Source organism: Marmota monax, unplaced genomic scaffold (genome assembly GCF_021218885.2).
Source record: "Marmota monax isolate L192 unplaced genomic scaffold, Marmota_monax_Labrador192_F-V1.1 WCK01_AAM20220418_F8-fsc00121, whole genome shotgun sequence".
Lineage (NCBI taxonomy): Eukaryota > Metazoa > Chordata > Mammalia > Rodentia > Sciuridae > Marmota > Marmota monax.
In genome coordinates, this window is record NW_026693351.1 from 3506485 (window position 1) to 3578573 (window position 72089).

Genomic DNA, 72089 nt, shown 5'->3' on the forward strand with positions numbered 1-72089 from the left:
CTTGCCAATGTGCTGGCTCAATCCACATTCTTAGAAGTGAATACAAGAGAGGGGAAAATGAAAGGAACTAATATTTAATTGCACAGGGCTTATAAGCTAAGCACTTAAAATTATGACATTTAATGTTAACTGCTCTCCAAAGGTGATGTTGCATCTCCATTTTATAGGTGAGAACCCTGAAGCTTCAAAAGCTTGAGGCACTTGTCCAGGGGCCCAGTCTGCAAGTAACTTACCCAGAATTCAAGTCTGGATTTGTCTGACTCCCAAGGCCAACCCCTCCCTGGGTCCCTCCATTATACCTCAGGACCACACCTTGATCATCCTCAAAACATTCTTTTTCAATAAAAATCTAATGCTGCTTAATAATGGGAGTGCCATGAACTGGGGTAGATGGAGGCAATCTCAACTTGCAGACCTCCTAAAAGAACCTCCAGGGGCAACTGAGAATCCTGCTGAACATAAGATGCCCTGCTGGTAGATTTCAGGAAAACCGTTCAACTGCCAAAGAGAAGCCAACCCTGTGATTTAAATTCTACCTCCCACCACTTCCTCTTTCTACAGACCTCACACAACCAGACCAAGCCTTCGCCTGTGTTTCCACGTGGCTTTCATGTCTATTCTATCTGCTATGGTTTGAGTATGATTTGTCTCCCAAACTCAAACAAGAGTTTAATCCCCAAAGCCCTATGCTAATGATGCTGAAGATGGAAACAATCTGACCATGGTGTGTGGAGGTCTTTGGAAAGTGATTACATTAGACTGCATCATTAAGATGGAGCCCCCATGATTGAACTCCGGTGACTTTGTAAGGAAAGGGGTGTCCTCACTAGAGCCTGTGCCATGTTGTTTGGACTTCCAGCCCCCAAAAGTGTGAGCCAAAGTAAACCCCCCTTTTTGGTAAAGTGGCCTGCCTCAGATATTTCCTTATGGTAATGAAAACCCAGTTGATGCACCACCCAATGAGAAATACCCTCACCTCCTTAAGCTGAGTTAGTGCCTTCAAATCTTGTTGGTACCTAAGTCCTCCCCTTTCAAAGGCCTTTTCTGATCACCACTTGCACACTGTTCTTCCTCTTACAGAATGTACCATCTGCACAACTCATCTGTATGGCTCTCATAAAGCTAATACTTTTGTTGTATGGTTCACATCAACACCATACCACCCAGGACAATAATTCACACAGGCTGAACCTTTCCAAAGATCAGAAGTCAATACTTGTTAAAATTCTCTCTTCTCCATTCTGACAGATTTCCGTATAAAACTGGTTCTGTGGAGGCTGCAGTGGAACCTCTGCTATGGAATAAGACTTGAGGTCCAAGGTCCAAGTCCAAGACATTCACAGAAGGGGAAACTTGTTAGGCTTTCTAGGAATGATTGTACTAACTCTCTAAAGAACCTGGATTATGTAGTGGATGAATGCATTTACCCAAGTATATCTACAAAGTCTATACTTTTCTACTAAAGCCCAAGGTTGCATTCATGTCAACAATGCCCACTGTGACAAGTCATTTGTTTATTCTGTGATGGTCATGGTAACAAGGAGACACCTTGGTCATCAGAGTGAAGTCAGGGTCTGAAACCCTCTTCTACCACTCAAAAATTATGGACCTGGCAGCCACAGAAGGTTGGTACTCCTATGGTATGTTGGGGATGCTCACATGTGGCATAAAGGAAACGTCTGATTCATTCTCTCCCCTCATGCTGCTTTAGATGATAGAAACGTAAAAGTGAACCCCTTCCTACTTTCTCACCAGTCCAGGACTTGAAATACAAAGTTTGTATTGTGCATTTCAAATACTATAATTTTCTTGTTTTAAATTTATACCACAAAAATATTTTCTTATAGTTGTATTCATGATGAATCATTAAGGGAGAATATTCTAGTGAGAAGAGAATGCTACTGCAGTGGTGGACATTATCAATGATCACCAATATTTGGCTATTCTCTCCCCCCAGGGGACTTACCCAGGAGGTAAGTCCTGTTCGATGAGCCCAGCAGAAGTACAGCACATTGCTTCTGAGTTCAAGGAGAGAAGAGTGGACACTAGGGCCCATGCCTCCACTTTCTCTGCCTTGGTGACAAATGAGGATACATACCATGGTGGAGCAAACCGAGCCTCCCACCATCCAAGCTGTTCATATAACATATGTGAGAAATAAACCTACTTATGTCACATGTGAGAAATAAACCTGAGATTTCAAGTGTTCATTTTTTACAGCGGACAGTGTCCTAATACACCAACCAAGATACACATAAATGAAAATGAGATGCCATTTCAAAGATAAAAATGTCAAACATTTATTTTTCACCAATTTATTTTTCTTTAGGAAAAAAAATCTCAACCTGATCAATTTTAAAATGAATTTTACATACATTCTGGAAAGATCTGAAACATGTACTGGCTTGTTTTCACTTGGACAGGCATGATCTTGACATGCACCAGGTCTAAGGCATTGAAAATTCCACAAAGATTTGTCTTTGTAAACAGTTTTAAGCTTCATCTTAAATTTGTCAGTCTGCAGATTTCCCAAGCCAAGTGCGCAGAGACTTTGCATACCAGGTGCATCCAACTGACCCTAAGGTGATGGGGTAGCACTTTGTCTTTCTGTAATGTCCTGCTGAAAATCTCCAGCTTTTGTACATGCAGAAAGATTGTTTCACAGCAGAACTGCCACTGTCATACTTTGGTTGAGCAGACATTCCCAGAAGATCTAGGAGTGACATGTGATGACTATAAAGGGAATAGAAATGAGTTTCATTCAGTGGCAGAAACTCCCAAGGAATGCATTTTAGAAATTTCTGTTCTAAAACAAACAGATTCAGCACTTGGGTTCTTTCTTTCCTTTGTCTGCTCAATTGCTCCTTACAATGAATTGGTCCATGATCACAGTCTGTACCAGTTTCCCCAGAAAGTGTTTCCCAAAGAGAGGCAAATCTTGCAAATGAAACAATCTCATGGAAGCACAGTGGTCCTGAGTTTACTGTTTTTAGAACAGTAATAAAATATATTTTTAAATGGCAGTATGTCTCCCAAGTGCTCATTACTTTTAAAGCCCAAGATGGACTTTGAAAACCATGCAAGGATAAGCAGTTACAAATCCTGCCATGAGAAAGCAGAATAGGACACAGCTACTAGAGCACGATTTTGATATGGAATCAAAACTGCCCCTTGCTCATGAAAATTCTTGTGGAAACTGAAACTAGGGAGACAGTGAAAAGGAAAAATCGTCCATATATGGCAGTCAGTTTTGACATGGGGCTCATCAATAGCCCAGTCTTTCCGAGGCACATCATTATCTATCTGATCTGCCAAATCCGATACTTAACAACATTGTCTTCAGGACAGTTGACATACCCTGGAAAAGTCTATCTTGTAAATCACAAAGAAAGATGACAGGTTCCACAGATCTCATCAGCGATGAAAAGAAGGGAGGCATACAGGAGCAGACATGAGGATACTTGCTGGCACCACGAACCAAGTGTGCTATGTGTATTTCAAGAGCAAAAACCTCTACAGCACACTTTTTCTTGAGACCCAGCAAGAAACCCCTGACTTAACCTGTTTATCTCATTACAGACTGACCTGTGTTTCTGAAATGTAAAGGCAAATGAGTAGGAAGATGGCATGATTTTGTTGTATAAAAGAAAGTGTTGACAGAGGTGGGGGGTATAGCTCAGCGGTAGATGTGCTAACAAGCGGAAGGCCCTAGCTTCCAGTCCCCAGCAGAGAAGGCAAACTATAACTGTTTCCTCCTACCACAAATCCATAGAAATAGCAATAACAAAAGACTTTACAAAGAAGTTGTAAAATAAGAAGTTGTCTTCCATGCACCAGAGCTACATGGAGTCCCAGAAAGAAAAAATAATTGAGAGCAGTTGGATGAAGGAAAACAACAGCTCAAAACACTGAAGGGGAGAATTGGCCAAAAATGAAAACTAGAGTCTAAGCTCAGAGGTAGCTGTTGGCTGGTGCTAGAAATGCCCAGGCAACTGACGTGATGGTCCTGTGGAAGGAGCCAGGCTGACTAACTCTTCCACAGTTCTCCTCTCCAACCTTGGCATAGGGCAGACAAGTCAGCATCACCTTCTGATATGAGTGTTAAGTGTGGGCACTCTGTCCTCAGAAACATGGCCATGAGCCCAAGGCATGCCAAGGGCTCACTACAGACTGGCTGGCAGAGTTTAAAACTTTAGGAGAAGAGTAATTAAACATCCTCAGAAGACACCATAGCAATACACCTCATTAAAAAAAAAAAAAAATGAAGATCTTGGAAATTAAAATAGTGATCACTGAAATTAAAAACTAAACTGATAGGCTGAGTGCTGAATGGATACAACTAAAGAGCAACTCAGTGAGCTGGAAGATCCAGTTAAATAATTCTTCTAGAATGTAGCATGGAAGAGAAAAGCTAAGAGATATACATAAAATAGAAACAATAGGTCAATGATGAATAGGACTTTTCAGATGAAAAGACTAGAAATGACACATAAGAGACAGATTTTCCTAGAATAAAAATATGTCTCTGAACAGGATTAAAATGATTTGTATATTATGAAATTCCCAAATCCCTAGTATGATGATAAATACCTAAAATATACATATGCACGTGTGTATATGAACACACATATCTTAAAGAGGGGATCCCATTTAATTTATAATTCCAATACAAAGAAGGCACCCAGATAATTATTCCACTGGATGGCAGAGTACAGATAACTCCCTTCCTTTCCACCTGCCCTCTGAGATCATTCCAGGTAACATCCCCATCAGTATTGACATCTGATCACCCAGGCCAGGCACCTCTACTCTACTGCTGTTCATCTTTACCCATTCCACTGAATGGGGTTAAATACAGTTGTTAAGCCTGTGCCTGATCAAGTTCTGGAAGTGTTCCTCTATGTTCCTCTCAACCTACAAACCCCAAACCTACCTCCACCGACTTATTAAACAGGGTTTCTCATCTCCTTCAGATTTGCAGTCCTTTGACTTGATCCTATGCCCTTGTATGGACAGATCAGCATGCTGACTCAGCTTCCTTCCCAATTAGTCTGGATCCTATGATTTATCCTTGATCTTTCATTAGGAGCCATTAATTTTTCACTCACATTTGTGCCAAGCTGACCAGTCAATCCCCAACTGGAATCAACCTAATCCATCATGGTTGGTTTAAACTAACAGGTTGCTGAATCCACTCAGACATGGAATAATCATGGACCCTAACCTGGGTCCATGGTAGCCTCAAAACTGGATGGCAATTCTTTCCCTATCTCTCCTTAGCTCCTGTGTCCATTCTTGAAAGATGCTGTCCCAAAACATCATTCCCTCAAAGTCTTCTAGCTTCCCCCAGCTCCCTACCAGTGATCAGGTTTTTCTTAAAATACGTTATGATAAAGAAATGTGAGATGTATACATAAACATACACACGTATATAATGTGTACACATATATAATGTGAATATATGTGTGTGTATGCATAAACACAAAAATCAAAATTTTATTCAACCATAAAGAAGAATGATATTATGTTATTTATAGGAAAATGAATGTAACTGGAGAATATCATGTTAAGCAAAATTAGCCAGACTCAGAAAGACAAGTATTATATGTCTTCTCTCATATGTAGAAGCTAGTGGGGGAGGGGCACATCATGAAAGTAGAGGGAAGACAACAGAGTAAATAAAGGGGAAGCTAGAAGTGGGGAGCAAGGGAGAGGGAGGATGGGAAGGTAAGGTGTGCTCTTGGGGAAGTGAAATTGATCAAATAATGTTACGTGCGTGTACCAATATGCCATAATGAAACTCAGCATTTTATATAGTTACTACACACCAATAAAATAGATATTAAAAAACATTTTGTGAGCTATCCTATTAGTATACAATTAATTATTCTAAAATTTAAGATTTAACATGTTGGAAAAAGCATTTTCAATATAAAATGACTAAATATTATCTCCTTTATCTCTAGAATAATTCACCCATCCAACTATACTTTGTAATACCAGTTGCCCTCTGCCTAGAACTTTCTCCGACCTTGGTTGACCCACAGCACTCTTTTCTGGTTTTCTTCCCACTCCTGGACAATTGACCTTTATCTCCTTCAAACTTCTCTGGCAACTTACTGGTATACCTCAGACTTCTTTTCATCATAACATGCTCCCTAGGTGAGCTCATCGGCTCCCACAGCTTCATTAATTACAACTATATGCTGATGACTCTCTCATTTACATACAATCACTTAGACTCAAATATCCAAATGATTCTAGCATCTTTTCTAGAAGTCCCCTACATAACTCAACCTGAAAATGTCAAACCAACTCATTAACTTTACCTATTCACATACTGCTCTCCATTCCTCTTTTGGTTTATAGAAATATCATCTACTTATTTTCCTAAGATAGAAAATTAAAGTCAACTTTGACTCTTCCTTTTCCTTAACCTTCACACCCAATACACTAAGTTGCAATGATTTTACTCTGAAGTGTATCTCAAAGCATCCCTTGTTCTGTATTTCCAGTGTCACTACACATCTCATCTCTTTCACCTGGGCCCTTCCTCTTAATCTTACATAAAACTGTACCAGTGGGTGGCAACCTAGGCTGTACCTGGGGAACTTTTAAAACTCCTAATGCTCAGAGCCCATCCCAGACCAAAGATACCAGTTTCTTCGGGGACAGGACCCAAGCATCAGCATTGTTTTATAGGTCTACATGTGATCCAATGTGGAGCTACATTTAAGAAATTTCCAGAAATACTGGGGAATGATAGTGACTAAATTATATCATTATATTGTATACATGCATGAATATGTAACAATTAATCCCACCACGATGTATAACTATGATGCACCAATAAAAAATATGGGAAAAATATGTGTGCTAAAATTATAAAAAGAAAAAAAGGAAGAATTTTCAAGAAATAAAGCCAGGAGCTCACGACTGAAAGTGTAAAAACAAATCTACAACTCAACAAATTAGAGAGAAACTGAAGAATCTTGAGGAAAAAGAGAAAATAGTGAAAAATATTTGGAGTAAAAGACAGATTGCCTACAAAGGAAGGAAAAATCACACAAACAGCAGAGATGTGATAAGAGAGAAGACATGAAGTTAAAAATCTTCAAAATGTTACAGGAGGAAAAAGAAAATGGTGAACCTAGAATTCTCTAGCCTGCTAAACTGTTCTTCAAGAATAAAACAGATTTTCTCAGACACACAGAGCTCAGACTCTACTATTCCAATCATCACTGAAGCATTGCCTTATACAGAAAATAAGTGAGACAAAGGAGGATTTGGTAATACTGACCAAACCTGGAAGTAGAAGATACGTGAAATATGTGCACCATTGAGAGGTCCCATGGCCTTAATAAAGGTAAACTGGTTCAGTGCAAATAAACAAATTTTACAACGAAGTATTAGTAGAGCTCTGACTTGTTAATTTTAATTGTTTTCTTGTGTTTTTGTAGAACTTACTCCAGTTTTCATCTGTCTAAATTCCTATAACTCTAAAGTTAAAGAAACAATATATCAATATTAAAAATGTTTACCACTTTCATTACAAAAAAACAGGTGTTATATATTTGCATATTTATCAAAATATTGAAACCTTTTTATTTTTTGCCATAATCATCTTTCTTTGGGTCTAGATGATCTGAAAATAATTCAAGCACTCTACTGACAATCTCCCCAGTACTGTTTCCTTTCATCATTTTTCATTACATTCAATCACGTTAATTTTATAAGATTAATCCATAACACTATGTTCTAAACACTTACTGCAAGGAGAAAAAAAATGACTCTTAGCCAAGATTATAATTACATATTTAATACATCTTGCTTTTAACAGCAATTTTCAAAGTAAACACATCATAGACCTTATAACTTACTAAAGATTTTATAATGCTTACAAAGTTGATTCTAAAAATATACTTTATTTGTTCTAAATGAATAACATTATCTGGAAGATAGAATAATAAATTATAGTAGTATGTTTACCACCACTCTACTTAAGCTTGTGTACACATACTCAACATGAAATCCTCCTAGGATTTTCAAACTTTCAGCCTGAAAACATAAAAGCAGAATAAAGTTTGGCACACAAGATTGCAGTCTGATAGCAATTGTTTTAAAACCAAAAATTTTAAAATATTCACTTGACATTCTAGGAAAGCAAGAGCACATGCACATATATATTTACACTGACACTCTCACTCATTCACACACTCACCAGAATACTCAGAAGATTTTGCCCTTGTGTATCAGACAATTGTCAACAATTTCAAAAAGAAAAATTAGGGGGAAAACGTTAAATAAGAATATGTTTAAGCCATACTTAAATGGCTCTAGATTTTAAAAATATATGTCAAAAACTGTTACCAAGATCTTTAATATGTACAGAATGTCAACTGAATACATTCTTCAGCAAATTTGAACTATTCGCTCACTAGCAGACATGAATACATAAGAAAGCATATACCCATTTATTTCCCAGATTGCATAAAAGATTGCAAATCCAGGCATTCCTCTGACAGTCTGACTAAGCCTAACTAAAGAGGTTTGCTTTACAGAACCCAATATGTTGCAGAACCCAATAGAATGAGAAACCTCATTTTGATCTGTTTGGAGTTTCTTATATGTTGCTTCATTATAGAAGCAGCGAGCTTCTGTAATGAAAATGACAGATAATATCACTCTACACTTCGTGGCACTGCAGAAAGGTGACTTTGAAGTCCCTAAACATTTACTTATTCTATTTAAACTTTCTACCTTTTAATTACATACATTCATTCAAATTTAGACTCACATTGAGCTGATAACCTCACCTGCTCATTACATATACCTCCAGCAAAATCTGTCAAAACAGAAAATTACTCTTTGGGTTCTCTCCAGTGATGCAGGTTTGAAATCATTCTATGGAAGTTCTTTGCCATCAGATATTAAAATACTCAAAATTCTCTGAAACAACATTAAAATAGAAACTAACACACATCAGGGCATGCATAACTCATACTGCTGTGATTAGAAAAATAAAAAGACACAACAGTAGGTGAAAGAGAAAACACCAGCTTCCCATTTGCTTTTTGTTTGTTTGTTTTTTGGCTTTTCTCTTATGTTTTATTTCAGTAAATTTATAAATTGTTCAAAGCATTCTTATACTCTTTGTGACAATAAGAGAGTGTTTTGGCACATCTACATTGTGATACAATGTATGGTATGTTTAAAAATGAATTTAAAAATTCCATCTACTAATCAACATATTTTTAAATGTAGTGCACATATATCTTACAGTTATTTAGGTCAAATACATAAAGGTTTGCAACTGATTTACAGACGAAGCAATCACAGATTGCAGCAGTAGCATGTGTGTGCATTATCTATACACACTGATCAAGGGAAAAAATTGCATCCTGGCAATTTTACAGTCCTCAGTTTTGTTGATATATCTATCATTTACATGCCCTTTTCTTCTTGTTTTTCTGTACAAAAGATATATTTTTGCCATCTTCATTCTTGATGAGACTTTTCTGCAATAACTTTACATTCATACTGCAAAAATTAAAAGGTTAACAGATTAAAATCTCTTTTGAATTGCAACTTCCAAATAAAACAAACTGCTCCAAAAATGAATACTTTTAACATATGCCCACTTTATTCCTCAAAGAATCTGAGGAATAAAAGATTAAATGATAAATGGATAGGGTAAAAGCAAATTCAAATTCTACAAGAGAAATTGCCACTGCCAAAAGCAGGAGAAAGATGAGGTCTCTGCATTATGAACAAGAGTCTATAATTCAGATCAATCCTATCAGATGAGAGGAGAGGAAACAAAGTAGGTTTCTTTGCTCAGTAAAGCAAGTCTGCAGTGAAGCAAGTCGTGAACTAAGGACAAGACTGATGAAGTGAATTTGGATGATTGTTTTTTTCAAATCAGTTTATGGCTCAAAGGAAAAAATTTATCACATTACAAAAGCTTCCCATCAAAACAGTATTTTTAATATACAAGTATAAAAACATAACCACAATTCAAATAAAGAAAACCAATGAAATTAAAATAATTGGGTGGCCAGATTATCAAAAAGATAGCAAAGTAAATTACTCCATTGTCTAAGCTGGATGAAATGGTAAAAGTGACAGCACTTATTCATGAACTGCCATGGCCTCTGAATGTTATTCCCTAACTGGTGCCACCATGACTGGCATTACCAGCAATGTCCTTTTCCTTCATAACTAAAATAACCAAATACCTTGATTCACTGGAGACATTCTTAATTTACAAATACTCTAGCAATGTGATTATTAGTAGCTCTTTACTTTTAAAACTGTCCATTTTTGATGAAGTGGAAATTAAAAAGGGGGGAAAAGAAAGATTTGAAAATCCCTAATGGTCTATATAAATTATATTACCCTATTCATGACACATTTTGGCTTTTCTCTCTAATAAGTCCTCAACTTTTTTTTTTTTTGGTGTTTTGGGGTTTTTTGTACAAGGATTGTACCTATGGATGCTCTTCCACTGAGCTACACCCCCAGTCCTTTTTATTTTTTGAGACAGGGTCTTGCTAAGTTGCTGAGGCTAGCTTTGAACTTGCGATCCTCCTTTTAATGTGATTAAATTCTTCCAAATGATTTATTTCAACGAAAGTACATTTGTTGTCTTCAAAAATTGCTCTCCCTTAAAGGACTTCCATTTAAAGAAAACTCATGCATCACATACAGAAAAGGGAATAATAAGCATCAGCTTACCATTGCAAGTTGTCGACCAATATTTCCCATTGTTATGCCTCCAGCAAAAAAAATACAAGGTAACCAAGAACGAACATACAGAAAGTCTGGAGATGTATATCTAGGATAACAGAAACATTTTAACAACCCACAGAGGAAGTACAAGTACATCTAAAATATTACAATGAAAATAAGTTATTCTGTAGATCATGCTAGATAATGCAATTTCAAAGATCTCAATCTAAATACAGTTATAATTTATTTACCTAGCAATAAAGAACTAAAATGAATACTTACTGATAAACACCATTATAGACTAGCAGTTGAGTGACCACAGTTGCCAAGAAAGCGATTCCTACTCCAAGGCCAAAACCACTTCTAGATCTATCAAAAGTCCACCACAGTCCAATGGATAGTGCAGCCAGTGTGAGAGACAATTGTATGTTGTTATCAAAATCCACTTTCTGAGATCAGTGTTAAAGAATCATCTTAAAACTTGTAAAACAGAATTACCTATTCATTTTTCTAAAATAAGAGATACCACTGTTAAAGAATTGTTCATTCTTGAGTATATTCATTCTTTTAATATCATACATGGGGCTTGGTGGGATTAAAGCTGCCTCTGGAATTTTCCAAATACCAGATATAGAGAAGGCATCCTACTGACCTGTAACCTCACCAAAAAATAATAGCCTATAGACATTCCCAATTATAAGATCAGACCCATTATTTAAGAAATCCTGTCTTCGCTGAACATGTAACTGCAAGCTTCAGAACAGTAGTGTTGCTAAAGGGACACACTTGTGAAAAAGGAAACCAATATTACTTTTCAAACAGGTTTAGAATTACTTGAAAATCATACAGGACTTGAAAGTAGAAGAGTTGACAGCTATTTAACAGGGTACTACATTTTCTACATGATTTACTGACAGACACATTTTATAATAATGCAGTTCAGAAACAAGAGTACCAAGGACACAGTATCCCTTTCTATTATGTCAACTGTTCTAGTTTTAATTTGTTGAGGATAAAGCCTTGAAGTGAACATTATCTTGCAACCTGCCAAGCTATTTTGGTGCCTGAGACTTTCTAGTATAGGACAGTTTGCGCAAATATTTTATTTCCGTCACCTACTTAAGCATCTATTCACAAATGTACAGCCCTTTTCTATTCCAAAATCTCTGGGCAAAACGATGCTTTACAAATTCAATTTTCTCATTTCTTTGCTAGAGGATTATACTAAAGGAATTAATTTCAAGTGTCATTAAAAGGGCATTATCTATGTCCCAAAGGCCATATCTTGGCTCTATAACCAGCTCCTTGGGCAGAGGGATGGGGGGCTACATATCTCACCAAACTTAACTGTCCATGCTACAATTAAAGTGAAATTCCCCCCAAATGCACATAAAGTCATTTCCTGCTTCTTTCAACACCCACTGTTTATCATCATCCTGCACCCCTGCCAGACCAACATCCTGAACACCCAGCTTGCTGACTTCTCAGCATCTCAGGGCTGTTGAGTGTCACTTCCTTAAGGTCATTCCTTGCTTAAGTTTGATTTATCAAGAAACCTATAGCTCAAATGGGTATTCTCCCTGGAAAAGCATTTTCTTATTCTTTAGCTGTCATTATACTTACACTCTAAAGAAAATATTTTGAGTGCTGATCCCTTTGAACAATAAATAAATGTTCACATAAAGAGAGGAATTTGCTATTAATGAGGTTCATCTTTGCTAAATAAATTAACTTCAATAAGAAGTAAGCAAAATAATGGGGATTCCAGAGTAAGCAATTCAAGTACATCAATCTTAAAAGTAGTACCATGTGATTTTCTAAAGTCTAGGGAACCTAATATGAGGAGTTTGTGCTCTAGATTTTGTAAGTATTTTGAGTTTTGCTTAAAGAACAGATAGGTCAGTTAAGATGGTTATATTTAAGGATTTCATTGAGAAAGAAAAAAGTGAAAAAAAGCAAAGAATGTTATATGGAAAGTTTATAAAATGCTAGAAAATGCTATGTAATTTTCTCTACTTAAAAACAGAGATTGCAGCCAAAATGTGTGGGACAGGAAGGTCTATCTAACCCAGCAGAAAGAGAGGGATGTGAACACCTACAAAGCTCCTAGAGAGGAAAATGAGAGGTCCCCAGACCTGAGTTAGGAGCTCCGGGGTCTGCTCTCAGTTCTGTCACAGTCTGGCAATGTCTTAGCAAATGACCCAGGCTTTCTGGTATCCATGTGTCTTTTATCTTCACAAAGAAAACATGAAGCTAGGTAACTTCTCAGTTCCTTTCTAGATATTATGGTCCATGGTTTTATCTCTTTAAGCACTCCTAACCACTACATTTGTTTTTTTATAAAATCCTAAATGTCAAAAAGTTCACCAAAATAAACATGTTGAAAACTATTTACTACAAAAAGAAACAGAAAACCAAAATAATGACTGCCCCTGAGAGACTTTCAGATTCACAGACGTGCAAGACCAGTGAAACTGGGCACTGTAATTGTTTTTAGAATCCAGGTCCCTGCCTACTTCTGTGGTTTTTGTTCCCAAGTTTATAAAAAACATCTCAATCTTTTGGTGAAAAAGGCCCAGGAATTAACTTGCCTCATGACCCACCCTCTCTCAGGTTACCTGCCTGCCCTGAGCACAGTACAGTGACAAAGGCGCTCTTGGTAGCCTGAGTCTCACTTCTTCCTCTTTCTGGTTCCCAAGGTTCCTGCCACTTCTACTGCCTAAACCATATCTTCTAGAAGAAAGAAGACAGAACTAGCATTTCTAAAATTTTCTTCTACAAAGAAAAGGCAGAGGGTGGGGAGGAGGTAGAGGAAAGAAAGTAGGGAAAATGACAGAATGAAATCCTTGAGGGCAAAACCATGTGTCCTAGAGGAGAACATTTTTTTCTGTGATACAGAAGGAAGCAAGGTAAATGGTGGCTACCTCATTTCTCACTAGAACTATAAAAATATTCATTAATTACTGTGTAAAAATGTCAGAATCTTCAAATGATAAAACTTTAAATGTATGTATATTGGGGGAAAAAGTTATTTTTGGCCAAGGTCTGAGGTAGATATTTCTACAATGCCACCTTTAAGAATATTTATATGTTTTTTTTTTTTTTTTTGGCATTGGTTAAGACCAGTAAATGATAATCTGCCTTTTAAAAAATTAAAACATCTTTAAATTAAGAAAAACAAAAAAACAAAGAAACAACAACAACAACAAAAATAATAATATCCAAAGCCACTGCATGTCCTTACTGACAAATCTTAAATTAAGAAAGAAAAGGGAAGAAAGCCTTTTAAAATGTACCTGCCCCAGTCTTGGAATTACCAAAACTTTATGGAAGTAATTAAATAATCCAGTTTAGGACAAACATGTAAGTTTTTTAAATGTGTTAAGTTTCTAAGTAGTATTTAATATCAGGGATTTAAATAAAGAATTACTCCCACACCATAACTGCACAGCTGCTACCTTGATATTTCAACAATACGGTTCACCTTCTTTTTATGACTAAATGGGCATAATCACACTCTGATGATGGTGAAGCTACAAGGGACGGTTTAACCTTTGGTTTGTTGGAAGCTGCTTTATTATTGCGCATTTCATTACAGCATAAAGGATATAGCACTGGCATGATTTATACCAACAAAGACAGCTACACACCGCATTACACTGGACCACTCTCTTTTAAATTTATGTGGTTCTCCTAGATGCCTGTCAATGCAGGGGTATAATAACCCAATCACAGCTGTAGGAAAAAAAGAAAAAAAATTAAGTCATCTCCAACGTTATCCTGGTAACAATTAAGCTACCAAGAACCACTATAACCTCTAAAAGCATTAAAAATTTTTTGTTTATAAGAAAAAAAAAGAACTCAAGTATTTAACATCAATCACTGATATTTTTAAACTTACCTTCCCAAAGAAAAGAATGAAGATAACACTACTGAAGAAAGCATTGTAAATGATTGTGATACTATTCTAAATTCTAATAACACTCTTTTAAGTGTATGACTCACAATTTAGCAGATTAATCTAGATGATCTATGTTTCTTTTATGCTACAATTATCTATGAGACTTAAGAAGAATCAAACCAGTTAAGCAATATTCTCTCAAATCTCCATAACCCTGAAATAATCTATTAAAATGACATAAACCTAAAGGGAAGCCAGAAACATAAACCCAAGTCATCAATACACACAATATTCTGATGGTCCTGGCTGTCCTGTTCCATGAATTAGTCTTGCCCCCACCAGCTTCTCATCCCAGTTTTCTATACCTAGCACCTTTTCCTGACACTCCTGTCTAAGCTGGTCCTCTAATAAGAATGTAGGCCATACTGTAAAAGCAAGGAAAACTCCCAATAGAAATTTATACAGAAGATTGATTCTACAAGTAGAAAAGAATGGAAGACACAGGACCTGTAGGAATTACAAATTTTCACTTAAAATTTAAGTTCACTGTTAAAAGATAAGGAGAAATAATCTTAGTACCTGGCTTAGTTTTAAAAGAATATCTCGACTGTTACCTAAAGGCAATTACTGTATACAAAATGTCTATGATTGAGACTCAAAATATTCTCAGCCAATTCTTAAATACTGTTAAACCTCAACATTTTATTCATTCATAGAAGAAAACGTACATGCTGTTAATAAAAAAAAAGACTATTTAACAAACCAAAACATTGTTCAACAAATCATAAAGAAAATGCATTTCCACAGATTAAATTTAACAGGAAATAGCAAAGCAGCTTTGATTTGCTTTCCTCAAAAGAGACTGATTATGCTGCCATTCTGGAAACAAAGACACAACTGTCCCATCAGTGGGAAAGCATATCTAAAATGTCCAATACCACCTATGACGTATGATAAAACTGTTATACCAAAATCTAAGTGCCCAAGGATGAGGATCTCATGCCCCCACCTCGCACCCACCCCACCCAACTTCCCACCGCCTGGCAAGCCTCACAAGCTCTGCATTCAACCTTCAAAGAAAAATGGAAGCCAATTAATATAAAAAAAATCACAGGCTCACAGACCAATGGAGCAACATTTGAAAGAGGCTGCCTGACCACCCTTTCCATTTGGAGATAAGATGCTATGATTATGTATTCATTGTCTAGTCCACAACTCTTCTGACTTAAAGAATTGCTGAGTATAGATGGCTCACAGACCATCAAGAGATTAACAACAAATCTCAGCGGTGCAGAGCTCCAACAACTACTAGAAATTTTTAGTTTCGTATTACTTTCCTACTTTAGCTCACTGCATTGCTAAATTTGTACACATTTTAAATGGCAACTAGTCAGATATGGTGGTGCACACCTGTAATCCCAGCTACTCAGAAAGCTGAGGTAGAAGGATCGCCAATTCAAGGCCAGTCTTAGCAACTTAATGAAATCCTTTCAAAAAGATTTTTAAATATTTTTTTTTAAAAAGGGGCTGGGGATGTAGAGTTCTCTACTCCTGGGCTGAAATCCCAGTATTAAAAAAAAAAAAAAAAAAAGCAACTAAAATGCCTAATAGTTGAATTATCTAAATGAATGTTATTTTTTTTTTCCTACAGGGTCATAAAACTAACATCTCATCTATCATTCCTCGTTTCTATTCCCCTCCCTCTTTTTATACAACATATAGATAGCTATGGAGATAGGTCAATATATCTGTATCTATCTCTATAGATACATAGATAAATATAGATCCAGTTTGCCTGTTGCTGAGTAAAATCATATAAGAGCAGGCATTCCAAGTCAATTTTCCTCAGCAGTTGATGCCATAGGTAAAGAATTATCACATAGAGAATACTGACATGTGTATGTGAAGATATAAATAAGTAAAATTGACTATATTTTTATGCATGTGATGTCAGACTTGCAAGTGAGAGACAACTGAGGAGAAAAAGCAAAAACACAAAAAGGAATTTAAACTGCCATGCTGCCAACCTTGGGATTTGCCAATAAAAATCAAATCCATTGAGTATGCATGGTTCTCGGTTGCTCACTGAGAGGGAGAATTCGAGGAAGCTTGTCACTTCCCATTAAATGTCTTCTTTCTTTCTTTTAAATAAAGGCATAGCAGAGTCTGATAGCAATATATACAGCACTGTGAGGCTCCACCGTCTGAGATCTCAGCACAATATGTCTGGGATTCTTTTCCTCTTTCTGCACTTTTATTTTTTTAACACAAGAGACTGATAAAATCATGTCTGTGTAAAATCATATGCAAACATGGTCCTGATTAATCAGACAGTGCTCTGATGCAAAAGTGCATTTCTTGTTAGATCTTTAAGTGATTTCCCAGGACTAGTTATACTCTGCCAAGACTAAAGACAAAAGTTTGTAAAACACCAGTATAAGTCATGACTTTTCACAGTAATGTGCTTAATGCAGTGAGTGTCACCAAAAGGAACACAGATAAATTAGACATTTTTCAAGGAAAGGGATTGAAAACACAAAGCCACTCAATGAGCTATATACTTCCCTGGAAAACTATGACAGAAGAAGGTAATAGTTTCATTCAATAAATATTTAAGTCTCACAGTACATCTGATTCTTGGTATTTGCTGGGGATTTTAAAAGAAAAAAAGAATTGACATGATTCCAGTTGCAAAGTGAGCACAGACATTATAAAATAAAATGCTGTGTTAGGAGAAGCATTGACAGAGCACAGAGGGGTCCTGCCCTTGCATGTATTAAGGGGATGTGGAGTACTGGATTGTCAGGAAAGTTTCACAGAACAGGTGATCCTAGATTAGGAGAACTCAGCAGGTAACCAGCATGGAAAAGGTTTTCTCATCAACGGTAGGCATCAAGGAAAAGCAGATACCTTTGAAAACAGCCAGTATTACCAGAAAACCGTACACAAGGCATGAAGGGACGGACCTTCAGGGTCCAGAATGGCTCTGAGAAAGATCAAAGCAGACAAGGGAAATATCATAAAGAGACCAATCTGGGATGAGGAAAATGATGCCAACACTTTTGTTGTAGAGAAAGGCAATCATTCTTACAGTAATGAGTATACAACACAAGTCGGGGTGAGCAGGGAGTACAAAATTAGAGGCAGAAAGAGAAAGACTGATAAATGCAAGCAAGGACCAAGAAAGAGACTGAAGAAAGATGCAAAACTTGGAAGCTGAATATGGAAGGTGAAAGAGAGAAATCTTATATGACTCTCCAGGTATGGGGTGATAGACTGCATGACTAAATAGAATTTTTTTTTCTTTTTAAATGCTTAATGCATTTAAAAAAATGCTTAATGCATTAGGTTTGGGCTCAACTTGGATGCTTGTGATTCTTTGAGGCAACTTCCCTATTTAGTTTACCCACTCCAGGACTGTTGTATTTTCTTCTCCTATTCAAATCTTAACAAAGATGCCTTTGTGGTCCTCAATAATGTTCAAGAGGTTTTTCATTCCAGTTCTAGTGTACTGCACACATAAGAAAGGTAATCAACTTATAATATCAGCATTGTTAAATGAAAAATAGAGAACTGAGAAAAGGAAAATGAGATCAGAAGTTTACCCGACTTCTCTTGAGGTTCCTCAAGAAGCACCACTTTTACCCAACCTGCACTATAGGGAATGAGAGCAAATGATAATCAGAGGCCCTTCTGTTTATAGATAGAAAGCAGTGATTCTGGTGACCCTCCAAAAGGTAACTGCTCAGTCTAAGAATGTTAGTTGGAAAGGAAAATCAAATGATGACTATGAGTTTTTCTGACTTAATGATGCTAAGAATCTTAAAAGTTTGAAAAATGCATACCAACACACACACAAAAAAATATATACACATCACATACACACCAAAATTCACCCACACTATTTTCTTATATAATTTACTTCTTTTTTCCCCTGATATTTTCCCTAAAATGACAATGGGAGGTTGAGAGATTATACAGCAATCCATTTTCCATCTTTGGCAGCTTCCACAAACCTGATCACTCTCATCCACTAAACACCATGAGCTACCCAACAAAACTGGTAGCAAGAGTTGACAAGCATCTAGATTTCCCAGTGCCTTTTGTGAAAAAAAAGGTCCCTCATTACAGGTACAGAAGGACCAGACAATAGATGTGGCTGGATTCTCTCCATAATGGAGGTATAATGTAACCTCAGCCACGTTCCCCTGCCCTGACCCTGAGTATTCAACCCATGCCTGTATATTCTATCCAAACCTAGTGCCTCATCTTGAAAGCTGAGCCTTGAAAAGAGGCATCCCAACCAGGGGCAAGTATGAATTGCTTTCGCACTTGAGCCCAGCCCCACCATTCACTGGCTTAGAACCCTGGGCTCATTGATTTCCTCTTTTCATCTCTTCATCCCCTAACAGGCACAATGCCACCATCTCTATCTGAGATTGTCTTACAGAGCCCTGAGGTTAGAGGAAACACTTGTTAAATTAGGAAACATGCAATAAGGAAACTTTCCTGCCTCTAGCCTTCCTTGTCTCTATCCTGAAAACACATGTTCTTCCAAGTCTTGTAAGACAGCAAGACAGAATTATACATTAGGAGAAAATAAACAAAAAAACTAGAAAAAGGTATTGGGAAAATTTTATTTTTCTCTTCTGAATATAAGTGAAATAAAACAAAAATACATGAGGAACAACAGATAGAACAGACAGTGATAAAATATAACTCGTAGTTTCTTCTCTTTGAACAATTTTTCAATTCTCTTAGAGAATGGTAATCCTCAAGAAACCAAAAAGCATCAACTTTACAAACTACTCTTTCAGTGTGAATCCTGCAACACTCAGACATCAATGTATAAGCCACGTGAAAACCTTACCACACAGTGTCCTTCTATCCATGCATTTGGATTACATAATTGTCCTGTAGGTATTATGAGGTCATTTTAAATGTCTTACAATTTGACCCCATCTTTTGAATTCACCCTTCTACCTCCAGTTCTACTATGTATACCCAGAAAGACCTATATAATGGTCATGTATATTCAGCAGGGACATGCAAAAAAGCAATTTTCTGTCTCAATGAGAATGTTCTTTTACCATAACTATGCCTCCCTGCTATCAGTTACATAAAATAGTATTAATCTATTGGTCCTAGTCATTAGAAAAAGCTAATCCATTATGGAAGCTCAGTATTAATAAGACATTCTGAAATGCTCTACTTTATTACATGCCATCCAGACTTTATCTGTTATGCCATCCAGCACCAAAAAACAAACCAAAAGCAACTAATAGAATAATAATGATTTTAAGCAAAGAGAGTCTACTTTATTGGTCTCCAAATATTTATTACTCTTAAGGTATATTTAATAAAAAGATACAAAGGAAAAAACGTATACCAAAATCTAAAAAACAATACAAAGACTTAAACTTGAATTAAATTATTCCATTTTTTGAGTTTTTGTCAACTTCAAAACAAGACCACATTATATACATCAAACCCTTAGAATCAAAGAGCAATAACCATCATCAAAATAACTTAAAATAAGACTTACACAAGATGAGCTGAGCTGAAGGAAGACCAGATTAAGAGGTTAAATGCCTCATCCTAAAGGGAATCAGGATAGTTTTTAGGATTAAATTTTAAAAGTTCAAAGGACACAAAGAAACAAGACATAGAAGAGTACCTACTCCATGGTTCCACTGATATCACACCCTATAATAGGCAGAAATAAAACTTTGGTGACAGAAAGGAGATCAGAGGGAGCCTAAGGCTATAGGGGGGAATGGATTCGAAGAGAATATAAAAGAATTTTAGGGGTGACAGACTCATTCTATAGCTGGATCATGCTCATGGTTACATGACTACAAGTATTCAGTTGGTGCATCAAATTATTCATTAAGACAGATTCACTGTATTATATTAAAAAATTATACTTCATAAAACTGATCTGGTGTTTTTTTTAAAAGAAAAGTTTATTGCTCAGAAATTTTCTATATTTATTTATCCTATTTCCTTTCTAAGCATTGCAGAAATATCCTACACATACCTGAAGCTGTGCCACAGCATGGTGGTACCCACCATGCAGAAGAAAAGATGCTTGCAATCACATCGGGTGGAAATAGAGTCACATTTCTCTGAATCTGAAGCAAATTTAACACTAACGCAAGAAATACTCCAATAAAAAAAAGGACTACTCCTCGAATCATCAAGTTCACACTCTGGCTAGTGACAGATGAGATATATGGGCCACACTTTCTGGACCCAGGTAACTCCGTCTCTCCTTCCGCCATGGTTTCATAAGTTCAATAAGCTGTAGGGGTGGGAGAGTCCCAGTTGAAAAGCTCCACTGTTTGTGAATCAAAGCAGATGATGCTTCAACAGTACATCTTGTCCTAAAGCATGACCTACCAGAAATCCTGCAAAAGATAAGAAAGAAAGAAATCAGTGTGTCTGATACATAATTGTATAATTTTTCTTATTTCAATACTTGTTCATTTAAAAAGATAAATAATGAAACGACAAGTTTGCAAACTCATTTACTTAAATTAGTTATTTACTAAATAAGAAAAGGTTTTAAAGTATTTTATATGCATGATATAATAAAAAATAAAGTGCCACACTAGTATTTTACTAGAAAAGAATAAGTGGCCCAAGAGACCTAAAGATTAGAATAATTGTAAAAACAGCTTGCCCCACTCAGAGAAAAGTAGAACAGATAATCAGAGTCACTTCCAAGAGAATCAAAACACAACTTTCTGCATCTTCTACCTAAATCTCCAAGTCCATCAATTACAATAGGGTGTTTTATACTTTACAGAAAGTCAACATATTCTGATAAAAGATTTAATTTTCCACAATAAAATGTGGCTTGTTCATGAAGACAACCTCCATGAAAGAACAAAATGATTTATTTTAATGTTTAATTTGATACATTTAAATTTTTACACAAAAGTACAAAAACTGGACCACCATGTACTCTTGACACACATACCAGTCACTGAAGCCAAAGGGGACCATTCTCCCCGAGGCCACATCTGTCTCTCACCCTTGCTTCAACCCAGTCTGCCTTAGTTGCAATCATCAGAGTGACTGTGAGAAAGTTGGAAGAGGAAGCAGAATAGAGGAAGCTAAGACAATGAAGAACAATCTCATGACTAGATTTGGAGGAGTTTTATCCACCAGGCTTCTAACTCCGAAAATCTCAACACTTTGCTATTACAATCAGTCTAGGTTTTTGTTCATTCCCCTAACCAAAGTGACCGTTATGGTTTGGATGTCATTTCCCATCTAAATATTCATGTGTTGGGAGCTTGGTCCTCAGTGTAGAAATGTGGGGAAGTGGAACCTTTAAGAGGTGGAGCCTAGTGGGAATGCTGCTTTCAGAAGGGGATATAGGACCTCAGTCTCTCAGGCTTCCTGTTTGGTGACATGATCTAGGTCTCACACCAGTCATCTGCCTCAAGGTCTTCAACCAGACCATTGTCGATGCTGACATCATGCCCTTCAGTTGCAACAACTGTAAGCTAAAACAAAACAACAACAACAACAACAACAACAACAAAACTATTTTCTAGCCAGTGGGGTGGCCCAAGCCTGTAATCCCAGTATCCTAGCATCTCTGAGAAGGAGGCAGGAGGATCTTGAGTTCAAAGCCAGTCTCAGCAAAAGCCGGGCGCTAAGCAACTCTGTGAGGCCCTGTCTCTAAATAAAATACAAAATAGGGTTGGGGATGTGGTTTAGTGGTTGAGTGCCCTGGAGTTCAATCCCAGGTAGAAAAGGAAGGAAGGAAGGAAGGAAGGAAGGGAGGGAGGGAGGGAGGGAGGGAGGAAGGAAAAAGAAAAAACAACTATTTTCTTTATAAAGTCTGCCTAACTCAGGTATTTCATCCGAGTAACACAAAATGGACTAATGCAGTTGTCTTTCCTTTGTGTGTATTTAAGACAAATAACATGTGAGGCTTTTATGTACCTTTCTAAGCACCTGACGTGATAATTCTTGAACTCCAACAATAACCTTGAGAGGTAAATTCAATTCTTGTGTACACTTCACAGGCCCCACAAGGAAGTTTAAGCCACTTGACCAAGTTTACATATGTAGGAGGAGGCAGAACTGGGATTCAAATCCATGTAGTCTAAGCCCAAAGCCCTTGCTCTTACCATGATGTGCAGCCTCCCAAACTGTCACATATGCTTTTGTTTTTTATGAATACTAACAATTTTTAAATAGGAAAATACTACACAGGCTGTTTTTATAATTTACTTTCATCCTTCCCAACTACAATATATCTTGGGCATCTTTATAAGTCAGTACTTAAGTGATATTTCCTTTGGATCCCAAAGCAGTTTAAAACTTTAGATAGCACTTATAATAGCTACCTTATAATTATATGTATAGTTGCTTTATGGGTTATAAACTTTACATGTAGGTCTTATTCACCCAGCAAGGTTCCTGCTTAGACCACAGTGGGAGCTCCACATAGTCCTGCTTGTGTGGTTAAATTGGGCTTACTCTTCTTAAATCAAACCATATTGGGTTAAGCAGGCCTTCTGGAAGGCCTTTAATCATCATTTAAAATTCATTGCCTTTGAGTTTCCAATTTTCAAACTATCTTATAAATGAATTTTGGAACAAAACTCAACTGTAAACTGCAGGAGATGGGGCTGACATGAGAAATAACCATTATGAAAATGAGAATATTTGTAAGTACTAGTAACTTTCACCGATTATCAGCTCCATGTGATAAACAAACAACAGGCTTTGATTTATGCCCAACACTCAAGGGGGAATACTGTCCCTAAGCTGATCCTTACAATCTTAGGTAGTTTATAGTATAACTGAGCTCTACAGTTTTTTGGACTGCAGAAAATAGTACATATTACAGCTGATTTATAGGAAAACAAACTCTATATACCAATTGAAAATGCCCAGAAATCCTTCTGAATAGGTATTGTAGGACTATTCCTGCCATGGTATGGTAAACAGGTATATTAGCACACTATATGTTCTAGACATATATAGCAAGGATCAGTAACCACAGAATTCATCATGATCATCATCACATCATCATCTTTTTCTTTATCACTATTAATAGGCATTTAGTAATTCAGAAACCATTCATTCTCTGTGCCATAAATAGAGTAATTCTGATCTTTAAAATAATCCTAAAGGTAGGAATTATCCTCATTTTACTCATGAGGATCCTAAGTCAAAGAGATTTTGCATTTATTTATTGGTCATAGGACATACAGAGTTAGAACTGGAATTTTACCTCAGGTCTTATTCCCAAATTTATTCTCTTTCCTCCATACACTGAATCCCACTCCACCTACTTAGACCTGGTTTTTGGCACATGGGTCTATACAAAATTACTTGATTACTGAAAGAGATGTGTAAACACTGGGAAACCATATCAACTGCAACATAGTCTCCAGGTACAAATGCCAATATGAGTAGGAGACAACATAATAGCACGGAGATGATGAGAATAAATGTAAACACCTTGAAATTTTTTAAAGTACTAGATCAAGATGAAAATTACAGTACATATTACAGCTGATTTATGGAAAAACAAACTCTACATGCCAATTGAAAATGCCCAAAAATTTCCCTGAACAGGTATTGCAGACTATTCCTACCATGGAGATATTTTAAAGTAAAAAAAAGAAGCATCTCAATGGTTAAGTAAACACTTTTTGGCTAAGTACACACTTTATGAGATCAACATTTGACTTTGCTTCCCAAACTTCAGCCGCAAGGAAACTCCACTGACTCTGCTGAAGGGACAGAGATAAGAGGATGAATTTATGTTCCAAGTAGCCCAAATCTAGTGCAGCACTTGTCTCTGTGAATTTTTCCAAACAATAGTTAATAACAAAAAAATTATTCTTAATAATATTTTAAAAAAACAAAATAACTTCTGCTTTAAAAGCCATTTTAGTTGTGCTAGCTCCTATCTCACAATCATTTGCCAGAATTTGTCAGAGTACAGCATTGAGGACAGTTATGTCCCAACAAGTCCTTGTTATGTGAAACTGCTCTAAGCCTTGCATATTATTTAGCATCCCTGTCTCCTGCCCACTAAATGCCAGCCTCCCCCATCTGAGATAACCAAAATTGTCCCCACATTTCCAAATGCCCCAAGGGAGGCACTGCCTTCCAACTGAGAGCCACTGATTACTAGATACTTGTTTCCTCATTCTATTTCAAGGCTGCTAAATACTTTCTAAACTGTCCATCTATGTTTTCTACCACAGCTGTTTATCCACCTTTTCCTGGCAGTGCCTCTTCATAATTTCCTACTTCACCCCACAAGTTTTCTTTAAAAATAACAACATTTGTTTGATGTATGTTTGAATGTGATCCAAAAAGCTAACTTAAGTGTCTGCATCATAATACAATGGCATATAATTACTGAGGACAAAAATAAAAGCTACAACGCTTTACAATCATTGTATTCTAAAATTTAAGAACCGGAAAGGAACTCAGAGATCATCTACTCCATAGATGAGGGTGTTTGACCCTCAGACTAATCAAAAACAAAAAACTTGTACATGTGTGCATTTTTCTAAAAGTTCTACAATTTATATCAAGTACTCAAAAACTCCATTAACTAAACAAAGCTAGATTTAAAAGTTCTCTCACTCTCCTAGCAAGGCAAATGGGACACAAAGGGGTCAAGTGAATTGACAAGATCAAAACTGTACTACTGGATCTTTTTACTATAAATATATACAGTGAACACCTGGAAATGACCACACTCATCAAAGTGTGGTCAAAGGGATAGGAAATTCCTTAAGTCTATTCACCTCCCCCCCCTACATTGCAACAACAAAATTCCTTTAAGTGGTACAGGGCTTGCCTAACACGTGTAAGAGCCTGGGTTGGATTCTCTGCACCACATAAAAAATAAATAAATAAAATAAAGGTATTGTGTCCAACTACAACTAAAAAAGTAAATAAATATTTTTTTTAAAAAGTATGTTTATATCAGTCATGCACTTAGGAGGGGTAGTTATTTTAAAGGAAAGCTCAAGGGAATTAGCATTGCTTAATTTAAACATTACTCTTAACATCGAAAAGAAATCTGATTCTCCAAATTTTTAAAAAATATATCTTTAAAAAATTTAGATTATTTAAAAAATAATTTTCTGATCAAAGAAGAAGTCTCTGGTATAGATACTGTTTAAAGGGCAGTATCTCAATGAATCCTCAATGATAATTTTGTTAATAAACAGTCAAGTGATTTTAACTCTATTTTACAAAATCAAATAGGCTAGTTGAATTTCTAAAATCACAAACTATTACCAGGTAGTAAAAGGTCGAGGCCCAAACACAGACTCCACGGCTTCCACTTTACAACATTGTCTCTGTCTATGAACACCATATAAATACAACTTAAGGACCACACAGGAAACAGTTTTTAAAGTTATTTTGATAAATTACTATTAATTCCAAATTAATGTTTTCAATCATTTAAAAAGACATACTTTCCAAGGGACATTAAAAAATTCTACCTTGAGTCCTGAGCTCCAATTTCTATAAAGTATGTGAGTGATCAAAAAGAAAAATAGTTCACATAGTTTTTGGCTAATCAATGACAAATCATCAATACTGGAAAAACATCATTCCAGGTGTCTACCTGTTAATATTATTGCTTCAGACAAATAAAAGAGAGTTCTAAGCAATTCTGGGCTCTTTGAATGAAAATCAAAGTTTATACTGACCAGTGAAACAACGCACAGGCAATGGACATTTGAAAACAAACACACACAAATTCTCCTAGTAACCTTAAAAAAACTGGTTGTGTTTCAACAATTGCAACACTTCCTAGAACCAAACAATAAGATCATTCATCTTCCGATGATGATTAGAAGCCACAAAAGCACATTTGTTTCCCTCAGATTACCCTGTCTCTTCAGGTGCTTGCTCAGATAGACTACTAAATAATAAAGTTAAATCATGTCTTTTTCATCATATACTCTCATTCAGAATGGTATTCCCAATATAGAATACTCATTAACATTAGAAAAACACACAAATCACTGAAATAGTTTAGCTCCCATAAAGAATATAATGTAACTCTTTCCTCTTAACATTAAAAAATCAAACATATAAAACATTAAGCAAGCAGCATTTACAACTCCTTGCTGGTTTTAAATTATCAATTTCCCTCCCTTTAAAAAGTTACTCTATTATTAGGGGTAATGTTCTGATAACAGTAAAAACAAACTGTCTTTAAATGACTGAATTCCATTTTACCCTTTCATTTTCAATGCAACCATCTGTAAAAGCAACAGTTGTCAGTTTTAGAAGAATCTGTTTCCCAAGTGTACATGATTTGCAGCTTGGTCAATTTCCACCAGATATGAACTGACTACTAGGAAAAAAAACACGCCATGATAAATCACGGTACTGAACACAAAATCCAGAGATAGAATAAAGGGCAAAAATAGAGGAGTACAATGGCTACTTAGTTTTCTGTGGGTCACTGATTAGTGGAGGTATTCTTTCATTCAGTTGTTCAGTATCAATGGCAAACCCAAAAGTCGAAAAACACAATCTAGCTTATTTGGCTGCCTTCGTTTTTTCTGCAGCCAGGACTGCAGCATGTCTTCCCCAGCACTCCTGGGCTCTACTGCAATACTGACACTTGCCAATTTCAGCCGCCCAGCTGTCAAACCTATCGTTTCTTTTAACTCACCGATCTTACAAAACAGCAAGCTTTTCGTGGTGTATTTTCTAAGACAGTCTAGCTGATACCATTCTTTAACAACGTTTTCCAACATTAACTGGACATCAGTTATTATCATTACTAGTTTTAGCACCTTCTCTGCCCCCATCCCCATCATCCGCATTGCTTTCCTCTTCCAGGATGCCAGACTCTACTGAGTGATCCTAAAATCCCAATAACTATTATCAACTGATCTTTAGACCCAGCCAAAAGTTCTCTTTGGTTGTACCCACACACCTACTCCAAAGATATTCAATTCCAACCCAAAATGCCAAAGTCCTACTCCTCAAACCAATGTCGTATCATTTGGGTGGGTTCTAAATTTACCAGGATACCTGCCTAAATTGAATCCATCCCCCAATCCCCAATCTGTGTCTCTCTCCCCAGCTACCAGCCACCCAAGGTCCTGACAGCTCTACGCTTGACAGCTGGCCGACCTCCACCTCCATCAGATCTCCAGGGTCGTCCTTCCCGCAGTCCTCCCACTCCGACACTCTTCCATTGTCCCTGAGCCTCGGCTCCCCCTAAGACCTCTCTCAAGCCCGCTGTCCTCTCCTGGACTTCTCCGACCTCTCTCCAGGTAAGCGGAGCCCCTCGCCCTGCAGGCCCCATCTGCGGTCCGGGATCCCCACACCTGCCACCAGGATTCCCGGCTGCAAAAAAACACAAGTGGTTCCTCTTCTTGAGAGCTACGCCTTTCCTCAGGCTGCTTCCCTCAGCAACACGTCACCTGCGCTCTTGTGGGAGACCCCAACTCACCCCCGCCTCCGCCATCTTCTGGGACCTGCCCCCGTCGCCCCTCCGCCTCTTCCTCCTCCCCTCCCACAACTCCGCCGGGGCTCCACTGCGCCTGTGCAGCCGCCGCGCCGCGCGCTGGCGATCGGGGCAGAAGAGCTTCCGGTTTCCTCTGGAGCTGGCGGAGGGGCTAGAAAGTCGGGGCAGCAGGGCTTCCGGGCTGCAGGAAATTGGTTGCTGGTGGGAGGCGTGAACCGTGTAAGTGGTGGGAGACTGCGGGATCGGCTGTTTGCTAAGAAGACGGTGTGGGTTGTGACGGGTGCCCCGATCCTGTGGGCGGAGTAAAAGAATCGTGCAGTGACACACGCACACAGACAAGTAAGACGCAGTTCTCTGCATGTTCCTCGTCTTAGAGCCGGGAGAGTTGCGGGCTGTAGAGGATCGGCGGCCAAGTTCTTCAGGATAAGGCGCCAGCTCTCACTCTATAGTGCTGTTGCCAAACTTCACTCCTTGCTCTTTCTTCCCTGTCAAGCCATAATTTACCTTGAAAGAAAATACTTGATATTTCTCTCTCATCTCCATCCTGTAGCACTTTTCATTCCTAATGGTTCCTCAAGGACGACCAAGTAATGTGGTTTAAGAGCAGTCGTTTTCATAGGAAGGGCTTTAGAAATTTACACCAAAGTAGAGAGACCACACACCTTAAAACCCCTCATTGTCATTAGTATTATACCCAGTGAATCTAAAACCTTACTTTTAGAACATTAACCAGCCCAAACAGAACTTTGGAGATTGTGAACGTGAACTTTTGTTTTGAATGCCAGTGGTGCCATCAGTATATAAGCAAACCATATATAAATGCCAGAAAGCCTTAATAATTTTTAAAAGGAAAAATCAAAATCTCTCTTGACTGTATTACATTACTAAGCTAATCTGTATAACACTTTTTTGGGGTGTCTTAACACAAACTACAATATGGATATGATCATATAACAGTGATCTTAAGGAAAGTTTCAGATGAAATGTGGGCCTAGAATAATTGCATAACAGTTTGACAAAGGATGTCAGTTGGTTAAACTCCTTCGTTTTCTTTTACTTTGAACTGGTAAAGGATAAGGTATTTGTTGATGTACTGGTAAAGAATAAGATGTTTGTCGTTGTTTTGTTTTGCTTTGCATTTCTCAGTGCTAGGGATCAAATGCTCTGCCTTGCTCATGCTTGGTAAGTGCTCTACCACTGGCTTATATTCCCAGCCCAGTAAGATGGCTTTTTAATGTTCCTAATCCTTTTATAATATAACACATCTATTTCTGAAAAGTTAAAGAGAAACTAAATTTGTAACAGAAGTATCTGAGTATTTATATAACACTACTTGTTTTCTGTTTTCCCTAACTCTTAAATATAGTTCCTGTGGGTTTTTACGTTACCAATAAAAGAAATATACTAAATGGAAGAGGAATTTTAAAAGGAAAAAAGCATCCAGAAAAGAGACAATAAGTTCAAATTGTCCTGCCTCATCATGGTTCTCATTAAAGCACCATGAATCCTATATGTACAATTCATTCCTACCCCAACCCAGCTCTTTTAAATACTTAGAAACTGCCTTCAAGAAAATTCTAATGGAAAATTTTAGCCTAGTAAGGCATTTATTTTAGTTTAAATATTTATAAATTGCAAGGAGGGACAGGATCTAAAACTCAAGAAACTGGTGTGGCACCAATTTTTATGAGTCTGACATCCATTCCAGTAATTTCTTTGCAGTACAAGGCTGAATTTAAAAAACCCTTAAGAGGAATACAAAGGGCTGTTTTTGTCATTTATTAGATTTGAGCATGGTTTTCATGAAAGATGTGGTCTTTAAGGGGACACTGAAGATAAATATGCAGATATGTAAAGCTGTGGGAGCTCAGAGTTGGAAAAACATAAAGTGGATTAGAGAGCCAAGCACATGGAAGAATGTGTGCTGAAACATGAGATCTTGATGTAAAACTCATGAAATTGGGTTAAATTTTTGTTATCATGGATATTTTAAAATCCTAAATTAGTTGATGTCAGAATATTAATTAAGAACCTTGGATTACTTTGAAATTGATGTAATGTCAGTGGAATGCAGGTGAGGGATTCTTGAAACCCAGATTGTGTTGGTGTTATAAAAACGTGTGTAGTCATGTCTGGTAAATCTCATTTTTCGAGGCTTTCATGGTCTTAACTGTAAAATGAAGGATTGGTTTAGATGATTTCTAAGGTCCTTTTTACTGATAGAATTATCAATGATTTGAAAATACTGCAGCTTCAGAGAAAAGTTTTTTTCCACTAGCCTTACATGTTGTTTGATCTCCTAACCAAAAGATCGAAAGATAAGTTAGGAAAAAAAAACAAAAAACTCTTTCGTTAGCTAAAACAAACACCCATAAAATTTATTTGCCTTATTGGAATGAGATATTGTTAGACTAACATTAATTATTGCCTAAGGGTTTATGACTGACTATGCTTTACAGTAAGCTTCTCAGAACTTTGGACTTGGAAACCTTATCCAAATTAAAAACATTCAAAAATTCAGGAAAAAAAAATGTAGGCAGTTTTCCTGCTCAATAGCTGAAATTCAAAATACTAGAGACCACTCTGGTTTTTTGTTGTTGTTGTTTGGTTGGTTGATTTTTTATTTCTTTCTAGTGTTTTGATAAGGAATATTGCTGAGGCTTAAATGTGGTTTGTCCCACAAAGGTTCATGTTCTGGAAGGGTGGCCTCAGTATGGTGATGTTGAGGTGGTAGAAACTTATACAAGATGAGGCCTATTGGAAAATAATTAGGTCATGGGAGCTTTCTCCTCATGAAGGGATGCTGCTGATGATCAGAGCGGTTGAGATCTAGTAGAAAGGGATTAATTTTCCAGAAATCAGATTGTTATAAAAAGAGTGACCCTGGCCTCTCCCTGGTCTCTAAGTCCTTGTCTTGTCATGTGATCTTTCCTTCTTGCAATGCCTCCACCATGATGCTCCTACCATGTTCACATGTAAGCAGAAGGCCCCCACTAGAGGCTGAACCAATAAGTCTCCTTGATACTGAACTTTCAGCCCCCAAACTGTAAGCTAAGTAAACCTCTTTTCTGTAAAAAGTATTCAGCCTCAAATAGTTCATTATAACACACAAAACAGACTAATACAGATACATTTTTCTGAGGGACACACACACAAAAAGGAATTTTGCCTCTTTGAGATTATAAAATGGGTCATTTATTAATCCACTCATCCTGTCAACACATGTGACCTGAGCACCTCACAGTTACCAGGCACTGGACCATAGGAGGAAAGCAAAACAGGTCAGGCATCTTGCTTATAGTCTAGTAAGTCAATGTTAAATTAACATGTACTTACAAATGAGACAAGTGCTATGAAGATGAACCATCTCCATATTGCAGTGGTGCATTAAGGAAATGCCTGGAATGTGACTTGAAGATTAAGAGGGATATGCCAAGAGCAGGATGAAGAGCAAGTGTGAAGGCACAAATGTGGAAACTGCGTATACTCCAGGAATCGAAAGGAAAGCAGAGTCACTGGAGGGGAAGAGTAGCTATTGAGAAGGAAGAAGATTAAAAACTTGATTGTGTATTAACATCATGATTGACCACTTATCGTGTGCCAGGCACTGTGCTAATTCACCTCATATGCTCAAAACTCTTTTGAAATAGATACCAAATAGTAGATGAGAAATTAAGGCTAAGAGTTGTTATTCACAATCTTGGCTGTATATTAGGATCATCTGTAGATCTATTAAAAATTTTAGTGTCTGAACACCACCCTCTTATATTCTGATTAAATTGGGCTAGAGATGGGGGTCTTTTTAGACTCATTGTGCAATCCTAATGTAATCTGAAAGTAATCATAATGCAGTGAAAGTTGAGAATCGCTGGATTAACTTTACTTTGTCCACAGTCACTTAGCAACTAAGGGTAGAGGAAGAGAAACTTAACCTAGATCTGTTTGATCCTGAAGCCTGTGTTCTTAGCCACTCACTAGTTCCCTGTCCACATTCAGTAGTATATAGAAAGCAATTTCATGCTAAAAGCTGTTCATCACTGAGACTGAAAGATGAACAAGATTGAGCTCTTACCTTCAGTATTCACAGTCATAAACTGATAAGGCAGAAGTCTCAGTAAACCAAGCCAGCCCATGTAAATACACAAGTTCACTGAAAACTTTTCATGAAATCATATATGTTCCACTGTTTTAAGCTAGATTTGTCTGGAAGGTACCTAATGGGAGGGAATCTAGGTAGGCAGATATCGCAGTTGTCAGCTACGAGATGTTGCAAGCCTGAACTGAGGCAGTGGCAGAGGTCACAAAGAGAATTGGCAGGACTTGCTGACCACTGATGTGAGGGTGATAAAAAGATAGAAATGGAGATGACTTCAATGTTTTGAGTTTGAGAAATAGAGTTCATGTGGCACCATTGGTCTAGAATAAGAATGCAATAATTGAATTTGGGGTTGAATGAGTTTGAAATATTTTGAAATTCAGGTAGAAATATCTAGTAGGCAATGACAGTGTGCAACTCGAGGTCGAGTGAGCAAATGGACCTAGAAATGAACAACTGAAATTACAATGTTTTAGGAGGTAGTTGAATATGCCATGTCTGACATTTTTTAGAAAAGACAATAGAGATTGGGGAAGGAAAAAATTCTGACATTGCCGTACTTGAATATGTCAGTAAAGCTATTATTTACCTGCAGTGATATTGAACACAGTCCACTTATGATTCATATCCATGATGAATTTTTAATACTTTCCAGACTTTGCCTGGCCTCATAGCAAATGTAACAGATGATACATAGCCATGGAATGCAAACCAATTTTAAATATTGGCTTAATATTTAAGAAGAATGCTATATGATGCATTCAGAAATGTAAAAGAAATATCTTAGAACTGTGTTTCCACACAAGTAATTTTTATGTACCTCTAGTTTTGACTTAAATTATTTTGATAGCAATATTACCTACAATGGTTACAATGTCCTAAACTTAAAACCATATAGAAAATTTTTAGGCTTAAACTCCTATGCATCTAAAAAACCAATGCATTTGCAAAAGCATAAAAATAGTTTATCTTAAAATTATGGTAATGTAAAAGACATCTTCTTGAAATTGATGCACGACATAAATATTGAAACAATTGCTACAGAACAGAATTATTTTAAGATAAAACATGATTTTAATACTCTATGCAATGTAATGGCTGGATTTTCTTTCCACATTTCTCTGTTAAACCTTTCTCTGTTAAACCCTTGGCCTTCATCTTGAGCACATCATTTTAGTTCACTTCTGTTTTGTTTTTAAAAAAAGAAAGAAAGAAAACAACCTAAGACAATTGCAGGTCAATCTTAAGAGAAATCATGTGGCAATATCCTGTTAGAATGTATTCAACATGGTTCAAAATGTGCTTCTATTAATGTCTTAAGGTTATATAATTTGAAACACATCACTTCAAAATTCTCTAAAGAAATGTGGACTACTGAGAATATATTCATGCTGCCTAACAATCTACAAATGCCTCTTTGGGGAACAGTATTCTAGATAATCCAGTGTCTTTGGATTTCTTCGCCTACTAAAATTCCTTAGGATAAATCTCTAATTTCCAAAACATGTTCCATAGAATTAATGTCAATAGATATTTTGTGTGGAATAAAAAATAGAATTTGGGGCTCATTTTTGGAGAGCATGGGTTAGAAAACGTTAAATAGATGTTTTCCGTATGGGAATTCTGAGATTCTTTAAGATGCCAGTACACCATTTCACCCATGGAACATTTGTCTTTTTCTCAACTTCAAAACATTCCACAAGACTAATAGTTGATTATATATTATATATTGTCAAGTAAATATATCTAGAAGAACTTGAACTAATGAATTTGCATTTTATAGTGAAAGCCATTCATGGAATCATCTGTCATCCACCAATCATCATCTGCATAGAGAGTAAAAGAATCATCAGGATTTTGAGACTATTTTCAGAGTCTTGTATAGTGCCCAGTTCAGAATATGGCCTCAATAAATATTTGTTGAATTAATATTTTGTTGTATTTATTTATCTGTTTTAAGCTAATAGTAGTTTCTCCTGTTTTGGTTTCATGATCTATGTACAGATTCTGTAGAAAATATTGTAGTCACAAAACTATTTTTATGTAGTTTGTTCATTCGTTCGTTCTTTCTTTCTTTCTTTTCTTTTTTGTTTTTTTTTGTGTGTGTGTGCATGTGTGTGCCAGGGATTGAACCCCAGGGATGCTTAGTCACTGAGCCACATTTACTGCCCTTTTTATTTTGAGACAGGATCTCGCTAAGTTGATCGTGGCCTCACTAAGTTGCTGAGTATATAGTCTTTTTTTACAACCCAACAACTGCATTGTTGTAACTATTGGTTATATAAGAAATATAGGTTCTTATGTAGTGAATAGTTATCCTGAAGTATGATAAAGCAACTTAATCTGAGAATGTGCATCATCTGACTAGCCACTATTAAATGATTTATCATAAAGTAAGTTAAAAATTCAATTTCTAAGTTACACTAGCCATATACTAGGAGTGCAGTAGTCACGTATGGGCAGTTTATAGAACATTTTTGTCCTCACAGAAAGTTCCACTGGATTAGACGATTTACATAAATTTAGCCCTCTCAAAATACTGACAAGGTAGAAAACAATAAAAAAGTAGAGTCAATATAAAATCATCACCTATCAGCTACTTGTCAACCTAAAATGTAAAAGCTTTTTTTTAGCCTGATGAAGATGGAATTATGCAGTCAAAGGGCCCAATGGATTTAGATTTAGAAAAAAGTGAGTTATGCCATCTCAAGCTTTCAGACTGGTACTAGCCGCTTCAAGAGGGACACACCAATTTCAAAAGGCAATTTGGTTTCTCAACAAGAATCATGAGCAGGTGGCCTCCAGAAAAGCTATAGCATATAATATTGGTTGGGCTGTGGAGCAAACTCTCCCGCTGAAAACAAAAGTGTTTGTTGAAATGTATTTTAAGTATTGTCTTAACAGCATCAAAGAGCTGAAAAGATAAAGAGGCCCAATCTACAGGAAAGTGGTACCCCAGAGAAGTCAGCACAGCAAGGAAGCTACTATTGAACTCAAAGTATGTGCTGATTTGGGAAAATGGAAATTCTGTTTCTACAGACTTTTCAGATGAGAAAAAATGTGAAACCTCAGAGCCTGCTTAATTTGGAAGTCAGATGCCTCAAACTTGAAAGGTAGGACCCCAAAGGACAGCACCTTCAGCATAAGGGTTATCTCAGAAGTACAGCTTTGCCCTATCCACCCAGGAAGTTTAAAAATAGAAAATAAGTACCTGGAAAAATATAGATACAAGCTGGCCTACAGGCAAATTTGCATCCCAAATTGACTTCACCTCAGTACATCCCAAAAAAAAAACTTCATGTCTTTAGTTTTGTTTCAAGTGATGTTAGACTGATGGGGTCCAAAATGCTGGCAAACTGGACCTTTCTAAATGTTTGTTTCAAGTCCTTTACCAATATCTAAACCCATATCTAATATATCTGAAAATAACACCTTCATCATATTCCTACAGTGTTTAATTCACTTGTCATAGGAACAAAAGACTATTCGTATTTTTATTTCATCAATTTATAAATTTTGTAATTACAGTGACATACATGGCAACATTCACGACAGACTTGATGAACACACTACTTAACTGCAGGAGGTGGAAGTGGGGGGAGTAACTAGTCACAGGTATTGTATGTGCTTCATGCTGTAAGGAAATGAATGGTGAAGGCTTTGTGTGTGTGTGTGTGTGTGTGTGTTTGTGATGCCAGGGATTGGACCCTGCAAGGCAAGCACTGTACCAACTAAGCTATATTCCCAACCCCTAGGCTTTTTACTTTAAGTAGACAAGCTTATTACATCCTCTAACAGTGCTGTGAGGTAGACAGGGGAAGGCTCAGAGAGAGAAAGGACTTACTTAAGGTTTATCGCTACCTGGGTTGAAATAGATATCAGATATCCTGATTCCTAATTCAGAACTTTAAAAAAATAGACTTCATCTTGATCTAAAGATCATGCTTTAAATATTTTCTTATGTTTTTTGTAGCGGTGGGAATTGAACCTAAGACCTCACACATGCTAGGCAAGTACTCTACTACTAAGCTATACTACCAACCCACAATCTTTTAAATTATATAAAAGAAAATTTTTCTACTTCATTATTTTAACCTATTCTGAGAAGCTAATAAATAGTTCTTTGTGAATTTGTATATAAAGCATCTATGTATTTTCTCATCTATGTATTTTCTTATATTCAATGTAAGTGAAATTTATTCATTTCATAACTATAGTAAAAATACACAGAGGTCATCTGTTATTCTGTAGGAGTTATAGATGTGAGGTGGTTTCATCATAGGGATGCCTATCTTCTTGGATAAGCCTATAAACACATTAGATGTTTTCTGCAATTACTGACCTTAGCCTTATTTTAATTGGTGGCAAACTGTATATCACATTCAAATAAACCAGCGTTGGAAGGGCCCCTGTCCCCCACTACAGAACAGAGTTGCTTATAAATTGATCTGTTCACAATTAGGCAAACGCACCTAAATTCTCATGGTTGTGTTGCCTCAGACTGGCATTAAGATGAATTCTGGTTACAGGAAAAAAAAAATATCATGTAGCCAAGCACAAGAGTTCGGGGGTGAGAGGTTTTGAACTTCCAAAGCTCAGAAAGAAAAGGGCAATGAGAAATACATTTCGTCTTTAGTGATGTAGCCCTTTGGGGTATTTTTGGACAGTTCTGTTAGGAAGAAATGACAACTGAAGTCAATAAATAAAGTCAAATGGTCCCTGTAAGGCTTGTATGTATTATCTGGCAACAAATAAACTAAACAAAGCCCAAACGAGGTCACCGTGGATGAGCAAGCAAATGCAAAACACAACTCTCACATAGTCACCGGGGTATAAAGCATCCGAGTGAGAAGGCAACAGGGAAGATTATAGACTATAAAGTATTTGTCAGAGAGGCAATGGTAGAGACCTAGAAAAGAGAAGCAACACAAGCTATTAATTATCACAAGGGTCCATATAACTAGAGGTCAAAAGGATAGCAAGGTGTTCTCTGAGCGATTCCTCTCCTGCTCTTTCACCAGGCTGTTGTTGGGCTCTGGGACACTCCTTCATTCCAAATGAATTCACACACATGATGTTTATATAGCTTTCAGTCTCCAAAAGACAGAGTGTGTGTTCTCACCTGTAAATGAACAGAAGCCAAATGCATAGTTGTCTAAAAGTATACTTTGTTTTAATAAGAGACTGATGGAAATAACAGAGAATTTCCTGCCAATTTTATAAGAATTTGTATATCTATTGATTGACAAACGCAGAGGATTTTGTTTAATAACAGACAGCACAAATGATCCAATTGTTAAACTTCCCCAAAATATGTATAAAGCCAGGTAATGTAATAGACATAAAATACATCCTAGAAACTCAATGACTTGAATTTAGATATATTCTTGGATTCAAAGTTATCCAAACCAGAAACTACCAAAAGAATTGACCAGAGAAGTTATATGAAATTATTTTAAATTTAATTCTCTTGGGATTTGAAGAGCATTGCTTTGTGAAATTTTATTAGTGCATTATAGTCACACAAATTGTTTTGACATAATCATACACGTGTGGAATATAATTTACTCCATTTCAGTCCCCAGTGCCCCCTTTTCCTTCTGTTTTCCTCCCCCCTATTCTCCTTCCTTTATGGATATTCCTTCCACTCATTTATTTATTTATTTATTTATTATTTTTAACTGGTACTTTATTGGTACACATGAAGGTGGAATTCACTGTGGTGTATTTATATATGCACATAGCATAATTTTGTCAAATTCATCCTGCATTTTCTTCCCTCTCCTGTCTCTTCTCCCTGCCCCTCAATCTCTTTCTTCTGTTCTACTAATTTTCTATTTTTAAGATATCTACTCACCCCTCACTTTTTTCTCTTTCTTTTGTTCTAACTTTCACATATGAGAGAAGTATTCAACTCTTGATTTTCTGAGCCTGGCTTATTTTTTTTAGAATGGTGTTCTCCAGTTCCATCCATTTACCAGCAAATGACATAATTTCATTCTTTTTTATGTCTGAATAGAACTACATTGTGCATATCTACCACATTTTCTTAGTGCACTCATCTGTTGACGGGCACCTGGGCTGGTTCTGTATCTATTGTGATCTGTACTGCTGTAAATACTGATGTGGCTGCAGCCTTATAGTAAAGCATTGCCTTTTTAAAGTCTAGGAACTGATGCTTTAGCATCATTAAAGATGAAAAGTATTTCAACTTTCCAGAAGCATGTCCTAGATTTCTAAAATTAGTTTTAGTATTGAACTATGATAAAGCCATCATTAGAAAAAGCATTCCAGACTGAGAAATGGTACCAGTGGTTCACCAAGGGCCTAGAGATTAATGGTGATGCTTGATATCAGATGATTTATCAGACACTCTAGGTATAACATATCCCTTTGCTCCTCCCTCTATTACTTTAAAGAAGGATACAGTGTCCTTTCCTGGAAATAAGAGCCCAGTTTTATCTGAAGAAGGCTGGGATCATGGAAGAGCATGTGCATAATTTAGAACCAGGCAGGTCCAGGTTCAGGTCTCTGCTCTGTACTATCATCTGGGTGATCTTGGGAAAGTTACTGGACATCTCTGATCTTCCATTTCCTCATCATTGAAGTGCTTCCTATTTTAAGCCATAAATATGATAAAAGGTTATAGTTTTCTGGGTATTATTTTTAATCCCTCTGATATTACCCTTGACAAACGGCCTTCCTATTTTGTTGAATGCTCTCAGGAATGGATACTCCTCACCTCTTGAGAAACATGTTTTCATCTTTGCACAGTTCCAGATATAAGAGGTTTTCCTTAGTTTCTTCGTGGCTTCTACTCGTCCCCACTCCATTCCATCCAACAACTTAAATCATTAAGTATTCCTCCTGCTCCACTCTCCCCATGGATTCTTGTACCAGTTAAATATACCAAATTTTCTTTTTTTAAATCATTTTCCATATGATGATTTCTCTATCCCCTTACCATGCTTTGGTCTGTCAATGTCCCCCCAAAAGGATCACTTCCAGAGCAAATGCCAGCGCTTCCTCATCACACCCTCTCCTGGACACCTCTTTTCACCCAATGCCCCATTGCAGTAACCTTTTGGGCAGCCATATCCCACTGTTCAGTTGTATTGAGCTGTTAAATTTAGACAGCCCTTAAATCCTTTCCATGTGCAGAAACCACATTTTTCACCTGTTTATTTTATTGGTGGGATAAAATTTTTGAGTGTTTGGAATTTTTCTCCATTGGGGATGGAGGGTGGGTGTCAAACAAGAGTGGGTTGATAGTTTCCCTGGTGAATTTCTTCTTGTTGAAACAAGTGCACAGTTACTACCTCTCAAGATCTTTGTGGTATGAATTCCACCATTCAGCATGCTGGTGAACCCTCTCAGTTTTGTGAATCCTGCAGTCTGCATCCACATGCCCATGTGCTTATTCCAAATCCCTAATAGACTTTTCAGATACTGCAGGGCCAGTCTCAGAGGACTGTGGTGGACTCTGGGCGGCCTATCTTTCAGATGACAAAAAAGCCATTCACCAGAAGGAGCTTTTCACTGACAGCTATTCTATGTGTCCAGTTCCCATTCAGAGTGATGTCATTAGAGATTGAAAAGTTCATATAGAAATTCAGTCTCACCACTTCATCTTCATCTGCTTCTTTTCCAAAGTCTTGCAAATCATCTCTTTAGTGTTTTGTTCTAGAAGACACCCCAAATAGAAAGCCTGCCTACCTAGAGCTCATAGAATTTACCTCTGTTTTGAGAATGAGATATTTGCCCATTTTTTTGGCCTTCGCAAATTCCCAGGATTCTGTAAAAAAATTTTGACAGGAGTTCTTATATCTTATCTCGAAGTTAAGACACATGCCTCATCTAGGTTATAACATGTATTCCATTGTGAACAGCAGTGCTTTTTTATAGCTTCTTTATCAATCTTATTTTTACTTATTTTTTTAAAGGAGGAAAAGTTTATTTGGGGATCATGGATTCAGAGGTTCAGTCTATAGTTAGCTGACTGCATTGCTCTGTGCCTGAGATGAGGTGAAGCATCATGGCAAAAGGACAGAGGAAAGCTTCTCCCTTCCTGATAACCAGGAAGCAGGGCGCCTACATTATTTTTAAAAATCAGTGTTGGCAGTGCCTTTCTCAACCTGACCATCTTTATCTGGAGAGAACATAGGAATCTAAATGGTTAAGTAGTTCTACTTACCTCCTCTTATCTTTCAACATTATAAGTGCCTGGGACTGTCAGGCCCCGTGACCTTCAGAACATTTCTGCACCACACACAAAGAAAATGTGTCTTGTGTGACTCACCACATCAGTCCTGAGTCACTTGAATTTGCAATTCAAAGAGTGGCTGTGAATGCTGATACTGTACAGGCTGACCTGTTTCCAGTCAGAATTTGTGACTGACTTGCATCCACCACTCTTCTTTCATCCCTTAGGCCTCATCCTTCTTACACTGTAAGAGTGTAAGAGTAACTGCCCCACTCAGCAAATAGGCTCTTAACTTTGGGTACGTATTCTTCAGTCTGATATTCTCACCAGGTATTCCAGTTATCCAATGCATGTATCAAACCAGATAGCCACTGAATCACCTCATAAGTCACACAGCATCCCTGGCCCTACTACATTGGCCCCGCTTCAGACAGGGGATATTGATGCCACCCCTCAATGAAAGGAGAGTCAGAGATTTTGCAGACAGGTTTTTTAAAACACCATGCTAGGATTAGCAGAGCCCAGGCACCATACAGTAAAGGTGTCAGTTACTTGTTCTTCATGCTCTATAGCAGTGTAGACTGCCTTTAGCTGACTCTGCATTTTTCATATAGTTCACTTTATTCTGAACATTGGTATCTAATATTCAAACAGGCCTGGTTTCTCTTTTATCTTTAAACATAACTGCTTGTCTATTTTCTGTTGGAGTTCATCAAGTAACATCCTTTGAACCCATTTTGGTTTATTGGGGGTCCTCCATTGCTTCTATCCTGCTGTTTGCCAAAAAATTAACTTTGAAAATAGTTAATTCCTTGTCTTAATATCCCTCTAAGTGGAATGCTACCAATCCTTTTCTTATTCTGCCTGCATAACACACACACACACACACACACACACGATATTTACATCTTAATGCATGTCACTTTTTTTCTTTTTCTTTCTTTCATTCGTGTGTGTGTGTGTGTGTGTGTGTGTGTGTCTGTCTGTCTGCTGGGAATTGAACCAAGGCCTTGCTCATGCTAGGCAAGTGCTCTGCCACTGAGCAACACCCTCAGCCCTACTTGTCACTTTTCTTGAGGAAGGTATAGTGGCGTGCTTAAAGGTCAGATCAACCAGAGTTTTAGTTCCTACTCTCTATCTGTGTAATCTTGAGAACATTATATTATCTCTTTGAACATCCGTGAATTTTATGTGATAAATGGGGATGACAGCAGAATTAAGTGAAGAATATATGTAAAGAATTTAGTACACAGTAAATGGTAGCCCCCAAAATTATTCACCTCTTATCCTTTTAACTGGAAACTGCAACAGCCTCCTCGTTCTGTACTTCAGTTCTGCATAAAACATAACCAACAGCCTGACAAGTAGATTTTATAATACCATGTGTTCCTTGGGAGTTGTTGCATATGCTTTTCCCCGGTTTTATCAACAATTTTAGTAAGATCTACTACTAGAGTCATCATAGACATTCATTCATTCATTCTCTTCTTTTGTAAACTTTCTTTCCCTAGCCAGATAAGAAAGCCCAGAGATGCATCCTAGGTAATATACAGTGTACTTACATTAAACAATTGAATGTCAGAGCCAAGAATGTTGCCCAGATTTCTCTTTGCAAACAACTCTAAGACACCTTCCTGTAAAGAAGCTAATGTAGAGGAATGTTGCTTGTCCAGAATGATTGCAGTGCTTGCAGGTGTATAATTAGTTGCTAGTCAGTGTGTAAATACTCTGTCAATTGCTTTATTTGTTAATGTGAAAACCTCTGCAGAAATACAAGGTATTATAGGAACCAGGGCTGAACATGGGAGATAAGGTATCGTGAAAAAAGGAGTGAGTGAGGCATCAGCGTGTGTCATGTATCCCTCTGCTGGGACGAAGCTTACAGGTTCTCCCTCCTCGTTTTCTAAGAACATCGACTCCCCTGGGTGAATAATTTAAAGGACAAATTACCACTCTTCTGGGTACCAAAGCCAGCCATAAGCTGAAATTAAATTAAATCATAGAGCCCTACAAGAAACGGAGGGAAGAGTCAGAAATATAAAACCAAGGGAATCCAGAGCTAAGCATGAAATATTAGTCCGTGCGATGTCCTTGCCTTCCTGTGCTGATGAAGTGAAAAACTGAAAACCACCCTGGTACAGACTTAAAGGACCACTATCAAATATCCATCGTTAAGTACTTGGCAGTGGCTATTGCGATGATTTCAATTCCAATGGGGTGTGGGAGGGAGGTGGGAGAGAGAACACTAGATCAACTTCAAGGGCTTGCACTTGAGCTAACCAGCCAGGTGACCTTGAGCCAGTCACTACCCAGTCTGTGCCTTCGTTTCCTTAATCTTGGGATTGAAAAAGATGAAATCAGAGTTTGTGATTCAAAAATATTTTTCCCTGTCAACTCAAAGATGGTCATGCACAAACGTAAACAAAATTTGCCAGTTAAAATATAGAAAGTTCATAATCTATTTGCACAGGACCACTGGTCAAATTTTCCTTACACTTATTCGTAAAGAGCCAGGAGTTACAAGAGTGAGTTTGGAAAAAGAAAGCTATGAAGTTTTATGCTAAAACACTGTGTCCCCACACTGTTTTCTCCTGAGGGAGGTAAAGGTTTACATCGTGGCTCAGAGTATTGGTACCACACCTGGTCCAGGAGTCAAGCAGAACATTACAGACCCAAGACTGGCTTCTGAGAAAAGAACTCAACATACCTGTACCAAAGTAAAAATCTGAAGTTCCTTTATTTAATCAATACAAAGCAAGGGCATTGGTAAACAGCTGTTCTGCTGTCAACGTGGCATGCAGTTCAAAGTAAAAGTCTACAAAGTTAAAGTGTACAAAACTGATGTTGTTTTTCTAGGACACTGAGACCTGGATTGCTGAAATCTGGGGCATGTTCCTCATTCAGCATATTAAGCTTACCTCTGTCAATATGAGCTAAGCCTTATCATCATTTATGACCATGACAATATCACTAGAACAGGAAAATAAAGTCCTAAAACCACTTGACCTACTTGGCCTACATGGGCAAGGGCCACAGTAGAGGCCCCATATCAGAATGTGCACTTAATGGGTGGTACCCAGATCTTTGCATTTTATTGGCCAGAAAATGTCAAAGGACTGGTGGTGGAGGTAGAGAAAGAATCATGGAAGGCTAGTTTGATGTCATTATTTCACAAAATAAAGAATATTATCACTACCACTCACCATCAATTTATAATAGGATATTTTAATTAAAAAAATAACAAGGAAGGATACTATCTCACAAGATAAGACAGCCCTTACGTTGGTTTAACTTGATCCTTGAATATATATATACATTACTTGCTCTTTATTTTTCTTGGTACTCAGAAATCAGTGAAAATGTCATCCTGAGCTAGAAGAGTCTTTTGACCTGCATTTGAAGTTCTGCTCTAAGATATCCTAAGAACTAGAAAGGCTCTTTCTCCAATCTTAAAGTTTGGTGAGGCCCAACTTAAAGCCCCATTTCTATTTTGAAGATTTTCCTGATTACCTATGACCATGACAGTCTTTCTCTTCTTTGATTTCCTAAGCACATGTTATTTTCATAAATAATCTAGCACGTTTATTTTGCAGAAAATAGTTTTGAAATTTAGAATGTTTCAGAGATAAAGGTTACATTTTTAAGTGAAAACCTAAGTTTCATTACAGAAAGAGTCACAATGTTAGATAATGTCTGAAGAAAATCCTGGTGTAGGAAAGAAAATAAACAGCATAGAAATCTAGAACAGAGATTAATTATTCAATATTCAAAATGTGTCTGAGGTTGGCTGAAGTCTTTTAAGGTTGACAGTGTAGAATCCAATCTATTCTGATGAGTGAACTAATGTGTTGAAAATGTTCTAGAATTATATCAACAGAGGTCATCAGACTTTGAACTTCAATGTTGTCTCTTCTCTTCCCCAAGCTAAGCTAACGTCAGAATAGATACCGGTATTGTAACCGGTCCCATGTTCTAATTTAGATAAAACAACAGAATCCTGTATGATAGAAATTTGTCTTGGAGATCATCCAACCTATCCCCTCCTTTAGCCAATGGAATTCTATGGGCCCCGTAAGTAAGGCAAATCCCATGCAGATGAGAATTAGAGTTGGGGATTCTACCATGGTATATGAGTTTGTAGATATTTTGAACATAATAGTTTTCTAATCCATTATTTTCATATATGCAGTTCCCTACATATCAGTACAGACCCCAAGGGAGATTAAAAGACATGTTTTCCCCATTCATCTGGGCTCTTCTTTCTGCTTCCCTTTCACTCCTTTCACTTTCTTTTGCACCCACAACCCCTACTCTCCTCTTCCCACCACACCCTACCCCACTCCCAAACTCAGTAAAATTCAGGAAAGGCTATGATAGACTCACCTACACAATGTAGATTCCTCGACATTCTTCAAGGAGGGATTATTGTGTGCCAGACACTGAGTGTGCTGGGCTTTGCTTAGTGTGTGATTTCTCCCAGAAGCCTTTGCAATTTTACCAAATAAAGAAAGAAGACAACAAATTGAATCTCTATTTAAGGGAGGCTTTTTGTTTCCCTGAAATCACCACATATAAGCAGTAGTTTTCTTATAAAGTCAGCCAAACTTTTCCTTTCTTTTGTTCCTCTGCCATAATTAACAGAGTTCTAGATATTTAGTAATATTTACAAATCTATCCTGATAATGTAATGGATCCTTCTTTATTTTCCTTTTTTGAGGACTGGTCTTTTCTTCCTTAACAAAAACCAAAGTCTTAACCTTAACACTTAAATACATGTTTGAAATATTCGTAACATTTTTAGATGTTAATCTCAAAACCACTCTGAACCCAACCCTGGAAATGAGAACTCCCACCTCTGGAACAAATTTACTATATGACCTTTGCCCATTCTCTAAACTTGTCTGGTTGCACAAGTTTTCACATTTGTGAAACAGAAAAATTGTTCTTAATAGAGACTGAGGTATTGGAGGGTTGGGACCACGCCTTTTAATCTTCCGTATGTTCCTGTAGAGAGCCTTGTCTCGGGCTCTGCCCACGCAGATGCTCAGGAAATGCTTGCTAACTGAACATTTTTATGATCACTGGTAGAGAGACAGCATAAATGCAAAACACGATTTTCCCCTTGCCCTGAGTTACCCAGGAGCGTCATTCTCATTCAGAGATGACCACATTTCAGAAAGTGGTTCTCATAAAACATACAATTTAATGAAGCCATCTGGGAAGATGATCGTCGTATAAATGCAAGATATTGATATTATCTGGCTACTTGGGGAAATACCATGTAAATGAAGGCGCAACCCAGCTCCATAATTCAAATCTAGTATTGATGTACAAGGTCTTTGGATAATAGACTTTGCAGATTGATATTTCTCACAAATCTGAGGCTACTTTTCTCCCCTCCTTTGCAATTTTACTATTTTTGCAGTAAGATTTTATTTTACTTTTTGGAAACATCTTTTTTTTTTTTGAAGCAGGAATTTATCAGCCTCAACTGGGAGTCTTAAAACGGAGATTTTACATGTGTCTTTATGGTGTTTTTTTTTTTTTTTTTTTTTTAGCTTCTCTTCTTTTGAAGCAAGAAATGATGCAAACAACATAGGCACTTCTTTCCTGCTCAAATCATTATGCAGAGCGTTGTTCAGTTATTCAGCATCCCAATTCACTCAGCTGTTTTTCTTTTGTAACTGTCTATAGAGGGAAGGTGTGTACTACTCCTGATGTTGTCCTGAAGACTCTGCTGGATGAAGCCACCCAGTGATCTGTGCTCCTTGTTAACCAATGTAACCTCTTTTCTTTGAGAGGTAAAACCAGACCAAGTTCAGTCATGCCAATAATCATGCCATAACATCCAGCTAACTTTGGCACTTTCCATCTTTGATATAATACGGGAAAAGAAAAAATCATCTCCTACACTTACTACTTCAGCTGAAGAAACTACCAAGAGTATTGAGGCTGCAGTTCCTCACCACCATGTGAATCAAAGTTCCTCTGGGTTCCTCACCATCCGTATAGAATGAGATCCAGTATTTGAACCCACTTTCCTGAAACAGAGTTCATTTAGGCTGACTATCCCCACCCACCCCCTCACCACAACTCACCAGATGATGTACAAAGACAGTCAGTCATAACACTCTTCTCAGAGGTGCATGGAGCTCACCGACATTGTCTGGGCCTGTGGTAGCTTTTCTTTCTTTTTTTTGGGGTGATAAAAAATGTATTTTGTAAATATATTTACAAAAACAGATCTAGTCCACATGGCTGCTTGAACTAGACAAAGAAAAGATGGCTTGGGTGGTTTACTTAAGGGGGTACATCAAAGGCAGGGATAAAGTTTCAAGGGTGGAGTCTTGCTTTGGATGTCTTGCAGTCAGCAGGTTGATTGACATCTGGACAGGTTACATCTGTCTCAGGTGCTGTATGGGCCTGGGATAGAAAATCACACTGTCCCTGGGCAATTGACCATAGAAAATGTCCACTGGTCATTCCCAGACACCAGATGTTTCTATCCACTAGGCTTCAATGCACGGTAACCCACACAGAACCTATGGATGGCTCCTGACAATGATGGGGTCTTCTACTTTCAATTATGATTTTGCTGCAGCCTAGATAAGGCCTCAAGAATCCCTCTCAACAGAGCTCAGAAAAAAAATAAATAAAATAAAATAAAAATGTTGTAGAGCAGATTTGGCAAAATGCTTCAATGTGAAGTCCTAAAGTGGGCTGCCCAGAGAGAGGGCCAGGCTCTGTGGTAGCTTTTCTGATCTCAGGGCCCACATATACTGTTCACTTATCCATGTGTAGAGCAGGGTAGAGGTGCAGAGGCAGAGATGGTGTTCTATAGGCTCTGCCTGGCTGGTGTCTGGGATGGGTGAGATATACAGGAAACTGGCAATATGTCCTTGACCTATAATCTTTAATAATTTTCATATTAGATTATGATGTTAAAGAAATTCCTTCCCACTAGAAGGAGTTTCTTTAACCTCATGAATGATGGGAATGGAGGGAGGATGGGAACAGGAAATACAATAGAATGTGGACATAACTTTCGTATTTTCATATAAAAACACATGACCAGCATAACTCCACATCATGTACAACCACAAGAATAAGAAGTTATACTCCATGTATGTATAATATGTCAAAAACATACTCTACCATCATATACATGATTTTATTTTCATTTCACAAAACAAAATTAAATGGCAAAGGTGATGACAAAAATAACAGAATATCCTTAGAGACTGGGACTCTAACTGCAGAGATAGCAAGTAGAGAAATGACCCCATTCAAATATGGGATGGTAACATGTCAGTGACTAGTGTGTTGAGAAAACCAGCAGAGAAAATAGTAGGCAACCATGGGAAACAAACACTTGTGTTTAAAAGGTATCTTTATATACAGAACTTGGTCTTTCAGATAGTCACATGTTTTCTAAGCTGACATTGGTGCACTCAGAGCTAGTTATCACAATGCAGGAAGAAAGAAGTATAGAGCCATCTTTTCCTTGAGTCATAAGATTGGTGAGAGATGAGGTTTTGCACACGGAAGAATTAAAGGTATATTGATTCACACTGTAAAATATTTTAAAACCCCTTTGCCTAATATCTGAAGGTTCTATGAAGGAACAAGATGTATGACCATAACCAAGAGGTAAAAAAATTGACTTTAGAGGCTTTTTGTAGTTAATTGGGAGGACAGGAACAGGGCTACACATAATGACAAGGGCTTGAGGTCGGGAACCTGGGAAGAGCTGATAAAGTGCTTTCTGTACAAACAAAAACTAAAACCCTTTCTATTTCTCCCAAGTGATTTTCTGTAAACATTAAAATATTCCACTGATGGAGAGCTTCATATTCTGTCACTAAACTCTGGAATTTTTTTTAATCAAAGTAGATTTGCTTTTTTAAGAAAAGAGATAAATTATTTTTATTATTTTCTGTTCATAGTAAAATTTTTGTCTGTATAAGAGACAATAGAGAGAAAAGAAAAAAAAAACATATTCCCTACTACACAGAGACAATCAACATTACGATTTTGGTGTATGTTTCTCCAAATATTATCTATGTATGCATACACACGTTAAAATATACTCTTTAAAATAAAAAGGCAACCATACAAGGAATACTGTTATTTAATGAATTTTTAAAATCAATATCATTTTGCTATTAATAATATAGATTTAAATGAGTGTGATGAGTTGAACAGTGATCCCCAAAACTTCATGTGTCCAACAAGAACTTCAAAATATAATCACTTTATAGATGAATAATGAATGTAAGTAGTCTACAAGCCTTTTGATCATGCACTCTATCATCAAAAATAGTTGTGCTATGAACTCAAATATATATATGGGTGTATGTATGTGTGTGCATGTATGTGTATATATATATATACACATACATATATATACACATACATGCACACACATGTGTATGTTTGTGTGTGTGTGTGTACACACAAACAAATATTCATGCACACACATATCATATATAAAACTTAAACATGCACTATTGGGTGCATATTCTAAAAATAGAAATTACAAAGGGACACAGTTGAACTTTTAAGTCTGGAGTTTTCTTTCTATTCTCTTGTGAATCACCTTGAATATCCTCACCCTGCAGTTCACATATACCACTTCAAAGACTCCTGATGGTACAGTATTCTCAGCTCTAAGATGTTGTAAAGATAGGGTGGACAAAAGAAATTGTCAAGCATCTAAATGCACATGGAACCATTCAGAAAAGTAAATCTGGAGGAGTCAAGGATCTGTCTAGTACAGAAGACTTGTTGGTACCTATTTGGTCATTTTTTGAGATTTGGTTCTAAAGTTATTCCTGCATGAAACTTCTGGCATTTCCAAGTAAAATGATAACTGCCTTTCTTAGATTCCCCTATCTCTATACAAATGTCTAGCATAATATTTACAATATTTGATTACATTTATTGGTTTCAGTGTCTCTCTCATGTTTTAACCACCAACCTCTCAAAATGCAGGGATCACATAATATTCTTCATTAATTTCCTGGTACTTTTCATGCAGTAAGTGCTTAGTAAATACTCATAAGTGAATTAGTTGACAAGACTATATACTAATAGAGTGCATAAAGATCAGGATGTCCCAGAAATATATAGAACAAGAGGAAAATGCCATGAGACATTAACTAGAGCCTTTTCCGCGTATAATTAATTAGATTGTAATGTCTGACTTGTTTGCAGCAAATTTCACAAAATTTCCCAGTGAATCCTCCAGCTAATTCAACGGAATTCATGGTTGCTTCACTCCTTCACACAGCTCCTCATCTGCTCTGCAGAGCAGGGGAGTTAGCCCTGGGTTGGGATGTTTATGTGCTCACTAATCATACATTTGTTTTCCCTCTAAGCTCAGTCCTGCCTGCCAAGATCAGTTCAAGATGACAATCATTTTCATGCTTTCTGTCAAACAAAGGTTCCAGGAGGACATGGAAGAAGGGAACAAAATCAGAAGTTTAACATCAACAATTACAAGGAAAAAGATGGGGGAAAAAGTTTAAAACATGTTCCCCATTTTTGGCTATTCTCTCTCAGCATTTTAGTGCCTCAGCTCATGTATCATTGCTTGGCACATTGAGGATGGGTTGGGGTGTGGGGTGGATTCTTAGTTACAATAAACAAGAAAGCTCAATTCTATCTCTTGTTTATGTCCCTCAAGAACTATTTGAGGTTTTAAATCTCTTTTATTCCTCTGTGTGTGTGTGTGTATGTGTGTGTGTGTGTGGGGGGGTGTTTCATGTTAACTTGAAATCACAACTAGTAACTGTTAGCAATATTTATCTCCACACTTATTTCCCTAAGTCATTGCTGGAAGATGCTCAGAGATGTTCACGGGAAATAGTTTCTATGGTCAAACATTGGGGAAATTTATGTTTACACAAGTGAAAAAGATATCTTTGTAACAGGACTTCTCATGCCCTTTAATTTACAAATGACCCATGTCAATCTCTAAGAAGAAGCATAGGTTACACTGCAGAATCTTTTTCTCTGGAATCATCAGGGAAGACTAGTATCCTGATTAATGCACTTTAAGCAATGCCATCCTTCTGACTTAAGGGTTTGACTTAAACTGGAAGTTCCTGTCATCAGGGACACAGACATTCAGGACTACCTTGATCACTTGGATTGGTGTGCAGCTCTTGACAACATGTAGAAAACAGCACAAAGACACTCTCTTAATTATGCATACAGCTCTAATTTCATTCTTCCTGTGGGCTGACATCTGTGTACCCTGGAGCCTGAAATGCCAATCCTGGAAGAAGAGACAGGCTGGAAAAACAGCCTAGTGGAAGAGACTTGAGCTGGACACCATGATTTTAGGAATACACGTCTCAGGACCTGACTTATACCTATAGCCTGTCTGTGGTTGCTTGTCAAAAGTAGCAATGTCCTACCCTCTTGGGTGCTTTTGGGGAAGCCCATTTTTTCCTATTTTTATTTTTACCCACCCCCACACTGAGCCTTCCTATTATACAGAGCTTTGATTGACAATGTGCTCCCACCAAAAATGTCCCCTCTCACCTAATTCCTACATAGTCTCCAAGTTGCTGCTACTGCATGAAGACTTCCCTTCCTTTCCACCCACTGTAACACACACCCCCGTTTGCCTGAAGACCCACAGGTCTTAATGTCTATAGCAGTGGTCAGCAAAGTGTGGTTGTCCAGACAGTCTGGCCTGCCATCTTTTTAGTAAACACAATTCTGTTAAATAGAGCCATGCCTGTTCATTTGCATATTGACGGTAGGTGTTTTCTCACTACGATGACAGAAATAAGTACTCAAGACTGAGAACATATTATCATGAAGGCTAAAATTTTTACTCTCTGCCCTGTATAAAGAGAGTGTGCTGAACTCTAGCCTGTAGCGTTTCTTCATACTCAGCGGGCGCAGCATTGTGTCGTGTTAGCTCTGATTTTTCTGTGTATCTTCTCAATGCATTTTAAGCCCCCTGAGGGAAAGGTGTGTGATTTGTATTTATTTTTAATCCTTTGTAACATCCAACACAAAATAGGTTATCAATAAGCTACCTAATTGCTTTAAAAAAAAAAAGTCTAACTTACCCAAAACTCTTTATAAGATGTTCCCATACGAGAGAGAGAGAGAGAGAGAGAGAGAGAGATTTTGTTGTTTTCATGCAATTTCCATCTAGTGGTTTGAGATTGGAAGTAGGAGCAGGCTGTTTGTGTTGGTTAGGTTCAGATTTTCTCCGAAAGTGAAATAAACCTCAAAGGAAGAGCCACATCTTTCTCCATGGCAGCTGGGAAAATATTATCCTTTTTTTCATAAATTACATAACCTTAATACTTTCCTCTTATACTATACACTGATTCCAACGGCCCCACAGCAGTTGCAACCTCCCAACCCCCATGTATGTATATATACATAACACTCCCAAATTGCTCTGTGTATACCAGAAGATAGAATATGAACTGGAAAAAATTGACCAATATGGTTCTCCCATGGCCAGCAGGTCAATCTTCCTAATGGCCGTTTGGAATCCCAGTCCAGGGCCATGCATCTGGGTGGAATGAATAGCCTGGAGCTGACCTGTCTTCCTAGGCAGGACTACACTGCAATGGCCTGTCATTTCAATACTGCAGGTTGCTAAAATAAATAAGCCTCCAAGGGAACAGACTGGAGGGGACAAGAAACTCCTGGCAAAGCTACAGTGTCTATCCTGAAGGTCTCCAGTGAACATGTGTCAGGACAACTGAAAATCCTAAGCTAACAGGTGCTGAAAGAAGCCTCTTTTCAAAAAGCAAATAAGGAAATCCTCCTCTTTATTGGTGTTTTTATACACACACATGGGATTAAAAAGCCACTCACAAAGCTCTTCCCAGCACCAAGGAGTGGATCCTAATGTCGTGGTTGACTCGTGCATACCTGTACTCTTTACCTGTACTCTCATGGGTCCAAGTGGCCTGGTGCGCTGGGCTGAATTATGGCTTGTGTAAATCCACCTGCAGTTTGTTCCACCCACAAATTGAATTGCCTCTCAAAAGAAAAGGCAACATCCTCGGAGCTCCACCACTTCCTTCAGAAACACATCTGTTTCTGAATCAGTGTGAGCCTTGACTTGGGGTTAAGTGTGATGTGATCCTCTCCTGGCCTGGCCCTGGTTGGTGGCCCAAGTGGAAAGATTCTGGGTTTTTTTCTTTCTTATAAAATAGCAGAAGCAGATACATTCAACTCTACAGAAAGTAGCCTTTTATAATACTAACAATTTTCTGTAGTTATAATTTTCATGGTGTCTCCTGGTTGAGGGATGATAGGACTTATTCATAGAATTTACACTCTGGTGGTTTGATAAATACATACCATGTTGAAAAGGAGTTTCGTGGAAAAGCAAACCTTATTCATCAGGGCTTTAGTTTCTCTTCTGTTTGCTTTTAGCTGAGCAATATTGTAAGTTGTTTGCTTTATTTTTATTTATTTTTTCTAATTTATTGGGCTTTATATTTCTAGATCCTTTACCTAATCTAATCCGAATAAGAACAGCATGTAAGCCACTCCAAATATGGCTTGGGGGAATGCATCTCTCCTTTTCTCTATACTGCCTTTTGTTCATAGTGAGGGCCACGGAAGGCAAAATGCAGTGAGGTGCTCTTTTATACCATGCTTCATGCTTATCGGTAATTTTTTCCCTCTGACCTTCTGCCTCAGACAATTAATTTTCTTGAACCGCTCACATGCTGGAAGAACATGGAGGGGGGAATAATGTTAGTACTAGTGAATATAATCTTGGGAGAAATGCTGTGCAATTATTCAAAGACCTAATCTTATCTCTTGTTTCATTTTTATACCACAAGTCTACATTTAAAAGTATTAGATATACTGTGCTGCTGTCCCACACCTTCAAACCCCAGTAAATAAATGCTGCTAAGTGCCACCAGGAGTGAAAGAGCTGGTAATGAGAAGTGTGAGGAGATATGTGCTCCATTCATCATTCTGTTCAGTCCAATACTGAGGCTCTTGTTATCAGCAGGATTCGTGGCGATGTCATCATGCCTGGCATAAATCTTCTGTCAGTGTGGGTCGGACAGATGCCCTATTAAAACTCTGCTTTCACCTAATCACAGAATGACCTTTCGATGTCTTTAATTAACCTCTGACCTGAACCATGCCAATGTCTTGTTGGTAGGTAAATCTATGGCATGACATTTGCTTATGACACTACATTTGTCTTGGTTTAATCATCGTACCTTTCAGATTATGGCTTGAATGAAATACAGTTGGGACCCCTGTTAATAGTTGGATTAATTTTTAAAAGGTTAGAACATAATATTTTCCTCTGAGCTCCCAGTGATATCTTTGCAGACATTTCCCCCTAGGGGTTTGGGGTCCCCCATTAAAGTAAGTTTAGGTGAGCCTTCAGTTTCACCAATAATGTCATCTTTTCCACCCAAAGTTATTCCTTTGCAGTGGCCTGGGAGCCAAAAACATTCTAGGTCCTATGCATGACCAGAAGATAAAAGCTTTAAAATACGATCTATCCTCACTTGTCCAAGACAATAATAGAAGGAAGCAGTGGCATGGATTAAAAGAAAGAAAGAAAGAAAAAGAGGGAGGGAGGGAGAGAGGAAGGGAAGACTTTTATCTCACTATGGGAATGTGCTTGTCTGGAATCTGTGTGTACCTCAGGTCCTGAGACCTCTTTGGATCATAAAATAACAATCGTATCTCATATCTCCACTAAATGAAATGTTATCTGGGAACTCCTAGTTGAATTATTAAATGCTACAAATGGAAAATGTTTATTAAAAAACAACACCTAATTTTTTTCATACAAATATAGTTACAAATTTATCAAAGGATCACTAACTTATTTAAATTCAGTAGGTTATTTAAAACAGCGGGTTGTGGTTGACCTATAAATCATTACATTGTATGAATAAAATAAAAGTTTTGAGCTACCTAAGATTTATCCAATTTTATACTCAATCAGAAGCCCCATGAAGAACTTCGACTAGATGATCTCTCAGGTCTTTTTCAGTTATAAAAGTCTATGAGTCAGTGTCTTGATATTACAAATTTCTGGGTTTATTGGGTCTGAATTCAAAAAGTTTTCCTGCCTTTGAAGTATAATTTAAAAGTTCCACTGTAAAGACGTCAGGAGTTGGAGAGTATTCCAGAGTCCCATCATCCTCTGGCCCCTTCCCGGCTTTCTCCTACCCAAGCCTCCACTGACTCTCCTGTAAAGTGAGGATCACGCTGTCTACCAGCAGAATCACTGGGAAGATCCGTGAGAATGTACATAGGGCCCCTGAAGTAGTGCCGGGAAGGTAGAAAGGCCCAATTCATTGTGGATGCTGGGGCTTCTATTGGTATTGCAGCATTTGCCAATGGATGTTACCCCCTGGATTGATGCACTAGCCTGATCTAATCTCTTTTCACCTACAAAAGTGTCATGGCTAATAACTTTAGAGTCACTTTTGGGTTCAAATAAAGGCTCTATCACCAACTCACTGACTGTATAATCAGGGGAAATTCACACAAGCTTCCAATGCTACAATTTCCCATCTATAAAATACATAAATAATTGTACCTAATCAATCAACCTATTAAATGAGATAGTGTATAAAAGACATTATGTCTGATTCTCCTCAAGAGCTTGTTCCCCATTACTTAGCATAGTACCTGGTAAGCATTCAATAATATATAACTTTTTGGTTTAATATAGATCTTTTTTGTTTCTTATTTATATGATAAAATTACATGCATATTACCATGATCATCATAGTTGTTTAACTTGTTCTATTTCTATCTCACATTTTTTTTGCTGCTATAGAAGTGGTAATTATATATTTTAACAAAAGTAACTTTTGGTTAAGTCCAGGCTGATGTAGGGAAGTAATGCTTACCATTGATATCATCCATTCTGCTTAATTACGTGTTTATTTAAGAAGCATTTACTTCTGTTATGTGCTGGGCTCTGGGGATTCTATGGAAAACTATAAGACAAATAATCCTAGCAGTCACAGAGCAAAGATTAGGTGAGGGGGAGACTGGTATTCATCAAAGGACACTAGTAAGTGAACAATTGTGGGACTTTGTCAAGGAGAAAGGAAGGGAGAGAAACATAGCTCTGTGAGGGGCCTTCCACACAGTCAGGGAGGTGAGTTGAAGTTTGAAGGAGGAAAAGCCAAGGATGGAAAGGCCTGACCACATGGGGGTTTGTATGCCATATTATGATGTTCCTTATCCTAAATTTAATAGGATGTAGGGAATAGTGGCAAGATGAGATTTGTGTTTCCAAAGCTTATCCTCATGACCACGTGGAGAGTGGAATCAGAGTAAGAGAAGGGAGAAATTCATGTCATGACTTGTACTGCATAAAATCCCAAGGGTCGTCTCTGTGGCAATCCTTTTTTTGAATCCCAGAAAATGTTAGGTGGATGCCTTCATCATAGACAGCAAAAGGTAGAGGGGGGGAGGCCATGCCCTTACAACACCAGATATGTGAATTCTTCCTTCTATAATTAGTGCCAATCCTGGGACAAAGACACAGGCCTCTGAATTTTTTATTCTCCTCTCCCCTTTGGCTGTGACCACAAGAGAACAAGGCATCACATTTTGTGCATCTATATTACAGGTGTGTCCAGAAATGGATAAATGTTTGGGGGGGGCGGGGGCGGGGGGAAACAATCCACCCTGGTAAGGAACTCTGCTTAAAAAAAAAAAAAAAAAAGCAAGAGACCAAAGGACCAAACCTAGAGATGTACCCTCATCTAAAGGGAAGAGAGAGTACAAGAACCTGGTGTGAACAGCCAAGAGAGCAGTTTCGAGAAGGAATTGGTTGGCAAAGTCAGATGTCCCAGAGAAATTACATAGGATGTGGATAGGGAGAGAAAGAATAATACTTGAGTCTGGTAATGGAGGTCCTTGGTGACCTCAGGGAGGACAATTTCAGAGGATTGATGGGGAATATGCAGAATGAATGGGACTAGGATTAGTGACATTAAGCTCCCCTTTCAATACACTTGAATATTGAGAAATCATGCTATGCCAACTCTGGACCCAGGACTGAGAGATGGAAACTTCTACTTCTTGGAATACTCTCTCTGGGAGCCCCCAAGGAGCCATATCACATGTTAAACCAGCCTTATACTCTCATGCTGTGATCATTCCATCTCCATTGACCCCAGCCTTCCACCCATCCCCATATGAAGCCAGCTTAGAGCTAGCCTGAAGCCTGCTTGTTACCTCTGGACCAGACCATCCACCTGCCAAATACCAATGAGTGACCTCAGTCAAACCTGCCAGGAGCAGAATTGCCCACCTGAGCCCTGACTGAGTTTCTGGGCCACAAAATCATGAGATACTTTAAGATGGTAAGTTTTACAATGTTTTTTTTTATCCAGAAGTATGTACCTGGAAGAGTCTACAGTGCTAATCCCAGTTTCCTTCTCCCGGTCAGGAGATTGAAGAACTAAATGATTTACTAAATACCATCTGGTCTCCACTGTTCTGAGAGTCACTCCTGAGCACAAGTCCTCAGTGTGCTAAGGTCAAACCTTCAGACACTAGGCTCACACAGACACACATCAATTCTTAGCTTCTCCCCTATTGTAAAATAGGGGTTATAGAAGTGTTGTCAAGATTTGGGGGTGGGGGGGGGCAGCAGGGGTACATTCATGTTATGCACTTAGGCAATGTCTGCCACAATAAACATTTGCTAAATATCAGCTTTTCTTTAAACCATTAGTTTTTAAATCGATGGACAGTAAATCATTACATTTTTCATAAAATGATCCTGACTTTAATTTCATACAATTTTGTACTAACTTTGTCCCTCCCAACTAGTGGGACTAATGGAGCCTTCTTCTCCTACCCTTTCCTTCTTTATAACCACTAATTTGTTCCTGGTGATTTTTGTGGCTTCTAATCTTTTTTGTGGCTTCTAATCTCCAGTTCTCCCTCTTTGACCTGCAAACACACACACACATGCGTGCGCACGTGCATGCACGTATACTCACTGAACAAGAAAATGCCTCTAAACCACAAGTTCCTCTGTGGGAAACATGTATATTAAGGGATCAACTTCTGAATGTCCTTTTAGCAGCCACAAGAATTTCAGTTTCAGTATGAATGACTTGTGAATCACTCCTGTTGGGGAAAAAAAAAAAAAAAACTAAGGAAGAAAAGAAAGAACTCAGTGCTGGGAATAAAGACAAAAAGAGGTAGAAAGTAAAGGAGGAATAGGTTTTTGCAATGAAATCTTTGGAACTCTGAAGGAAACTGAAGAAGTAAAAAAAGGAGATGTCTCATTGTGTCAGGAGCAAACAGCTAAGCAGAGTATGCATGGGGCCATAGGCAGGGTTGAGATGATAATCCTGTCTACTAGACAGATATTTCAAATACATCGAATTAGCCATAAAGGAAGCCTGAGGTCTTTCATCTTAAGTACCCAAACTATTCTGCTTTCTAGTTGCCCAGGGACCCAGGACCTTGGTTGTGAGAGTTGATAATGAGAGAACTTTACTAAACATTGAATATTTAAGTAGAAGAAAGACAGACGGGAAATGCCTTGTATCATGACTATTGCCTGTAGAACCAGTTTACTAATATCACATTGATCTTCTGCATGAGGCAATTCCTGCAAAGATGCTAATAAGCAATGGTCATTAAGATAAAATCAATTATACAGCACCCATTATAACTGATTTGTGTCAAAATGTCATTAGAAATTTATTTAGTATGTTCTCTTTATTATTTTATGTTCAAAAAAAATACAAGGTGTGTAGCAAAATCTAACCCTAAATTCCAAGTTCCATGTTGTCAGAAGTTTCATATCTTCCTGGGTCATTTCAAGAACAGGTCGGAGCTGGACACACACTGGTGCACACTCTCAGGAATCTGAAAGAGGAGGACTGTAAGTTCAAGGCCAACCTCAAAAACTCAGCAAGGCCCTAAGCAATTTAGGGATACCCTGTCTCAAAATAATTTTTTAAAAAAACATCTGGGGTTGTAGCTCAGTGATAAAGTACCCCAGGGTTCAATCCCCAGTACAAAAAACAAAAACAAAACAACAACCAAAAAAATGGGCTGACAATTAATACAATTATTATACAATTAATATATATTATACAATCAATAATAATATGTGGAGGTGAGCAGGTGGTGGTAGGTGGGGAGGGTGGCCATTCCAGGGAGGGGTGGGCCTAGAGAGTGGTAGCTTGAAGCCAGGTACTCCATCAGGGTCCCTGGATGCCATGGAACAGGTGGACTTTATAAGAACAAATTGACTTAATGCCTTTTGAGCCCACTTAACTTAAGATGTGCCTGCTTTGCTGAGAACTATTCCCTTGACCACAGGGCACAGGGCCACATTCTTTATGTCTATGGAAGTTGTTCTGAGCATTAAAATGCCTATCTCCTCAGCCCCTTTTAGACCTCTCTTTCCACAACCTTAGCTTTTCTTAGCAGAGTTTGAATATGAGTGTGGAATGGGAAGGACAGGAGCCGGATCTTACATTCATAAAGGGCCTGGAATTTTGACGTTTTCTCCAAATGAAGTTATATCGACACTATCCTTTTGGGATGTCAAAATATCAACTGGTTAAATGTTAAAATTTTAAATATGCCACATATTTATACTCCTATTTTGGCATTGCTTCCATTTTTAGTGTCTCTGGATCATCAAAAACAAAAGTGGTCTGGGCTCATTCTATCTCCAATAGTCACTGCTCAACATGGTGATCAATATAGAACTTCCCCTAAAATAGTACAGAAACTTTTCAAATAAAAGGAGCTAGATAGATGAGACACTGAAAATGGTAGTGAGTGAATATGCATTGGGTACATGCAGATCCAAAGGAAGATGATAAAATCTGTCTATTAAGCCCCCCTAAAGGTTAAGCCCCTCAATAGCCAAGGCCCAGTCTTTCATCTCCATATCTCTAACTCATCATACATTTCTAGAACATAGTAGGAGCTCAATGCATGTGTATTGAGCAGGTAAATGAATGAATGAATTAACAACACTAGCCTGGACAGATGATTCTTTATGCAATATATGATGCTGTCAAATTCAACTGCCTGCAAGGGAATCATTTGTCTATGGAGCAGGCAAATTTTCAGTCTGAAGCTGACTTCAAGCCATTGCTCAGACCAAGTGCCCAACTAAAGGAACATAAATGATTTTTAATATCCAGCCCAGGAAAGTGTAAGTGGGAGAATGGATCTGTAGCTAGAAAAATCAGAGCAAATTCCAAATCCAAAGAGAAATTCCTTTTGGATTGTCAATTATTTGGGGTTACCTGGACCTGGGTCACAGACCACTGGTGTGGATAATCAAGAATTGACTTAGCACATGTGGATGCTAAGCCTGCTTGGACTTGGGCATTCCCAAGTGGCCTGATCACAGCCTCCACCATTCCCTGTTACACAAAACCCAGGGAACAGAGATGCAAACCTACAGCAAGCCTAAGTGGAGGACAGAGGCCTTCTACTCATCTTCTTAAAAGATTAGAGTTTCTCCCAGAGCTGCAGAAATGAACCAGAGTTTGTTATAAACTGCAACCAGAATGAAAGTTCACAGGAGTGAGAGGGCTATGAAAAAGAGTATCAGGTAAGACCTGTGCCCATGCATTTTCTTCGTCACTAAAACTTCAGGATTGTCTATCCTAATATATCACATGTATTAAAGGCAGGAATAACTTGTTATACATTTCTAGAACATAGTAGGAGCTCAATGCATGTGTGTTAAGCAGGTAAATGAATGAATGGATTAACAACACTAGACTGGACAAAGGTTTTTATGCACAAAGTTGAAGAGAGAGAATTTCTGCATTGGGCTCTGCTGTTTTGTGTCTTTGTCTCTTTGTCTCTGGCACTTGACCTCCAAGTGCCTATTAGTTGCTCTGGGTCTTCTCCAGAGAGCTTCTCTTGGGGATGGTCTACATCACCAGCCTCTCCTAATGCCCCATAGCCAATTTCCTCTTCCACACTCTGTTCTGCCCTCATCCTTCAAAGGTCAAATTCAGGATAATATGGTTAATTAATCTGAGCTTTCAGATTAATGCGTTAATGGGTAATCTTTCTAATAAGAGTTTCCAAGAGAGTTGCCCCATTTATGTTGGCCCAGATAATGCAGGGGCTCCAAAAGGCAGGCATCTGGAACAGGATGGGTAGGGGCAGACAAAGAAAAATATTTTGTGAACTGAGACTCTTTGGATGCTTGGCTCCCTGTAGCTGGATATTTCTGAGAGATGGAAGAGAATTTGGATTTTTTGTTTTACATCATGGCACAAGACTAGAATGTCGCTTAATACATTTCTACCCCACTGAGCTCCTAAGGGCTTTTTATAGGACTTCCATTTTTTTTACTCTAGTTTCCTGAGAGTGTTTAAACCAACATAAAGGGGTCGATTTGAAGAAATATAAATAGCATAGTAACAAATACAGAGAAGGGCTCCTCTGTGAACGGGTGATTCGGTAGCCCATTCCAGTAAGGGACAGCACTGGATGCACATCAGCTGAGACTCTGCCCCTATAGTTGCCCGCTTTCTCAAGGAGTCCTTAGACTCAACCGGAAGGAGTGGGATAATTTATAGGTTAACATTTTCTTTTAATGTGGATAGCATTTTCCTCATTTATAGTTAATTAGGTTAAGCATGCATGGGGAGCGAGGGAGAAAGGCTTTTAGTGATGCTCTAAGTGATTAGTAATTTGAATAAAGTAAAGAACCTCTAAAAGATGGAGCACTGGCACATGTTAAGCAGGCTCCTCGCCCAGTGTGAGAACTGGCTCACTCTGGTTTTAAAGACACTGTGGTCAACAAAGCACTGGAGATTTAAAAAAAAAAAAAGATACAGAATGTGCTGAACATTTTTTTAAATGGTGGCACCTGCCCACAGCCCACAGCCCACTCCCAGAGCTGGCATGAGGCTACAGTACACATAAACAGAACCTGGCACATAGTTGGTGCAGAACAAGTTTCAGAGTTTCAGTTACCTTCCCTCCAACAATCAAACCAGAAAAGCCATGTGTATGTATGACGTAAGTGAAACCAAAACAAATCACCCAAGGCTGACCATATTGGATTTTTGGTGTCCTGGGAGCCACAATGTTGAGCTTTGGTCTTTGAGTCACACCAACTTGCTAGGGCTTAGGGATATGGTTCTTGTTATAGGCAAGAAGCTTTCTGTTTTTGTGCCTCAACTTGCTCATTTGTTAAATGAGAATACTAATAGCACCCCTACCCTCTTTTCGGTGACATGACTAGTGATGGCATATGCATGTCACTTTGCAAATAGTGGACACCAATGGGTAGTGGCTATTGTTAGAAGATCAAAACCATTTCCTCCTTTGTTGGAGTGAATCATGGATTTAGTCATTTCTGCTTTTCTTCCTTTTCATGAATCTGGAGATCCTACATTTGTGGCCACAAGGTTATGCAAACAAGGTAGGTAAGAGTTTTTACAAGTACCCTTTTCCTTAAGACTAATTGAGTTGGAAGAAGTTCAAGCACAGCTTTCTTACTGATAATTCTCAACAAATAAAAATTTAAGCAACAGGAAATCTTTAGCACCGTTTGCAGAAGACAGGGTTTGTTTCTCTCATGATGTTTCTGCTTTAAGCACTCCTAGAATATCATTGAACTTTCCTCTCCTGTGCACAGACCAGCAAGCATGAGAAGAGCCCAAAGAATCTGGGTCAGGTCCCAGTTTCATCACCCCTACTTTCATGGTTGCAATGGAAAGTCTCTCTGGACTTCAGTTTCACTTTCCATAAAATGGGGACTGCTTGTGCTAGTCACAGTGGCCAAGATATGGAATCAACCAAGGTGTCCATTAATGAACAAATGGATAGGGAAATGTTTTAGTCAGATTTTTTCACTGCTGTGTCTAAAAGACCAGATCAGAACAATTTTAGAGGGGAAAAGGTTTATTTGAGGGCTGACAATTTCATATGTTTTAGTCCATAGAAGGCCGTTCCATTAGTCTGGGCTCCAGGTGAGGCTGAACATCATGGAAGAAGAGTGTGGTGGAGGGAAGCAGCTCACATCATGATTAGATAACAAACAGAGAGAGGTCTCCACTTGCCAGATACAAATATATACCCCAAAGCCAAGCCCCATTTCCCACCTCTTTCAGCCATACCCTACCACTTCAATTACCATTCAGTTAATACCTATCAAAAGATTAATTCACTGATTGGGTTAATGCTCTCACAACCCAACCTTCTCCTCTGAACTTTCTTTCATTGTCTCACACATCAGCGTTAGGGGGACATCTCACATCCAAACCATAACAGGAAGTTAAGGTATACACACACAATATAATATTATTTCAGCCATGGAGAAGAATGAAATCTCATCATTTGCTGTGAGCATATGGAACTGGAGGGCATCAAGTTAAGTGAGATAAGCCAGGCATAGAACATATCCTGCCAGTTAGCATTCATTTCTGCAAGCTAGAAAATTTGTTTTCATGGAAAAAAAGGAGTGGAATAGTGGTTGACAGATTAAGAAAGTGAGGAGAGATGGTGGAGAGAAGTTGGATAATAGGTACTAAATACAGTTGAATAGGACAAGTAGTTCTAGTGTTCTATAGCACTGCAGGATAACCATAGTTTCCAATAATTTCTGATATATTCCAAAATAACTGAAAGAGTTGAATGATGTTTGAGGAGATGGACATGCCGATTACCATGGTATGTCCATTATACATCATATATGTTAGTTTCAGAGCAGGCTGAACGAATGTTAGCTGCAGGGTGGGCTGAACACTTAACCCCCACCCGTCTGGTGCAAAGGAAACCCACATCTAGCCCTTGCCCAGTCTCCCTAAGGGCAGAAGATGACACCCTTAGCAACTACTGTATGAGCCAATCACTGCACGCCAGCAAGGCAGCTTGCAGACCCAAAGATCCCATTAGATTTTGGCTATAAAAATTCTCTCCTGCAGGGCTCCCCCCCCCCTCTTGCTCTCACTCATGCTTGCTCTCTCTCTCTCTCTCTCTCTCTCTCTCCCCCCCCCTCCCTCTCTCTTGGTTGGTGTGGAACAAGTTTCAGTAACCTTCCCTCTAACAATCTAACCAGAAAGTGGTAGACTTTCAAAGTCCCTTTCCCCCATGAAATCTCAAATAGGCTCCTGAAATTATTCAGTAAAAAGATGCTTTTTATCTTTCTCTTCCACACCCCCACTACCACCTCCTCTACCCTTGCCCTTCCTCCGCCTGCCTCTTTTTTCTCTAGAAATGAGAGCTGCATGAGACCCAGAGAAGAGAGGATCATTTAAAAATACCATGCAGACACTAGTGGGAAGGGGTCATTGCTATCCAGGTTCCTAGCTGCCCAACCCCCTCCAGGCAGCTGGCCTGATCAGCCGCTGATTCTTTTTTCCATTGTTTTAATTCAATTCTAACTGAATGTATGGCTGAAGATGGCTTCAATGGACCAATTTTTTTTTCTGGTTAAATTTCCTTGGGGAGTGTACCCCAAGACCTCCTCTCTGTGATAACTTATTCTGGCCAGCAGAGCCAGGGTCTATTTATTACATCTCCCAACCAGCCCCCTCCACAACCCTAGCAGGAGGGGACCCGCTGCAGTTGCTGATGACTAGAGAATTACTCAAGTGTGAACTGTTTCACTGTCTGTCACTTTGCTCATTAGGCAAGTGAGAAAATGTATCTATGGCCCTGTCTCACGGTCCTCATTAGCTTAGAGGCACATTTTTACTTCCCTTATTTGTTTTAAAGATGAATGCATAAGAAACAGTATTCAGTCGGTGTTCCTCAGTATAATTTTAAGAAGCAAAAGCCTGGATAATCTTATTATCTTCCCAATAATTGTGTTGTTCAGACGATAGGGAAAGGGTAATTGCCTCTACTGCATTTCCAGCCAGGTTAGAGGGGTGGAACCATGTTATTTGTGGTGAAGATTCAAGTCCTTGGCAAGAGGAAAAGATCATGGTGCTTTCAGAAATGTAATAAACAGATATCCAAGAAGGACAACTATATAAACTAATGAGCCTGTACCCTGAGAATGTTATTTTATTTCCTTCCAATACTCTTGTCCCTGTAGGGAGAAATATCAAATGATTACTGTCCTACTACCTTTGTGTTAAATGTAATTCTATTTCTACCCAGAGATTTAGGAAAAGGTTAGATTTTCAGGGGTGGGGGTGTTCTTGGGAGGGGCGATGTGGAACAGATATGTGGGGTATATATAAGATCTGATTTCTGCAGGGCATTCTTTACAGGTATTTATGGTTGTTTCTCATCTGTAGATGTATTTACTGAGATGATAAAACAGAGCTGAGATCACCCAGTATCATTCAAGAGTTTGACATCCTGGCTGCTTTCCTGATAGAAATGTGTCAGCCGATTTCTTGTTTGCTGCGCTTGACTTGGGGTGTTTAGGATCCATTTTTGTTCAGTCACAATAAATATTGTTCCAAATTCATTAGCATCTGTGTGGAGTCCCAGCCACAGATACCCTGTGGCTGATGATTTAAGTAGAGAACATTTGTCCCATGGGGCGAAAGGAAGCCAAATGCTGTGTTCTTTTCTTTACCTAAGTGCAAAACTCCTAACACACATGTAGCCTGTTAGGGTTGGCATTAGCCTCTTGCACTGGTTCACATGGAGGTCTGCATACCAGAGCAAATAGGAGAACTAGACTGGTAGATATGCAGAGTAGGGTGCTGTTTATTTGCATCCTGAGTCCTGAAATCTTTTGTGGAAAAGAAGCATTCTCCTGGTTTTTAGCTTGATTCTTTTAGTAACAATATCAGTTAAAATGCCCAGATTTTCATCTCCTGCTTGACCATTTTCTTCATTCAGAGAAATGAGAATGCATATAAACTATTCAAGGGAAATATAATGCATTATTATAATATGACTCGGCCTAAGTAGCTAATCACTTTTTATTAACACTTTTTGGCCCAGGGAGTTGGGATTTCTCCAAGCTGACTGTCAGGGCAGGGATTCTGGGAGTCTATATTAGTAATTAGCATTACAAGATCTTGACTCCTGGGGTGATTCAAATTAATACAAAATAAAAGTGCAAATTTCCAAACAGATTTGAAAGCCACATCTATTATTAAATTTATGTTATTAAAGCCCTTTCCAGCTAGCATGACAGGAGTCCAAAGCAGAGGGTTTCCTTAAATATCTGCATGACTCGTCTTGGATTCTTTAAAATTAAATAAAAGACCTTACAATGAAAGATCAAAAGAATTTTATGTACAATTGAGTTACGCCTTGGCAGTGAAGTTTTCCACTAAACCAAATCCCTACAAAGCAATATTAGTTTCATGGTCACAGTTGCTTTTGGACTTTTCTTGATACATTTGGCAGCTATCTTGAGAGCATCCAAAGAACCGCTGGCAACATCAATCACTCATTTCATAAGCAGGAGCTAAGAGGCGACAGGAGGGCGCTTGGCACAAAACCATCTCTCTACCATGGAACCCCTCCCAGGCAGGAAAAAAGAGACGGTGCAGCATAGAGACATTATGGAGTACTCGCCTTCGAATAAGGTTCTACTAATGTGTAAATAACCTGCTTTCTCTAACCATGTCTTTAGCAGACTAAGTGGTTAATTGTTATTGATCAGCTCTGCCCACTGTTCCAATATCAGTCATTATTGAAAATAATCTCAGTATCCTTCATTAAGCATGCATCTGTTTCCATGGGAATGCATTTTGAACACAGAGAGCTACTTGAGTGTTATTGGTTTCACTGGTAGCGCCGGCACTGAGGGCTGTGGTTGCCCAATCTGTCATAGTTAATCAACTCTCATCTCTTAACACTGGCTGCAGTTATCAATGAGGTAAGGATTAATATTCTGGGCGAAGCAGATGATAAATCATTTGTATATAATTAGTGTACAGCAAGGTTACAGCTGACATGAATTTTTATCTTAATTATGAGAGAAATTTGTTCCATTAATTTAATTTAGTTTGCATGAGTGGCTAGACACCTAACAAAGTTAATCTTACACCTGTCATTACAACATTAAGGAGAAAGCCTCGTGTTGAGGCACTCGTCTCAGATCCTCCCGCAGATGAGGATAATGTTGTTCATCCTGATGTGAAAATAGATGATCGTAGACAGAAGATGTAAAGTCGAGTCCTCTTAAAGTAGACCCAGGGGATTTATGGGAGAATATTGAAGCGACTCAACTCACGTTGCTGTGCTTTGGATGCCACACTCCCTTTGCCAAATTACTTCGTTCCTGCCTTGTAAATCAGGTGGAAGACACCAGACACAAGAAGAGATCTGTTCTTTTTTTAATGTATATATGCTAACCCCAGAGCTTTTGGCCAAATCCAACTTTACCTCCTGACAAGCTATTGCATTTATATCAAGTGCAATGAATTAAGAAATGTGTGCCTATTCAGGTTGTCTGTTCTAAGGGTTTTTTTTGTGAATGTTATAATTGAGTAGAGAATTCCTATAACTGATCTACTCTGAAAATGGTATTTGTAATCATCCCAAAGGCTTCAGAGTATGGCACAAAGCTAAACTCTATACTAATTATCCAGGTAATCACTACATCTGACCAATCACATTTGATTGATAGATTGGGTGAGGCTGTTTGTGCAAGAGGATATGATGTTCTTTATTTTCCTAATGGTTAGCTGCACATTTAACATTTTAAAATAAAAATAAGAAACCTTGCTGGCTTATGTAAAATAAGCTTCCTTAAAGACCTATCTCTGTGATAATTATTTTGTCCTGATGCCTAACCTGGGGTGGGAGAAATCTTTAAAGGAACAAGGGCAGCAAGTCACAAAGGTATACAATACAAGATCCCCATCAACAGGATGACCAAGGGGCAATTCCAGCAATGTTGAAATAGAACTAAAACCAGATTCATGGAACAGCCCATTTCTGAAATTGCATATTTATAACATAAGCTTTCAGCCTCCAAAGGAACGGGGCCTTTGCATTTAGGAAACCCCAAATAAGCCTGCAACTGAAATGCTAATTGCACAGTAACTCAGATTAATGTATTGTAATATTAGTCCACAATTATCACTTGGAGATAGGGTCAAGAAGTGTAGAGTTGGTTATTCACAAGAAATGACTGATTTAAAAACAAAGAGCTCTAATGGAATTCAATAGTGCTTTTCAGTCATTCCGCTTGGCATCTCTATTACCTGAGATGATTCACAGTCCATTATGGGAGCTTCCATGCTAATAGAATGTCTATCTTCTGTAATACAGACACATCAGAGCACTAACTGGGAATCTGTCACAATGAATTTCATCTAGATTTCACTTCATCTCTTCATGGACTGTAAAATTTGCTCTTGTACAATGCCTAAATTTACTGTGGGTAATTGAGAGAGATCTATAGATGCAGCAGTACTCGGTAAAAAGCAGTTTTCCAAAGATCTATTGTAAATTGTGCAGTTTTGCCTCAGCTGGGGAAAGATTATGGGGAGCTGAATCTTGCCTTTACTAATGAGATGTTTTGGTGAGTTCAAAAGGCGGGGGTGGGGGGGTGGCAGGGGGAGATGCTGTAGTGGATTCTGCCACGTGGAAAAAGGAAAACAGGAAGGGACCTATCTTTCATTCTGAGGAAAGCTTTGCAAAAGGTACAAAAATAAGTTTGGACACAGGCTTCATTACCTTCCAGGGGAAGTATAAATCAGGGCCACGATAGACATAATGTTTTCCAAATCTGCCTGCATTTACTTGGCAGAAAAAGAACGCCTCATGCATGACCCAGCCTTCCAGTAGCTGGTGTTCACCTCCTCTCACAGCTGTAACTAGAACAGATTCCATCTCGCATTTGCTAAACCTTCTGTTTCACAGATTGTTAATCCTAACTAAAATATTCGGTATTAAGCTATCTGCATGAATTGTTGATAAAGAATTAAGATAACATTTGAGCTATTAAATATAATGTGTGCTCATATTTTTTCAATGGATACTTGGGTTACTGCTCATAAAGTATACACCCCCTAACCTTTTTCCCCCCTTCAAACCGTTTCCCTTTCTTTATTTTACTTATTCCCATCAAAAGCTAAACAGAATCACTGGGTGCCCTTAACAATCGTAGGGCTTAATATTTGTTAGCCAATTAGAACTGTGATATATTGTATAGCTTTTTTCCTAAGCCAGGAACTGAATAATAGCATCATGCTTCACTGGCAGTGAAGTGAGCTGAGCCTTTACATTAGGAGAAAATCAGAATGGTATGACTGCAGTTCATTACTGAAATAGGTAACTGATGAACTGAAAAGACAAAGGGCATTGTTAAATGAAATGTCATTATTAGAGGTGCTCATGTTTAACAAATGTACTGTAAGTTAATTCAGTAGTGTTTTCTATAAAGTTCTCCACTGAATGTTCGCTGCTCATTTTCACTGTCTCTGCATGCCTAACATCTCCTTAAAAACGTCTTTAAGGAAACAACGTCAACTCCCAATCTTGGGGAGCAATTACATCAAGGTCAGAAGCGTCTTCTGGGCTCAGGTAATCTGTGTCACGTTCACAGAAGACCCTGAGCAGACGCAATTGTGTGTGTGGTTCTTGGGTGTACATGCAATATGCTAGAATGTTAATAACGCTGGGGAGGGGAGAAGCAGCACGATTATTTGGCAGAAGATTTGAGAAAAACATTTTCAGCTTAAAGAGAGAAAAAAAAAAGCAATGAAGCCCCTTTGGCATCTGTGCAAAACTGTTTGCTTGACTCTGGAGGTGATAAAAATAATTTATGAAGCTCTACATTTTTAGCAAGAGGAAATGACCTCAGCTTTTGGCAATCTGATGCAGTTAGTGAAGCCTCTCTCTCTCTACTACTTTTATGGATTTCCTTGAGCTACATATTCTGTGACCTGTATTTCAGATTTATTGGCAGATACATAAGCCACATTAAGTAATATAAAATGCGGTGAATGCATCAAACAACTCAGCAGGGACCTACTGACAGCAGGCGAGAGGCTGCCTCTTCGAGGAAGTCACTCTGAATTGGATACCTGTTTATGCAATTGTCTAACTAAGCTCTGCGTTTTTGTTTTAAATAAAGACATGAGTTTGAAACAAAAGAGTCTCCAGCTGAACGCATAATATATGAGGTGGCAGGAAGAGAGTGGACAGCTAACTTTAAAATCTAATCAAACCCTCAGGATTTGCAGTGTGAACACGTTTTACTTCCAGTTTAGGGGTAAGCATGGCTTCTCAGTAGGAGAAAGGGGGCCCCTAGCATATTGTGTTTGGTTGTAAGCAAGACAATAGAGTAGCATTTTGATGAGGGAGATGCAGACTGGCTGTCTTTTAGTAAATACTTACTGCCCTGAGAAAGAGGAGCAAGTACCAGCAAAGAAAGAAGTATTGAACAGTACCACACACTAAGTACTTGACATAGGGCTGGAAGAAATTTTGTAAAACCGATGCCTCCATCTCTGATACTGTAAGTGGTGAGGCAGGAGGACCAGGTGGCAGCCAGGAGACCTGAGGTCTAGCTGGACCAACTAAGTCACCTTGAGCAACTTACACCCTCTCTCTGGAGCTCACAATGAGACTCCTGGCATCCTTTCTAGTGCAATGGGGTCCAGATGATTGATGTAAGAGAAATGAGATCACAGGATGCAGGGGACACCTCAACCAGCAGTGAATAACTTGAGAAGATTCAGAATCTGGCATAAGCCCAAACAGAAAAATGACAAACCTGTAGACTCATGGAGAACTTTCAGTTCACCTTCTCGGGACTGTTATATTTTACTGTTAACTATTCCCTTTTAAAGATGGCCTTGTGAGAGTCCAATATAGGTACATTCCCTCTAAGAATCCTTCTGTGTGAATTGTATCCTACAATGGCTTCTCCATTCTCTGAAAATAGGTAGATGTTTGGACCACTTAATACAACTATATGAATTAAGAATAGTGGTTAATGGCACCGATTCTGGAGTCAGATGGCTGATTTTAAGACCTAATTCCGCTGTTATTAGCTGTGTGACCTTGGGCAAGTCTTCCAACTTCTCATAGCCTCACTTTTTCTCTTCTGTAAAACAAGGGTGACAATAATTATATTTGTTTACTGGATTACCAGGAGAGTGAGATGGTGACTGTAAAGCATTTAACCAACTGAAACAGAGGAAAATTTTCAATCTATATATTTAGGTATTATTATTATTATTATTATTATTATTATTGCTTTGTTTTATATATACCCACTTTATCTTCTTGTTGCAAGAGTGTAATTCACTAAAGGCAGAGTTTCAACAGAACATGTCATTTGTGTTTTCTGCGGTGTTGCACTCACATTATGATTCTTAGAAAATAAGTATTGAGGGGTAAAGTCCTGTGAAGGTGGAGAAAGGAGAATGGAGCATAATAACAATAAGATAAAGTTCTCTGCCCCACCTCCCCACCCCTCCCCACCCCCCATTGCATAAAGAGCAGTTCTGACCATGGCTACTGGTATTAAACATTCACCTCTTACATGGACCGTTACATAAATTATTTCTAATCACCACTCTGCTAGACATATATTATTATCCCTATTTTACAGAAAGAAAAACTGAAGTTCAGGGAAGGGAAGAAATATTTCACATCATTCAAGTTAAAGTGTGGGATTCAAACCCATGACCATCAGCTGCCAATGACCATTTCTGTCATATAGTTAGTCCTTCTACCCATAGCATGCTGTCCAATCAGACAGAGGCTTAGCCTGTGTACAGGTGACCTAGATATCTTCTGCTGGAGAGGGATAAGAAATTAGAGATGAGGTAGTCAGAGACTGAGTCACTAGAGCAAGACAGTGGCCAAAGCTAAAAGTCGAGAGCCAGTCTTAAAAAATGCCTCAGGATGAAAAGAAATGCAGATCATAGTCATTGGATACTCACATCATAACAAGTACTATCACCAGGGTTCTTGCTGAAGCTGCACAATGGTGGCTTAAAGACAGCAGGTGCTAAATAACTAAGATGTTAAATATGGATATCAAAAAACAGAATATGATGCCTCATTCCTTTAAAATGGTAGTCATGCTAGCCACTTGCAAAGCTTTTTTACCTCTGCATTAAGTAAGGGGTAATAAAATGAGGGAGTTCATACTGGCAAGATTGGGACATGAGAAGAAAGATGGGATTAGGAGATAACATTTAGGCCCAGCCCTAAAATTCCATTTGGAAATGCTGGTGCAAGTTATGGCTCGGCCTCGGACCAGCAGAGAAACACGTGGGCCATGCAGGACACGATGGGGGCCATATTGTCAGGAAGGGCATGGTATTGTGAATGTCTTTGTCAGATTGAAAATATCTGGTCTCTGCAAACAACCGTTTCCAGATCTGAATGCCTTCTGCCTTCCAGAAATGTTTCATCCTAGACTTGAGTTATTCATGTTGCTTTCCCAAATGTCAGGTAGAAATGCTTGGGGGGGTGATAAAATAGTGCAGGAATACATTTGCCTGACATAAAGGAGTCCAGGTCTCTGTCAGCCAATTTAATAAGACACTCGAAGCAAGAACCACCTCTAATAATTTCAAGAGATAGTCCCTTGAAAAATTCAGGTAACCGAAACAAAAACGAGAGGAACTTTGTTTATTTAAATTATGAGGATAATTGCCTCAATTCTCCAATTCCCCTCACTGGGGTAGACTTGGCTTGAGTGTATCAGTATCCATGGTGACTCATCTAATAAGTAAACTGCATTAGCTCTGCTACT

General features: G+C 38.1%; 1 protein-coding gene across 6 annotated transcripts; it reads right to left on the minus strand.

The window, feature by feature from the left end:
- Nucleotides 1-2275: 2275 nt before the first annotated feature.
- On the minus strand, nt 2276-32338 carry Insig2 (insulin induced gene 2). 6 transcript variants are annotated; one of them, XM_058583281.1, is made up of 6 exons: nt 32203-32338; nt 20673-21042; nt 14341-14466; nt 11014-11179; nt 10738-10837; nt 2276-2733 (listed from the first exon to the last, which is right to left on the minus strand). In XM_058583281.1, exons 2-6 carry the CDS (start codon nt 20914-20916, stop codon nt 2680-2682), a joined length of 690 nt encoding a protein of 229 aa, XP_058439264.1. In that variant the 5' UTR covers nt 20917-21042; nt 32203-32338; the 3' UTR covers nt 2276-2679. The 6 variants fall into 6 exon arrangements, with proteins under 6 accessions (XP_058439264.1, XP_058439261.1, XP_058439262.1 ...); XM_058583278.1 differs by lacking the exon at nt 32203-32338 and adding an exon at nt 28116-28338; XM_058583279.1 differs by lacking the exon at nt 32203-32338 and adding an exon at nt 27991-28121.
- Between the last annotated feature and the right edge of the window lie 39751 nt (nt 32339-72089).

Bases quoted from the DNA above. Each gene is read 5' to 3' on its own strand.
- Insig2 (XM_058583281.1), bottom strand. From the start codon at position 20,916: ATGGCGGAAGGAGAGACGGAGTTACCTGGGTCCAGAAAGTGTGGCCCA. The intron at 10,838-11,013 runs GTAAGTATTCAT...CTGTTATCCTAG, and splicing joins GTCTATAATGGTGTTTATCA to ATATACATCTCCAGACTTTC. The intron at 2,734-10,737 runs GTAAGCTGATGC...TTCCCTTTATAG, and splicing joins TTGGTCGACAACTTGCAATG to TCATCACATGTCACTCCTAG.